This window comes from Pinus tabuliformis, chromosome 6, assembly GCF_031772625.1.
Source record: "Pinus tabuliformis cultivar Carrire ecotype Pingquan chromosome 6, CPIR1, whole genome shotgun sequence".
NCBI lineage: Eukaryota > Viridiplantae > Streptophyta > Pinopsida > Pinales > Pinaceae > Pinus > Pinus tabuliformis.
In genome coordinates, this window is record NC_142292.1 from 1,737,384,843 (window position 1) to 1,737,456,931 (window position 72,089).

General features: G+C 38.0%; 2 protein-coding genes across 2 annotated transcripts; both read left to right on the forward strand.

Moving 5' to 3' along the window:
• Positions 1 to 26,017: 26,017 nt before the first annotated feature.
• Positions 26,018 to 28,535, forward strand: LOC149265838 (WRKY transcription factor 6-like). Its single transcript, XM_089429808.1, has 5 exons — positions 26,018 to 26,228; positions 26,347 to 26,496; positions 26,627 to 26,968; positions 27,250 to 27,363; positions 27,472 to 28,535. Exons 1-5 carry the CDS (start codon positions 26,208 to 26,210, stop codon positions 28,006 to 28,008), a joined length of 1,164 nt encoding a protein of 387 aa, XP_089285934.1. The 5' UTR covers positions 26,018 to 26,207; the 3' UTR covers positions 28,009 to 28,535.
• Positions 28,536 to 36,718: 8,183 nt separating this feature from the next.
• On the forward strand, positions 36,719 to 39,581 carry LOC149265839 (WRKY transcription factor 6-like). The gene is made up of 5 exons (XM_089429810.1): positions 36,719 to 36,876; positions 36,995 to 37,144; positions 37,292 to 37,633; positions 37,947 to 38,060; positions 38,168 to 39,581. The coding sequence occupies exons 1-5, from the start codon at positions 36,856 to 36,858 to the stop codon at positions 38,702 to 38,704; spliced, it is 1,164 nt and encodes a 387-aa protein (XP_089285936.1). The 5' UTR covers positions 36,719 to 36,855; the 3' UTR covers positions 38,705 to 39,581.
• Positions 39,582 to 72,089: the final 32,508 nt, after the last annotated feature.

A 72,089-nucleotide genomic window follows, 5' to 3' on the forward strand; every position in this document is an offset into this window, starting at 1 on the left:
ATTGCTAGACACATCCAACATTGCAGAACAGCTCAAACCCACAGAATTAAATCCAGATTGCATGGAACAAGCTGCAACTGATCGGATCATGGACACATAGATCAAGAACACTCGCCAACAGACTATCCAACTGTATCGAGTTGTCAAAGCAGGCCAACTCCTTCAGCAGGGCAAGTGGCTCACTAGGGAACAGGTTCAGCAAAAGTTTCCTCATCTCATGGAGGAGCTCAACGCAATGGGGACCATTGCTTCCTAAGGGGGGAGGAATGATCCAGGTGGATATTGGTGGCCACCTGCCAAGTCCACCTGGACCCCCACCATTGTCTTTCTCAGCATTTTCAGTTTCCTTAATTGTAGCACAACTTACTATTTTTAGCAGTTTTTCGGGTCTTGAACTTCCGGAGCCGTTTTGAGGCCCTAAACGACGTTTTTTGGGGAATCCGGGGGCAACATGGGGTCCATGGAATGGACCAATGTTTCTTGTTCCAACAATGATAGTGCTCGGATAGATCTTTCTAATGAGCTATTGTATGCGTCAAACGGAGATCATATGCCAAAGTTACGACCCCGGGAAGTTGATGTACCAATTTACCCCCAAACGGGGCCCACAGTTTGGCGTTTCATCTCCTAGGGTTAGGTTTTGGAATGTTAAGGGTTTTCCATTGTTTCTCAACAATAAATAGGCCTTCGAGCCTCATTGTAACACAGTTCAGAGGCATGTAGCCATCACATCTCTTCTCAGAGATAAGCTACCATCGCCCTAGCTGGTTTATTTGCATTTCTAATTGTAAGCATATTTCAGTATTTTCCATTAATGAAATGAAGTATTATTTCCGCTGCATCTTTGTGTATATGGTTATCTCTGTAATTTGTTGCGTTCCTGTTTAAATCCGGATCACGGTGCTTGGTATAAAAAGGTAAGATAGCTAGTATATTGTTATATTTTTTTATACACTGGTGATTATGTGTTTATGGTAGTATGATGCATGGAATTGCATGGAAAGGGGATTGCCATGAAATCTTGAAGAAGGTTCAGGTTGAGATTTCCCTTCGAAGCACTGGGAAGCATGGAGATTGAGTCATTGTGTTTGTTGCCAGTCTTGTGCTTTTGGTCTTTTTTTATTTCTTTGAGCTTGATTTATGGTTTTTGATTGCGTCTTGTGCAAGGCCTTGCCTTTGTTTGTGGTGTCATATTGTTATTTGTTTTCATGGTTTGCTTCTTATTTGTTTCTTGTTCTTTCCTTTTATATTTGAGAGTCTTGGGAATTGGTTTGGAAAAGAGGAAAGGTAATGGAGCTCGGGGAGAGTTGAATGAAACTCGACAAATAAGGTAATACTTAGATGAAGCTTGGTGCATGTGTAAGGGCAACTAAAGGTAAGCATATGACAGCTGGTTGGACTAGTTGGGTCCATTGTGGTAAATGGATGATGATAGTACAAACATGAGAAAAGTAATCAGGAAAGGTAAAGTAAATGGATTTGAGGCATCAGATGCCTTGGCTATGTTGGGAATCGTTGTTCTCAATGTTGTGCATGTTTTGAATAGATAAAGGGAGTTCTCTTAACCTTGACCTTATGATATCTGGTAATTATGTTGTGATCATGATTATGTTGATGTCTATATATGTATACATGTATGTATGTATGCATGTCATGTCTCACAGGGTCATCATGGATCATGATTTTTTTATGCTAATGTTTATATGTATATATGTATGTATGTATGTCGTTTTCTGAAACGATCATGATTGTTTAATGCTAATATTTATATGTATGTATATAAATGTATGTATGTTGTTGTCTAAAAGGGTCATTAGGAATCATTCTTATGGAGGAATGATTGCTTACATAGGTAGATGTCATGAAGAGGTTCCTTTTTTATGAGGAATCAAGTGGGAGGGGTAGTCCTCACAAATATACGAGGTCTGTATCATGTGGTTATGAGTTAATTTAGGTGTTATATTATGCCTACATTTATGTTATGACAAGTAATTCTGAGGGATACATTGGCGAAATGAAAGCAATGTGCTTTGCGGCATGCTAGGATAAGCATGATTGCCGGAGAGACACTGGAGACAAGGTTGCTTGGTAGAGACAGTGTGGTTTTGGATGTGCAATGCTACTATTGTGTATGTGTTGTGTATATTATATATTCAATGATTGTACCAATTATGTTGAGTTCCTGTTGTATATATGGTGTTGTGTGCATATTGCACACATAGGTAGATGTCATGAAGAGGTTCCTGTTTTATGAGGAATCAAGTGGGAAGGGTAGTCCTGACAAATCTACAAGGTCAGTATCATGTGGTTATAGATGGTGCTATGTACATGTTGGATATGCGATGTCGTGTCCATATGGTAATGTGTGCATGTTGGATATGTGGTGTTGTGTACATATGGTGCTATGCACATGTTGTATATGCAGTGCTATGTATTTATGTTGTTTTGTGCATGTTGTATATATAGTGCTATGTACATATGGTGTTGTGTGCATGATTGTACATGTGGTGTTGTGTACATGTTTTACATGTGGTGTTGTGTACATGTGGTATTGTGTACACATTATACATGTGGTGTAGTGTATAGGTTGTACATGTGATGTTGTGCAGGCGGTGTTGTGTAAGCGGTATTGTGTACATGTTGTACATATGGTACTGGTGTACATGTGGTATTATGTGCATGTCATACATGTTGTGTTGCGAGCATGCAGTACTATGTATGTCAATTGTGTAGACGTGGTATTGTGACATGTGTATTCGTTGTGTTGTACTCTGTGTATGTATATGTATTATGTTTTACATCGAGTGTAGGTGTATGTATTGTGTTGTGGTGTACACAAGATGTAGGAGTATGTATTATGTTGTGTTGTACACTGTGTGTAGGTGTATGTGGCGTGGTGTACATCAGGTGTATATGTATGCATTGTTTCATGTTGTACGTTGTGTGTGGAGGTATATGTCGTGATGTACATTGTGTATGTGTACATGATTGAAGAGAAGAAAAGGCACTGTGTGCTTGTTGGGTGTGGCAATCGATCCGGTGTGTGTAAGAAAAGAACAAAGGCAAAAGAAGTAAATAGGATTTCAAGTGTACCTTGTTGACGAGCTACCAATGAGGTATGATGTGAATTTATTTCAATTTATTTTAAATTTAATGGAAGTTATGTGCTTGGTACAAGAAGCATGGAAATCCATGGTTGGGTGGTTGAAACTGACTGCAAGGATGAGCAATAGGAGAAAAAGGAATTCAAACAAGAACCAATATGATGGTAAAGCACTTTAGGAGCAAGGCCATTGTGGGACACTGATACGCAATTATGTCCATTGATTTCCATGAGAATGTTATGACCGGTATGATGGTTTTGAGGAAGGTATATGCCTTGGTTGTTTGGCCTTCTGATGCGAGGAATCCTTGCCAAGGGATGGATCACCCGAGATAGGGGATGTCGAGGAACTTGGAAGGTGAGTGACTGCACGAAAGGGGGTGACCGGATTGCATGAGGGACTATGTAGAAGAGAAGGGAACTCCAGGATGGATTTGTATTGGTCATTAGCATTTCCAGATGGAATTAGATGCGCATTGAGAGTGCTCCCTAGAGAAATGAGCCAGTAACTGGTCGCGGAGAGGACAAGTGGTATAGGATTGTAGCAATAGACATTGGATGCAGCTTTGACTTTGGTAGTGGATTCTAGATTTCATGGGAAGGGAATAAATCCTAGCATTACTTTTGAGGGTGGAGGTGTAAGTGTATGGATTCCCTTGTTGCTGATGCAGGCATCGTATCATTTTATTTGCTGGATGAGAAATGTGCATATGTGTATATGTGTATAAGTATATGTGGTTGTTATTGTAAATACCATAATGAGTTATGTTATAAAGCTCCAATAAACAGTATGATTGTCATATCTTCAACAATGGTCATTGTAAATAATGCAAAGAGTTAATTTATAAAGCTCCATTGGTAGTATGTTCCATTGAAGTGATCTTGCTGGTTGTAGGTGTCATTGAACACCGAGGACAGTGTTCCCCCAAGGGCAGGGTTCTGTAACAACCCTGGTCAAAATTTCATGTAAAAGTTAATAAAGGAAAAAATAAGACCAAGGTCATGGGACACATATTCCAAGTTGAATGTTGGGAAAGACATCCTAGTGTGGGTGTTCACTAGGCTTTTATGGCTAAAGGAATTTGGCAAAGGTAATGGAAAAGGCTTTGGAAAGGAAAATTTGCATTTTTAGCACATTTATTTATGAAAATAATGGAAATTAGGAGAAAAGGAAGGTGAAAGGTCATAGGTTGCATGTGAGGAGGAAAATGAAGGAAAATAATGGAAAATGAAGGAAAATAATGGAAAATGAAGAAAATAGGGGCCTCATTGATAAAAAGGATTTTGAGGATTAGTTGGCAAGCTTTTTGCTCAGGCTTGGACAATGTAACCTTTTGTCAGTTTAGCTTTGGATCTCTCACATTACTCTCTCTCACTCTCACTCTTGGACACTTAGAGTTTTCTTGGAGCACTTTGGCATTGGATCAAGAAAGGAAAATAAGGCAAGATGAAGGAAGGAGAAAGCAAGGAAGAGTAGGATTAAGTAGCTACAGTAGGATTCTTTGTAGGTATCAATTTGCATGTGTGATTTCCTTGCTAGATATGGCATGCATGGTATTTCATGTGGTTCTTTGTTATCATGGCAAGGGTTTTTCTAGGTGTGACAGTGTTTACAAGCTAGCCTTACCATTTCTGGATAGCCATTGTGTCATGGGGTTCTCATGTTTTGGTTGAGCTGGATTGCCGGATGGATTCGAAGCTTAGTGAGGCGGATATCCGAAAGAAATAACACATGGCCTAGTGATCCTTGAACCAGACTATAGATTACGGTAAAGGCACTAGCCTAGTGACCCCTGAAAAAGGCTATGGGTTGTAGTGAAATCAGGTATTGTGTGCCTCAGTGGGCATAGGATTCCTCGACCGATTAATGGTGGGATATATAGTAAAGCCTAGAGGTGGTTGCCGTTGATTAGGCCTAGCAATCCTTGCTGGTGAATGATGGGATATATGATAAAGCCTAGAGGGTGGAGTCTCGGTTAGGTCCTAGTGATTTAGTGTGGATTGCGGTAAAGCCTAAAGACTAGAAGATAGGGAAATTCCTCACAGTCTAGGTAGAGAAATATGGTGGCATCCATGCTTGTTTTATGGCTTAGTGATCCAGGATGGATTGGAGTAAAGCTTGGTTCTATGGATGAGGGTGAGGTGGTGTAGCCTCGAGAATCCCTGGTTGAGTTTGGTTTTAAGTCCCACATTCATGCTTGGAAAATGGCATGGGGGCGATTGGTTGAAAGAAAGATTTTTTTCAACCAATATATGGTCGGGTGGTTTGTGGAAGTCCCAAACCTGGTTAGTCATTGCATTCATTAATATGAGATTATTTCTCCTTGTTATTTCATGAGTATTATACTGGTTCATATGTGGACTATATGGCTATTGTTTCCCTGGTATTTATGTTGTTATTATGTTGGTTATCAATATGCATTATGACAGTGGTGATGTATGGCTCCCATCATGTTTTTACTTTTTAATGAATGAAAAATGTATCTGTGGCCTAATAGATGATAATGCAGCTAATGTGATAAGGAAACAATGCCACATAGTGAATCTCAGATACGTATGAGATCCCTATGCTCAACTCTGCTATTAAGAACTACAGTTTTCATGTTTGTGACATGTCTAAGGAAATGCCTATCATGGCTAGTAGGGGTCCAGTCTAGTCCTTGTTGATGTTTTTGCAAATGTATCTTTGTTTTGCTGTGAAATTTCATTTCTGAACCTGTCATTGAGTTCTAGGAGGTGACCTAGGTTGTGGGCCTAAAAACGTGGCACAAATTCTGGATTCATTGGCACAACATTGGGGGAAAAAGTCCTCAAAAGCTCCTTGCCCTTATTGTTATCACCTTTGGAGCCTCCTAGACGCACCCTTATCCATATGAAGGAGTGTCTAGGGGTTTGATGCACTAAAACTTCATTTGGTCTTCGGGGATGGTTACCTTAGTGGTTGGGATGGCTCCTGGGAGTTTTGTTGTGTGGTGTGTTTCAGTCAATTCCGTTTCCTTAAGGTCACTTATGAGTTTGAATTCCATTATAATGACCTCTCTTCACATATTTACCCCGATTAGTCAGTTACTTGGGTAGATGTGGGATGTAGGTGTTAGAGAGGTATCAGAGTGGGTTGTGCTCTCTTTGGGTCATATCTAATACCATAGAGTAGTATCAGAGTGATTTGCACTCTCTTTGGGTCATATCTGATACCATAGAGTGGTATGAGAGTAGGTTCCATTCTCTTGGGTGATGTCTGGTTTCCGTTCTTTTTGGGTGATACTTGATACCATAGAGTGGTATCAGGCATGGTTCAACCCTTGGACTAGATGGGCAGAATGTGCATGCATGTAGGTTGTATATGTGATTTTTGTGTATGCATGGTGGTGGTCATTGTTACAGTTGTGTTTCCATGTGGAAGTTGATGTTGTTGTTGTTGGGATGTGTTATTCATGAATGCATTTCAGTTGTATATGCATTTTTTATGCATGTCAAGTGTTTATATGTTGTTATGCATGCATTATTATGGGCATGGTTGTCGTGCATGAGGTCACTGTAGGAATTTCAGGTCATCATGATGTTATTGGTATGTTATGATGCTAATATGTTGACTGAGGTGAAGTAGGAGATGCAAACCATTAGAGTGAGGTTGGAGCAGTAGAATTTGGGGTAAGAGAAGATCGCCATACAAGTATTATATGTTCGCCATGCAAGTATGTTAGTTAATGGATTGTTATATGCATTAGGGTTGCTTATATGCTTTCCATTCTATTATTATTATTATGGTTACATGTATGATAAATGTTAGTTAATCAGTGTGATCATATGTACATGCGTCGATTAGTCATGAAGGATAGTAACTTGTAGTTATATGCATCACAGTTGTATGCATGATGATTATGGTCATTGCAGTTGAGGTCTTGATGTTATTATGTTTGTTCTAATTTGAATTGACCTATGCGGATGACCATGGTTATGACATTCAAGTATGATTTAATACACTGTGATATTATGTATGAATGAAAATTGTTTATGATTTTATGATGTGAACATGTTAGCTAGTTATTGTTATGGATATCATGACCTTATTTATGGTTGAGTTGATATGTTGTGAAGTTATATTGTGCTAATATATGTTGATTGTGCAAACAAGATAGCGTCCCCTAAGATACATTAAGGTATGATTTTTCTTATGGCGTATGTCTGGTGCTTGTCGTTTTTATTATGTCTTCTATTTGGTGTTTGAGTGTTTGGTGTCTATTATATCCTCTAGCTGATTTATCTAACATGGTGAGTTTATAGTTTGTTTGAATGTTTGATTAATTGCATGATATGAGTATGTGTCTGTAAGATTGCATGAAAACATGATCTTGTTTTAAGATGGTCGTACTAACACATATGTGTTGAGATAGTTGATATGTACTTGAGTGTAAAATTATGTATTATGACTGAGGAATGTAAGTTGATTTTGATTATGACATGGTTGTTAGACTTGGTGAAGGTTGATTTCCAAGTAATAGATACGTAGCCTTGATCTTTGGAACATGTGATCAACATGTGTGAAAAATTGCATGAAACATGGTATTAGCATGACAAGGTAATAGTTGATTTTTTTGTATAACTATCCATTTGGTGATGTGACAATACATAGTAAGACTTAGTTGCAGCAAGGTAAAGGTAAAAGAAAGGAATTGGGTGAGAATTCATTTGGTTATGTTTGGAAACCACAATTCCAAATGAATGAGTGCTTTGCATACATGAAGTGTTCTTAACCTTAATTTTGTCTGACATTATGTGGATATATGGTGTATTCATGAACATGTATTTGGCAGGTATATTAGCTAGTTTCTAGTTATAGCTAGGTGCGTTAAGGGAATTGGAGTCCCTTGAGAGATGGTATGGATGTTTTCAATTACAGGTCAACGTGGTTGTCATAACAAGGTAGGATAGCTAGTATATTGTTATATTTTTTTATACACTAACGATTATGTGTTTATGGTAGTATGATGCAGGGAATTACATGGCAAGGGGACTGCGATGAAATATTAAAGAAGGCTCGGGTTGAGCTTTCCTTTGGAAGCACTGGAAACCATGGGGATTGAATCATGTTGTTTATTGCCAGTATTTTTCTTTTTGTCTTTTGTGATTTGTTTGAGCTTTATTTATGGGTTTTGATTGTGTCTGGTGCAAGGCCTTTCCACTTTGTTTGTGGTGTCGTATTGTTATTGGTTTTCATGTTCTTCTTCTTATTTGTTTCTTGTTCTTTCCTTTTATGTTTGAGAGTCTTGGGAATTGGTTGGGAAAAGAGGAAAGTTAATGGAGCTCAGGGAGAGCTAAATGAAACCCAATAGGTAATGTAAGACTCAGATGAAGCTCAGTGTATGTGTAAGGGCAGCTAAAGGTAAGAGTATGATAGTCGGTTGGACTGGTTGGGTCCATATTGGTAAATGGACGGTGGCAGTACAAAAATGAGAAAATTAACCAGGAAAGGTAAAGTAAATGGATTTGAGGCATCAGATGCCTTGGCTATGTTGGGAATTGTTGTTCTCAATGTTGTGCATGTTGTGAACAAATAAAGGGAGTTCTCTTAACCTTTACCTTATGATATTTGGTAATTATGTTGTGATCATGATTATGTTGATGTATATATATGTATACATGTATGTATGTATGCATGTCATGTCTGAGAGCGTCATAATAGATCATGATTGTTTTTATGATCATGTTTATATGTATGTATGTATGTATGTATGTATGTATGTATGTCGTTGTCTAGCATGATCATGATTTTTTAATGATAATATTTATATGTATGTATGTATGTTTTTGTCTGAAAGGGTCATTAGGAATCATTCTTGTGGAGGAATGATTGCTTATGCGGGTGAATGACATGAAGAGGTTCATGGTTTATGAGTAATCAAGTGGGAAGGGTAGCCCTAACAAATCTACGAGGTTAGTATCATGTGGTTATGAGTTAATATTATGTTATTATATTATGCTTGTGTTTATGTTATGACAAGTATCTCTAAGGCATTCATCAGTGAAATGAAAGCAGTGCGCTTCGCGGAATGCTAGGATAAGCATGAATGGTAGAGGGACACTAGAAGTAAGGTTGCTTGGTAGAGAGACACTAGAAGCAAGGTTGCTTGGTAGAGACAGTGTGGTTTTGGATGTGTAGTGCTAATGTTGTGTATGTGTTGTGCATATTGTAAATTCAGTGATTGTACCTATGGTGTTGAGTGCCTATTTTATATATGGTGTTGTGTGCATATTTCATATGTGTGCTGGCTATAGATTGTGCTATATACATATGGTGTTGTACACATGTTGGATATGTGGTGTTGTGTACATAGGGTGCTATGTACATGTTGTATATGTAGTGCTATGTACATATGGTGTTGTGTGCATGTTGTACATATGGTGCTATGTACATATGGTGTTGTGTGCATGATTGTACATGTGGTGTTGTGTGCATGTGGTGTTCTGTACATGTGGTGGCGTGTGCAGATGGTTTTGTGTACATGTCGTACATGTGGCATTGTGTACATGTGGTGTTGTGTACATGTCATGCATGTGGTGCTATGTACATGTGGTATTGTGTACACGTTGTATATGTGGTGTAGTGTACATGTGGCGTCGTGTACACATTGTACATGTAATGTTGTGCACACGTTGTGCAGGTGGTGTTGTGTACAAGTTGTACATATGGTACTGGTGTAATGTGGTATTTTTCATATGCCATCCATGATGTGTTGCGGGCATGTGGTACTATGTATGTTCATTGTGTAGTTGTGGTATCGCAACATGGGTATTCGTTGTGTTTTACTCTATGTACGTATATGTATTGTGTTGTACATTGTGTATAGATGTATGTATTGTGTTGTGTTGTACACTGGGTGTAGGTGTATGTGTCGTGGTGTGTATTAGGTGTAGGTGTATGCATTTTGTGATGTCTTACGATGTGTGTGGATGTATGTGTTGTGATGTACATTGTGTATGTTTACATGGTTGAAGAAAATAAAAGGCATTGGGTGCTTTCCGGGCGTGGCAAATGATCCGATGTGTGTACAAAAGAAAAAAAGGCAGAAGAATTAAACATGATTGCAAGTGTACCTTATTGATGAGCTACCAATGAGGTATGATGTGAATTTATTTAACTTATTTTAAATCTAATGGAAGTTATGTGCTTGGTACAGGAAGCACACAAATTCCTGGTTGGGTGGTTTAAACTGACTGCAAGAATGAGCAGCAACATCAAAAGGAATTCGAATAGACATCATTATCCTGGTAAAGCATTTCAGGAGCAGGCATATTGTGGGACACTGGTACCCGATAATGTCCATTGATTTCCATGAGCATACTATGAGCGATATGATGGTTTTTAGGCAAGTATATGCCTTGGTTGTTAGACCATCCAATGCGAGGAAGCCTTTCCAAGAGATGGATCGCCAGGGATAGGGGATGTCGAGGAACTTGGAAGGTGAGTGACTGCACGGAAGGGGGTGATCGATTTCCCGAGGGACTATGTCACAGAGAAGGGAACGTCAAGGATGGATTTATTTTGGTAATGAGCATTTCTAGATTAAATCAGATGCACATTGGGAGTGCACCCTAGAACAATGAGTAGGTAACTGGTTGCTGAGAAGACAAGTGGCACAGGATTGTAGCACTGGACATTAATGGAGCTTTGACTTTGGTAGTGGATTCTGGACTTCCTGGGAAGGAAATGAATCGTGGCATGACTTTTGAGGGTGGAGGTGTAAGCCTTTGGATTCCCTTGTTGGTGATGTAGGCATCGTATCCTTTTATTTTCTAGATCAGCAAATGTGTATATGTGTATATGTGTATAAGTATATGTGGTTGTTATTGTAAATATCGTAATGAGTTGTGTTATAAAGCTCCAGTAAATGGTATGATTGTCATATCTTCAACAATGGTAATTGTAAATAGTGAACTATCTAAGTTATAAAGCTCCATGGGCAGTATGTTTGGTTGCACCAGTCTTTCTAGTTATAGGTGTCATTCAACATGGAGGACGGTGTTCCCCCAAAGGGGAGGGTTTTGTAACATCCCTGGTCAAAATTTCATGTAAAAGTTAATAAAGGCATTCTAAGTTGAATGTTGGGCAAGACATCCTAGTGTGGGCGTTCATTGGGTTATTATGGATAAAGGAATTTGGCAAAGGCAATGGAAAAGGCTTTGGAAAGGAAAAATGACATTTTTGGCACATTTATTTATGAAAATAATGAAAATTAGGAGAAAAGGAAGGTGAAAGGTTACAAGTTGCATGTGAGGAGGAAAATGAAGGAAAATAATGGAAAATGAAGAAAATAAGGGCCTCATTGATAAAAATGTTTCTAAGGATCAGTTGGCAATCTTTTTGCTCAGGCTTGGACAATGTAACATTTTGTGAGTTCAGTTTTGGAGTTCCCTCATTATTTTCTCTCCCTCTCTCACTCTTGGATACTTAGATTTCTCTTGGAGAACTTTGGCCTTTGATCAAGAAAAGAAGGCAAGATGAAGGAAGAAGAAATCAAGGAAGAATAGGATCAAGCAACTACATCAGGATTCTTTGTAGGTATCGATTTGCATGTGTGATTTCCTTACTAGATTTTGCATGCATGGTATTGCATGTGGTTATTTTTTGTCATAGTGTTTTTCCAAGATTGATAGTGTTTTCAGTATAGCCTTGGTGTTTCTAGATAGCCATGGTGTGATGGTGTTCTCATGTTTTGGTTGAGTTGGATTGTCGGATGGATTCGAAGCTGAGTGAGGTGGATCCCTAAAAGAAAGAACACATGGCCTAGTGATACCTGAACCGAACTGTGGATTGCAGTAAATCCATTAGCCTAGTGACCCATGAACTAGCCTGTGGGTTGTAGTAAAGCCAAGTATTGTGTGCCTCAGTGGGCCTGGGAATCCTAGATAGGTTAATGGAAGGATATACGATAAATCCTAGAGGTGGTTGCCCTTGATTATGCCTACGAATCCTTGTCGGTGATTGGCAGGATATATGGTAAAGACGAAAGGGTGGAGTCTCATTTAGGGCCTATTAATATGGTGTGGATTGCAGTAAAGCCTGGACACAGGGAAATTCTTCACAATGTAGGTGAAGAAATCTGGTGGCATCAATGCTTTTTTTATGACCTAATGATCTAGGATGGATTTTGGTAAAGCATGGTTCTATGGATGAGGGTGAGGTGTGTAGTATCGGGAAGCCTTGGTTGAGTTTGGCTTTAATTCCCACATTCATGCTTGGAATATGGCATGAGAGTGAATGGTTGAAAGAAATATTTGGCTCAACCAATCTGTGGTCGGTTGGTTCGTGGAAGTCCCAAACCTGGTTGGTTGTTGCATTCATTAATATGAGGTTATTACTAATTGTTATTTCATGAGTATTGTAACACTCCCTCCTCCCAGGTCCACCCAAGCAACCTAACAGCCAAGTTAAACATGAGACAAGAGAGGCTACTATAAGGGATTCAACTTCCTTGGTGACCTTAAGGAAATGGAACCGACGGAACATATCAAACAAACCCATCCACATCAGCAACAACACCCTTAGGATAGATGTTAGCCACTCAGACATCCTATCCTTGAGTCCCATTGATGATTTATCCCTTTTAACCCCTGGTCGCTCTCATGCTATAGGCAAGACAATGACCAGAAGCCAAAGTTGCTCTCATAGGCTTGTGTTCCAGCATCCCTAGAATTTTTCCAGCAAACCTGTGCTAGCATCCCTAGACTTTTTCCAGCAAACCTATGCCAGCGTCCCCGATATTTAAGCCACTTTTCTAGCCCAGAATCCGGACCTCTGCCTAGAACTTCTTATAACCTTAAGAATCCATCAAAGACATGATGAAAATATAAATAAATCAATAATCAACCTCAGGACTAGGCCTGAGCATCCCCAATCGGGACTGACATTCTATCAAATACTTGCCATCAATGCAACCTACAGGTCTAGGATAAAAGACAAAGCATAAATTATTGAAAGAACTTATGAAACATAGTGAGAAGGATCACATCCTTCTCCATTGAACTATTATATCATCAATTAGGTCTCGCATCCATCAATTTGGCCATTACAAATAAATACATGAAATAACCATGACATGAACCAGTCATTTAACCATGCTTATAACCAGCATAAAGCCATATAAATATAAGAGATATGACAACCATTAAATTAACATATAAACTAGTGCAAAAGTAAGAGAACTTAGCTTTTATTAATCATAAGAAAATATGACTAGGTTCAGGAAATCCACATACCACCCGACCATAAACATGGTTGAACCAATTCTCTCTTTCATCCAGTCACCATCGTACCATATTGTTATGCAACCAGCTCAAAAAATAGAAGAAAAGATAGATCAACACCTTCAAAATCAACCTCTTCGAGGGGACAACCTTCTTTACATTACACAAATGAACAATTCTTGGACGATACAAATGACAAGACCTCCTTTCTATATATAGGAGTCTAAGGGGTCCTAATATAATCAGAGACGACATAACAATAATAATGTAAGGGCACAACAATAACAATAGTGGGCTTCTGTGGGGCACAATAATAACAATATGGGGACTACATGGGCACAAAAATATAATAAGGGGGTTGCACTAACAACAATAAAGGGTTAGACTAGTAGTATAGGGACCTAACGTACCCCTCTCATTCAAAAAGTGTTTTCCTCAACGCGTGAGTAGTTCTAGATGCTTTTGTATAAAATTCTCATCCTCCCATGTGGAATCTTTAGCGAGTAATTTCTTCCACTTGTTGAGATACTCTGAAATTGATAAATTTTGTAGCTTTCAGGTTCTTGTTTTCGTGACTGCTTCAGGTTCCAATATTATTTTTCCTTCCTCGTCAAGTTCTGACAATATTCTTTGAACTGGGAGCTTGTCACCTATAACCTTATTTAAGCATGAAACATGGAAAACTGGGGGCACTTGGGAAGATGCAGGAAGCTCCAATTTGTATGCCATAGTACCAATCTTTTGCATCACCTTGTAAGGAATATAGTACTTTGGTGATAATGTATTATCCTTATTAGCTTGCTTGAGGGACATTTGTTTGTATGGTTGTATTCGTAAAAACACCCAATCACCCACATCAAAAATTCTTTCACTGTGATGTTTATATGCCTGTTGTTTCACTCGATTATGCACCAAAGTGGGGTTATCCTTTAAAAGTTGGAGAACTTGTTGTTGATGTTCAATATGATATTCGCTGCTTGAACCTTTTTCTTCTTGATATTTCCTTCTATCTTGAGAGTTTGAGGAGTGTTAATTCTTCCTAGTGCATTACAAGATATGGTCGAATTCATTTCTTGATGCTCTATGTGATCTTTCACTTCTTGAACCTTTTTATTCTTGATATGTCCTTCTATCTTGAGAGTTTGAGGAGTGTTAATTCTTCCCAATGCTTTACAAGATATGTTCAGATTCATTTCTTCTTTCTCTAGGGTTGGTTCCTGGTGTATATCCTCTTCTTTTGAGGTTTCTTGATCCTTTTCTTCCTCCTTTTCATAATCTATGTAAAATAATTTCTTTTCAACACACTTACGACCTTTAGTGTATTTGCTATCACAACTATAAAAAAGCCCTTTTTCTCTTTCTTCTTCCAATTGTTGTGGTGTAAACCCTGTAGGTTGTGGAAGGCTAGGAGCAAAAAAACTTCCATATCTATAGTTGTGAGTGGTAGGATTCCTTGTTTCCATAATTCTGCTTTCAATTTTTCTTGCCAACCTAAATGCCTTCTCCAATGAATCAGGTTCCCAAATATGAACCTCATGTTGAATGTTATCCTTTAAAGTCCCTATGAAGACATCAATCATTTGCTTCTCTAGAATATCATTTACCCTTATATTCAATTTTTGGAAGTCTTAAACGTGCTCTACCATTAAACCCTTTTGTTTAAGATTTATCAATTAGCTAAAAAAGGTGTTGCTCTTTGTATCCTCATATTGTGCTATCATTTCCTCCATGAAAATTGACGAGGTGACAAGTGGTTTATGAGAACAAAGCCCTCTATACCATACAAATTGATTTGGTTCTAAATATAAGGATGCAATATGTACCTTTTGTAATAGTTGTACATCATGTATATCAAAATATTGCTCCATCTTTAGTATCCAATTTACCAGATCCTTGCCATCAAACTTCCTCATATCGCTTTTTCTTGATTTTAGGAGCTTGATCTTGAATCTGTTCTATCTCTGAAATTTCGGATCTCCAAGGTCTGAAATTGTGACCTGCGGTAGCCCTCTGTGTCCTCTTTTCAATTCCACTAGTCTGATCGAAATTGGATTCTCCAAGAAAGAGTTATGCCCAATATCCCAACATTACCTGATTATATACTTTTTCGGTAGAGTGAACTTGTACGAAGTTCCACGTGTCATTGTTTTGAGCTTAGGACCTGACACTAATATAAAGAAAACTATAGGCCGCCCTCTTTCTGTATCTTCTTATGAATTTCAATCTGATACTCAAAGAGAAAGTTATGATGATTTTCCCAAGGTCACCTGTTTGGGATGTAATTTGGGAGCTTGCAAAAACCCTAACTTCCTTGGACCCTATCTCTGAAAATGTAGTGAGACGAGATCGAAAATTCAAACATGAGCTTCAGAAAGTTTTCGGCTCAAATGGGTTTTAATTTCAAAATCTGAACCTTCGTAGAAAACAATTTATAGTGAACATGCCACGATGACCTATTTGAGATGGAATTTTGGAGCTTGCAAAAACCATAACTTCCTAAGATCATATCTCATAAAATATAGTGAGACAATATCTGAAATTTGGACCCGAGGTTTCGAATGATTTTGGCTCAAATGGGTATTTTTTAGCTTCTTCAACTTCATAGAGAAAATGTAATAGCGAAAATGCCAGGATGACTTGTTTGGAGTAGTGAAACCCTAGAATCCAAAACTCTGATACTAAATGTTATGCAACCAACTCACAAAATAGAAGGAAAGATAGATTAACACCTTCAAAATCAACCTCTTCGATGGGAAACCTCCTTTATATTAAACAAATGAACAATTCATGGATGATACAAATGACAATACCTCCTTTCTATATATAAGAGTCTAAGGGGTCATAATATAATCAGAATCGACATAAAATTAATAATGTAAGGGCACAACAGCAACAATAGTGGGCTTCTATGGGGCACAATAATAAAAATATGGGGACTACATGGGCACACCAATATAATAAGGGGGTTGCACTAATAACAATAAGGGTTACACTAGTAGTATAGGGACCTAACACATATTCCAAGCATGAATGTGGGATCTCATAGAAAAACCAATCCAAGAATAACCAAGGGAATTGAGAGGTTAAACCACCTCCACCCTCCCCAAACCAAGATCACACCAAAACTGGTGCTCTGATCACAACCAAACCGAACTTGGAATGGCATCCGAAATCCATCACTATCCTTGAGGAATTTTTTGTCTCCTTGTCTCTCAGGCTTTATCGTAATCCAATCTCGAATCACTAGGCCCTAAACCAAGACCAGTCTCTTAGGATTTACCGCAATCCAAACCCTGATCACTAGCCCCTAAATCGATACTTCTCCCTCGGGGTTTACTTTGTATCTCGCCAAAACCAATTGAGGGATTCCTAGGCCTTTGGGAATGAACCTTGAGACCATCTCCACCCTGGATTCCAAAATCCATCTAGCAAACCAAAGCTCAAACCAAGATAAACATCCCAACATACCATGGCATCCACAAAAAGGCAAGGATAGGCTGAAAACCATTGTCATAACCCGACAAAACCATGCCACCGAGAGCAAGAGAACCATACACAAACATGCAAAGCCATGCATGTCCAAACCAGCTAGGAAATCACACATGCAAAAGGTTACCTGCAAGTATTCATGTTGAAGCTGTCTGATCCTACTCTTCTTCCTTGATCCTTTCTTTCCTTCCTTTTCCTTTGCTTTATTTTCCTTCCCTCATCCAAAGCTAGAGTGCTCCAAGAAAACTCTAAGTGACCAAGAGTGAGAGAGAGAGAGAAAGAATAATGAGAGAGCTCCAAACTTGAACTGACAAAAGGTTACCAACTGATCTTTAGAAGCCTTTTTATTAATGAGGCCTCTATTTTCTTCATTTTCCATTATTTTCCTTCAATTTCCTCCTCACATGCAACCTGTGACCTTTCACCTTACTTTTCTCCTAATTTCCTTTATTTTCATAAATAAATGTGGCAAAAAATCTTTTTTTTTTTTCCTTTTAATGCATTTTCCTTTTCCTTTGCCAATTTTCCTTAGCCAAAACACATCTAGTGATACCCACTAGGATATATTTGCCCAACATTCATCTTGGAATAAGTGTCCCTTAACGTCTAGCCAAATTAAGAATCTACCCATGAAAATTTTCACTTCCTTCTTGAGATTCAACCAATAGTAGAACTTCTTCACTATCGTCAATGTCTTTTGATATCTTGGATGACCCAAAGTTCACTACAATTCATAACATAGAGCCTGTCTCTAAACCTCACTAAACCATCTGTCATGAGACGAATCATGATAGTCTTCATCCCAATCACCTATACCTATACTTGCACCTGTACATGTACCTACACATGTACCTGTACCTATACATGTACTTGTGCTCTGCTGTAACTTGTGCATAATCTCCATGTATTAGTCATCCCATTGTCCTCCCTACAAGATCCTACCTTATAACTCTATCCCATAAGAGATCATAGTTTCTATATGATTTACGTATACCTTTCTAATAAGAGCATTTGCAACCTGGTTCTCCTTCCTTTTGATGTATCTAATCTCAAAGTAAAACTCACTAAGGGTAGCCAACCATCTAGCTTGCCTGACATTTAGATATGGCTAATCAAACAAATACCTCAACCCACTATGATCGCTCATCAATGTAAACCTCCTGCCCAGAATATAGTGTCTCCACATCTTCAATGTATGTATAAATTTTGCTAGCTCAAGATCATGCATCAGATAGTTCTGCTCATGCTCATTCAATTTTCTTGACTCATAGCACACTACCTGTCGTTCTTGCATGAGAAATCCACCAAGTCCTCTCTTGCAAGCATCTGTACACACTACAAACTCCTTGTTCGAATCCACAATATTTAGCACTGGTGCATGTGTCAGCAATTGCTTAAGTTGCTCGAAACTAGCCTCGCATTCTTCTTTCCATTCGAACTTCTTACCTTTCTACTATAATGATGTCATAGGATACACAATACATGAGAAGTTCTTGATGAATTTCCTATATTAACCTGCCAATCCCATGAATGATCTCACCTCATCCACATTCTTAGGAATTTCCCACTCCGTTATAGCCATTATCTTCTCTGGATCTACTACTATGTCATCCTTGGAGACAACAAGCCCCAAGTAATGTACATTCATCTGAAAGAAGATGCAGTTTCTAAGTTTAGCATACAACTAATTCTCTCTTATCAATCTCAACACTGCTACTAAATGCTTGGCATGTTCTTCTCATTCTTAGAATATACCAGTATGTCATCAATGAATACAATAACAAACTTGTCCAGATAATGACACAACACACTATTCATCAAGCACGTGAATGTAGTTGGAGAATTAGTCAAACTGAATGGAACAACAACAAACTCATAATGCCCATACCTAGTCCTAAACGTAGTCTTAAAGATATCCTCTTCCTTGAAGTGTCCAAGATGGTATCCCGATCTCAAGTCGATCTTAGAGAACACTGCTTCTCCCTTCAATTGATCAAACAAATCATTGATCCTCAACAAAGGGTACCTATTCTTGATCATTACCTTGTTCAGCTGCCTATAATCAATGCATAATCTGAGAGTACCATATTACTTCTTCACAAACAACACTGGTGCATGCAAAGGTGATACACTTGGCCTAATGTATCCCTTGTTCAACATCTCCTTCAGCGGCAACCTTAACTCAACCAACTCAGGTGTGCTCATCCTGTAAGGTGCTTTGGATGCTGGAGCTGTCCTTAGCACCAACTCAATAGAAAAGTCTACCTCCTTGTGAGGTGGCAACTCTATAATGTCCTCAGGAAATACATCTTGAATTGCTACAAAACTGGGTACCTGCTCAACACATCGACATCCTCAACCTCCTTACCCTTGTCACTAGAAACGTGTACTATAACATCACACAACCTTTTTTGCAACTATGCTTAGCCTGCATAGCAGTAACCATCCTCACTGATGTAGGATTCTTCTTTCCTTGTAGAGTCCTCTTTTCCCCACTATCATCCACAAACTCAATGGTCTTGTCGAAGCAATCCACTTTGGTCTTGTGAAGCTATAGCTAATCCATACCCGAAATCATAATATACGATCCCAATGGAAATACATTCAAATGTGTTTTTGTAGGCATACCATTTAACTCAAATGGACAATCTCTTACCCAATGGTGAGCCCTCTTATTTGTACTTGTAGCCAACTGTACCAACCAAGATTTTGTATGCACTTCTTTTCTCAAACCAAACTTATCCCCTAGGTCAAGATTAATATAACTATATTTAGATCCAGGATCAATCAAAATAGGAACAACTTGTTCACAACTCTTACCATCCATCTTAATGATCGATGTCTGATGGTCCGCCTGCATGTTCTCCACAACTGCATAGATCCAAGGAATACTATGACCAACATCACCAACTGTATGCACCTCCTGAGCACTGTAGATATGGGGTCTACCACCACTATGATACCACGTACAATCCTTCTTACGATGATCCTTACCACATATCCAACACTGTAATGGTTCCCTAACATCGCCTCTAGCTTGCTTCTCTCCACATCCCTTCTTAGTTGTATTGAATCTTTTGTAAGGAACTACATTTTCTTTCTCACTTGAATCTTGAGGTCTTCCTCTCTTTGGTGGACGTTTTCCTTTAGCTTTCTCATTTCTTTTCAAGTCATTCTTAGGCTCAATTTTGCACTTCGACTGCTCATAACAATGTTTCAATTTTCAGATGACCTCCTCCAACGATCTAGGCTTGTCAAACTCAATCCGGTCTCTGTATGCAACTGGAATTCCACTGATGAGTCTCTGAGCCTTGCCCTTCTCCTCCCTGAGGTAAGGCACATATCTCAACATCTATCATAAAACCCATTTGCAACTCATAAAACTCCTTAGCTCTATCATCATAGTACGTCTCTGACAAGTACTTCTTCTTGAAGAGCATTTCAAATGCATGCCAAGTCAAATAATGCTCATGTATACCTTTGACATTATTAGTGTCTTCCCACCAAATACCTGCATTACCTTTGAGACTGAAGGTGGCTATCTTTTCTTTCATGTTTTCTAAATACTCATGCAATCTAAAGAATTTCTTCATACCAAGAAACCATGCCTTTGGATCCTGTGATTTCTTCATCTCTCCATAAAAGGTAGGTGGCTTTGCCTTCTTGAACTCATATGGAAAGTATCCCCTATCACTCCTCCTGTAAGGGTGACAACAATGACGATCATGATGCCTATCAAAACCAGAACTAGAATATTACTTGTGTCTATCACCTCTCCTATCCAGAGTGTCCAACAACCTGCCATCTCTGATCGTATCATATCTACCTGACCCGTCTCTACTAGGAGGCCTACTGCCATATGTGCCATTAGTTTTTTAATATTGTCCATGGTGATCCAAAGTGGTCTCTATCGCTGCAAATTTGAAAAACTCTGAAGTAGTATCAGATTCATCTCTGCTTATTTATCTTGTTCTTACATGATTTTGTCATTGTCTGCTTTACAACTCCTTATTTCTTCCTTTAGGCTCCTTAATGTGTCTTCCAAGTTAGAAGAGTCCCCCACACCATGCTAACCATATGATGCATAGGGATATTCTATGTAGTCTACCACCTTGCTAGCCATCTAACCACTATCATGTAAGGCATACTATGTTAGCTAAACCAAATCATAATAAACCAACGTACCTTAGCATAACTCAGGGAGGATACCTTGTCTACAAGATCATCAAATCATTGTGATACATGTATAACATAATCATAACAACATATAGACATATATCAAATAAGTGTATCTATGCATAAACATCATTCTAGCTAGGGTTCAGTCATCAATGCAAAGCCATATCAACAATGCATGCTATAACCTCATGCATAAAAATAACCATTACTCCATTACACACATTGCCACATGTAACTATCAACATGCATAAGCAATGCCTAATCAACTACACATACGTATGGACGCATGTAATCGAGCATAAGCGAGTAATCGACCTACAAGACTGATACATGTAATCAAAACATTCAAGAATGCACCTGACATACAAGGATGTAGTTAAGTGACATATAATCATATGCAACCAGTCATATACTTCCGACTATGCATCCCACAAAATCACATCAAGTCCCTCATGACAACCTTACTACAATCATGATCAACATGATGCAATGACACAAGCACATGGAATGCAAGTGTAAGAGACACACATGCAACTGACATGAACGGATGACTAAGCACCTTCACCCAAGGAGAGTGCAACCACGCTCTAATACCAATCTGTAACACCCCCTCCTCCCAGGTCCACCCAAGAAACCACTCAGCCGGGGTAAACATGCGATGAGAGAGGCTACTATAAGGGATTCAACTTCCTTGGTGACCTTAAGGAAATGGAACTGACGAAACATATCAAACAAACTCATGCACATCAACAACAAAACCCTCATGAGACATGTGAGACACTCATACATCTTGTACCTGAGTCCCACTAATTGTTTAGCCCTTTTAACCTCTGGTCGCTCTCATGCTATAGGAAAGAAAATGACCATAAGGCAAAGTCGCTTTCACAGGTCTGTGTGCTAGCATCCTTGGACTTTTTCCAGCAGACCTATGCCGACATCCTTAGACTTTTTCCAGCAGACCTGTGCCAGCATCCCCAAGATTTGAGCCACTTTTCTAGCCCAGAATCCTGACCTCTGCCCATAACTTCTTATAACCTTCAAAATCCATCAAAGACATGATGACAATATAAACAAATCAAAAATAAACATCAAGACTAAGCATGAGCATTCCCAACCAGGACTCACATTCTATCAAACACTTGGCATCAATGCAACCTACATGTCTAGGATACAAGACAGAGCATAAATGACTGAAAGAACTTATGAAACATAACCAGAAAGATCACCTCCTTTTCCATTGAACTATTATATCATCAATTAGGTCTTGCATCCATCCATTTAGCTATTACAAATAAATACATGAAATAACCATGACATGAACCAGTCATTTAACCATGCTTATAACTAGCATAAAACCATATAAATATCAAAGATACGACAACGATTAAATCCACATATAAACCAATGCAAAAGTAAGAGAACTTAGCATTAATCATAGGAAAATTTGACCAGGTTCGAGACTTCCACGTACCACCCAACCATAGACATAGCTGAACCAAACCTCTCTTTCATCCAGTCAGCCCCGTTCCATATTCTAAGCATGAATGTCAGATCTCGTAGAACAACCAATCAAGAAAAACCAAGGGAATCTAGAGGTTAAACCACCTCCACCCTCACCAAACCGTGATCACACCAAAACTGGTGCTCCGATCACAACAGAAATGAACTTGGAATGCCATCCGAAATCCATCACTATCCTTGAGGAATTTTCCATCTCCTTGTCTCTCGAGCTTTACCGCAATCCAATCCTGGATCACTAGGCCCTAAACCAAGACCAGTCTCTCAGGATTTACCACCATCCAAATTCGGATCACTAGGCCCTAAACTAAGACTTCTCCGTCATGCTTTACCGTGTATCTCGCCAAAACTGGTCAAGGGATTCCTAGGCCTTTGGGAATGAACCTTGAGACCACCTTCACCCTAGATTTTGAAATCCATCCGACAAACCAAATCTCAAACCGAGATAAACATCCCAACATACCATGGCATCCAAAAAAAGGCAAGGCTAGGTTGAAAGCCATTGTCATAACTTGGAAAAACCATGCCACCGACAACAAGAGAACCATACACCAACGTGCAAAGCCATGCATGTCCAAACAAGCTATGAAATCAGACATGTAAAAGGTTACTTGCAAGTATTCCTGCTGATGTTGCTTGATCTTTTTCTTCTTCCTTGATCCTTTCTTTATTTGCTTTTCCTTTGCTTGATTTCCTCCCTTGATCCAAAGCTAGAGTGCTCCAAGAAAAGTCTATGTGACCAAGTGTGTGAGAGAGAGAGAGCTCCAAACTTGAACCGACAAAAGGTTACCAACTAATTCTCATAATCCTTTTTATTAATGATGCCTCTATTTTCTTCATTTTCCACTTTTTTCCTTCAATTTCCTCCTCAAATGCAACTTGTGACCTTTCACCTTACTTTTCTCCTAGTTTCCTTCATTTTCGTAAATAAAGGTGCCAAAAATGCCTTTTTTCCTTTTAATGCCTTTGCCTTTGCCAATTTTCCTTAGCCAAAACACATCCAGTGATGCCCACTAGGATATCTTTGCCCAAGATTTAGCTTGGAATAGTGTTCCTTAACCGTGGTCTTATTTTACCTTTTATTAACTTTTATTTCATGGAATTTTCACCAAGACTATTACAAGTATTATATTGGTTCATGTGTGGATTATATGGTTGTTTTTTCCTTGGTATTTTAGTTGTTATTATGTTGGTTATGAATATGTATTATGACAATGGTGATGTATGGCTCCCATCATGTTTTTACTTGTAAATGAATGAATAATGTATCTATGGCCTAATAGATGATAATGCAGCGAATGTGATAAGGAAACAATGCGCTATACTGAATCTCATATAAGTATGAGACCCCTATGCTCAATTTTGTTGTTAAGACTTGTAGCTTTCATGTTTGTGACATGTTTGATGAAATGCTTGTCATGACTAGTAGAGGTCTATTCTAGTCCTTGTTGATGTTTTTGCGAATGTATCTTTGTTCCACTGTGAAATATCATTTCTGAACTTGCCATTAAGTTCTGAGTAGTGACTTGGGATCTGGGCCTGAAAAAGTGGCACAAATCCTAGAGTCGCAGGCACAACACTAGGGAAAAAAGTCCCTAGAAGCTCCCTTGCCCATGGGAGCTTTTGGAGCTTCCCAGATGCACCCTTATCCATATCAAGGAAGCATCCAAGGGTTTGATGAACTAAAACTTCAGTTGGTCTCAGGGGTTTACTACCTAAGTGGTTGGGATGGCTCTTGGGAGTTATGTTGCTGATGTGGAAGGTTTGTGTGGTGTGTTTCTGTCGATTCCCCTTCCTTAAGGTGACTTAGGAGGTTGAATCCCATTATAGTGGCCTCTCGTCGCATATCTACCCTAGTTGGCCAGTTACTTGGGTAGATGTGGGATGGGGGTGTTACAATTTATATGGGGTCTCTCATTTGTAAATGATCATATCTCATTCCTTCATGATGTAAACATCAAATATTTTTCCCAAGAGCATTGGGAATTTTATTAATAAGAGTGTTTGATTTATGTCTATAAGCGTTTAATGCATTTCCTCATAGGGTTAGGGTTTTGGAACTTAAGGATTTTTTCTTTGCATTAAAAGGCCACTCTTTGAACTTCTTGTAATAACGTTTTGGCGATTGAATGTAGTTGAGATCTGTCTTTTTTAGAGATAAGCTAAAACTATTCCAAGCTAGTGTTTGTTCTACAATATTCTACTATTTTATGAAGAATTGAAATTTGTCTATATTATTACGTTTTTTATTATATTTCTCTCAGTGTGCTGCATTTTCTAATCTACCTTTTATTTCATTTCTTGCATAATCTAATCACAAAAAATGCCTAACCTTCTTCTTTAAAAAATTACATTCAAAATTCCTTTAAACTCATCTTTTCAATTCAAACTTTAACAAAAACACTTAATCAAATACTCTTTATTCCTATAAATTATAAACATCCTCCCTAGAAAATTAAATTAAATTCAACACCCTCTGCACATTCATATTTTAAATTCTAACATAAACAAAATACTTAACCATAATTATCCTTCCTATCAACAACCTGAAAAAGGACTAAGCCATAAATATCTTTGTAAAAACAAATGATCTCAACTAGAGTAAAAAACCACAACACATCACTAACACATCACTTCTTTAAAGTCAGTGAAAAAACGCTTGTAACCATAAACAAAACACTTAGTTATAAATATCCTCATAAAAGCAAATAGTATCAGCAAAATTGAAAAAAACACAACACGTGACTTAAAATTTATATAAAATTGCAACTTGCACATAAATAATATCTACACATTGATAATGGTGTTAACAACAATGCATGTGACACTTTTAAATAGTACACTATATTTAATTAGATTTTTATTGAACTATTGTATAATTAAAAGTCAAACGTGTGATATTCTGTGAAAAAGAAGTCAATTTTTATAGCTTGGTAAGTGAAGCTTCATGGGGAAACAATGGATTCCACAGTTTCACTGAATATCCCTCCTATTGACTCTTAATAAATCTGATTTGCAGTTCACATCACATCAATCTGGGGACTCTTTGGTACACCAAGTTGACACAAGTGGATTTCAAACCATACAGCAAAAGATCTAAATTTTGATTAACTCATGTTCTTGACTTTCTGGCACTCCAATTTAATTCAAAACGTGTGGATTCCAAACAATTTTTTTTAAGATAAGATAGGAGATCAGATTCGGAGGATATATTTGTCAGCTCTCTGGCTTGACCAAGTCTGGTCTTGTGCGCGGGCAAGGACGACCATGGACTCTTTAAAATATCCAAACGAATATATCTCATGATGACAGGCGCGCTATCGTCACAGAAACGGTGCATTGTGAATGGATGCTTTCGCGGTGACGCCACCTGGCACCGATGAACGGCCTGAAAGGAACTTTCGGTGAGGAATCGTTCCAACTCGTGGACGCCTTTCTGTCCACTATCACATTTCTTGGATGAGATATTCCACGCATTCAAAGTCTCCACGGTCGCGCGGAATTCGAAACGTTTTCTTTATGTCACAACATTGGGAGTCGGGGGCCGGGGCCACTCCGCTCCCTGCACTGCTTCCCTCTTCCTAATTCCTATAAATAAGTCACGGAAGGCCGCCAACACTAACAGCGGTCGGCTCCCTATTTTCCACATTGCGAAGAAGTAAACATTGAAGAGATGGAAAGTCAAAAGATTCAGGTGCAGCTTTGAAGGCGTTTTCATGGCTGATTGTTGATCTGAAATATTATAGCAATGACTTGTTTGTTTGTGTTGATTTGAAATCTGGTTCTTATGGATTGGCTTGTGCTTCTTGCAGATGACATTAGTTGTGGCGGAGATAAATCGGGTTAATGAGGAGAATAAAAAATTGAAGTCTGTATTAAAGAGTATGAATAGTAAATGTAAATACTTGCAGAAGCATATCACGTCTCTGGTGCAACAACCGAAGTGCATTGATGAAAATGAGGTATGTTGTTTGAATATGTATTTTGTTTTTTCTCTTAAAAGTTCAAATCCAAGGAAGATAGACTTTCGCAAATGTTCACAGTCTAGATGATTCTCAAAATTCTTAATCTTTCTATATTCTGACTTTGTAGATATTCAATCCATTGTGTCTGGGGTCTATGAATGTTGACTTCGGTCGGGAAGTTTCCCTCCAATCTGACCAGTCTTCAAGTTGTAACGAGCGAGGTGAAGAAAAGGAGAAGATTGCCAAATTTATGGACGACCTGAAGCTGCCTTCAAAAAAGAGGAAGATAAATTACATGCAGTTGGAACAGACTGACAATGGAATCACTTCGTCCATGGATGAGAGCCCTTGCAATCACGGGCAGTCGCCGAACAAGAAGCTACAGGTCCCAAACAAAGGCTTCAGCGAACAGAGGGCAGCTGCGAAAAAGAGAATCGTAGCAGAGCGGACAAGATCCGAGAAATCTGCGGTAATCATCTAAATTTCTATTTTGTTTTTATGGCAAAGTTCAAATTAATTGGATTGCGAATTTCAGAAATATTTTGAAATTTGATAAAGTCAATTGTTTGACATTCTTTATTACAATTTCATATTTCTAAATATTCTCAAAATCCATATCAGCAAAAAAATTTCCAAATTCCTAAATACTCCTCAATATTCTCAAAATCCATTAAATTTTTTTAATTTTATAAAGATTTTTTTTTATCTTTCCACCATATATAATAAACTTATCTGATCTATTATAATCAGGGAAGCGATGGCTGCCAGTGGCGAAAGTATGGGCAAAAGATGACAAGAAACAATCCACTTCCAAGATCCTATTACAAATGTGCCTGGGCACCCGCTTGCCCAGTGAAAAAACAGGTACAATCTCCTCCTTTTCTCCCGAATAAATCGCTTACTCCTTCTCTCGTGGACTTTGAAATACATAGAATTAGTCTTTCTGTTTCCTAATTTAAAAATTTTGAGCAGGTTCAGAGATGTGCACAAGATCCGACCATTGTAATAACAACGTACGAAGGCGAGCACACTCATTCTGTGAGTCCTCTGGCTATGGCTGTTATGCACACTGGCTCGTCCAACCAGCACTTTGGTGAAGGGATGAATACAGAAAATGTAGTTGCAGACAACCAATTTATACCCTGCATTGCCACAGTATCGACCTCCAGCACGTTTCCCACAATCACGCTCGACCTCACAGACGACCGCCCCAGTAGACCAAGTTTACAGTTGCAGCCTCCGCATTTGACAGCAGGCAGATTCCAACAGTCGAGTCCATTGTCTAGCGATATGGGCCAGGTATCAGATCATAATGAAAGGGGTAATTATTCTTCAATGATGCAGGATTATTTGGCTTCTATAAAGGCGGATCCCAACTTCACTGCAGCCCTATCTGTAGCCATAGCCGGTTCTATGCTCGAGATGGGTGATCCAGTCAGGGGTATGATGCCCAAATTCCCTCCTGCAAGGCAATGCACCAATGGTTCAACTCAGAAAGCATTTGCTTAAACTCGTGTACTCTGCAATTGTTGTGTGCGAAATCTCTCGTAAATTGGGTTGTATTGTAGACACATGCCATGGGTCAAAATGGTTCTTCGGATTGTTATAAGAATGTAAGTGGAGGGACATGAAAATCAGCGAATTGAGGACTAAGGCCGAATCATTGAAGCTAACCGATTGTGGTGTCCATGAAGTGAAGAAAGCGTCAAGGCATTCATGTCGAAATCGACTTACCACTATTTTTCCACTTTCACTGCCAAATGTTTCAAGGAAAGTCGTGAGAAAAATGTTTCAAACTTTTCTTTGGTGGGGTTTCAGGACCAAGTCGATACGATATACTATGAATGTTTCAGCATCCATACCGAGTTGGCACCAGCTGATGCATCTTGTTCAACGACTCTGCGTGACAGCATGGGCTATCATCCACGGACGAATTGATTCCATGCTGCATGCAATTTATCTTCCTCTTCTTTGAAGAATGTAGCTGGTGATCTTCCATAAATTCGACATTATTCTTGCCCTTTTCTCCACTCAAACACTGATCGGATTGGTAGAAAAATGCACGGCCAGTGTCGACGTTAATAGACCGTAGACACAACGCGTCTATGCTTTGGTGATCTGGATTGAGTTTCTATGAAATCAGACAAAGAAAGATCAAGAATTTTTTACATTCATCAACATTAATTGTAAATTTCCTAATGTAAAATTGGCTTCCTAAAGCAATATAACATATACCTGCGCTTCTGTTATTGCACCAGAAAACTGACTTGTTTTTGCAAGCAGTAACATTTATCAGTCATGTTCTTCACCATAGACTTCAGTTTCTTCCGTTTTTGCAAGCGGTAACATTTATCAGTCATGCTCTTGACCATAGACTTGCCAGATCTGATTGAGTGGCATCCCCAAAAGTGCCCTAGCCCCAGCCTGAAATTTCAAATTTATTTTTCCCATCCAAATTACGGGAATTTGTATAAAATGTATGATAACAATGTCCGATCACCGAGAATGTCATTATTTCCTATTTATTTATGCGTATAAGATTCTCATTTCCACCTAATTAACCCAAGAACTGTGACAATAAATAAGTCCTGCAACTAAGCAGATTGTTCATTAGTTTCTCTTTAAACAATTTATTAAAATTTATGACAGAATTTATAACATCCAGCTTAAAATTTAATGTTTTCAATTTTTCATAATGTTAAATATGTTTAAATTAAGAAATAAATGTCAAATCTTAGGAAATAAATTTGGAGTTGTTTTTAGTGTGATTTTTTGGTCTGTTTTCTGGTGGGTTTTTCTGTCTAATTTCTTTAAAATCCCACAGAAATTTATTGAAATCACAAGTTTGATGGGTAACCCCTGCACAATCCATGTACCCTAGGGGTTTTTCAGGGTGTTGAATCCATATATAGAGTCAAAAAACAATTCTAAATAACACAAATCAAGATTCCACCCCAAATTTTTCTACCGGATGGTACCCCGATCTCAAAGATATCCTCTTCCTTGAAGCGTACCGGATGGTATCCCGATCTCAAGTCGATCTTAGAGAACACTGCTTCTCCCTTGTGCATTGATCAAACAAATCATCGATCCTCGGCAATGGGTAACTGTTCTTGATCATTAACTTGTTCAGCTTCCTGTAGTCAATGCACAATCTGAGAGTACCATATTACTTCTTCATGAACAACACTAGTGCGCGCAAAGGTGATACAGTTGGCCTAATGTATCCCTTGTCCAACATCTCCTTTAGCTGCAACTTTAACTCAACCAGCTCAGGTGTGCTCATCCTGTAAGGTGCTTTGGATGCTGCGGCTGCCCCTGGCACCAACTCAATAGAAAAGTCTACCTCCTTGTGAGGTGGCAACTCTATAATGTCCTCAGGAAATACATCTTGAATTGCTACAAAACTGGGTACCTACTCAACACATCGACATCCTCAACCTCCTTACCTTTGTCACTAGAAATGTGTACTATAAACATCACACAACCTTTTTTGCAACTATGCTTAGCCTGCATAGCGGTAACCATCCTCACTGATGTAGGATTCTTCTTTCCCTGCAGAGTCCTCTTTTCCCCACTATCATCCACAAATTCAATGGCCTTGTTGAAGCAATCCACTTTGGTCTTGTGAAGGAATAACTAATCCATACCCAAAATCGTACTATACGATCCCAATGGAAATACATTCAAATGTGTTGTTGTAGGCATACCATTTAACTCAAACCAACAAGCTCTTACCCAATGGTGAGCCCTCTTATTTGTACTTGTAGCCAACTGTACCAACCAAGATTCTGTATGCACTTCTTTTCTCAAACCAAACTTATCCACTAGGTCAGGATTAATATACCTATATTTAGATCTAGGATCAATCAAAATAGGAACAACTTGATCACAAATCTTACCATCCATCTCAATGATCGATATTTGATGGCTCGCCTGCCTGTTGTCCACAACTGCATAGATCTAAGGAATACTATGACCAACATCACAAACTGTATGCGCCTCCTGAGCACTGTAGATATGGGGTCTACCACCACTCTGATACCATGTACAATCCTTCTTACAATGATCCTTACCACATATCCAACACTATAATGGTTCCCTACCACTGCCTCTAGCTTGCTTCTCTCCACGTCCCTTCTCAGTTGTATTGAATCTCTTATAAGGAACTACATTTTCTTTCTCACTTGCACCTTGAGGTCTTCCTCTCTTTGGTGGCCATTTTCCTTTAGCTTTCTCATTTCTTTTCAAGTCTTTCTTAGGCTCAACTTTGCACTTCGACTGCTCATAACAATGTTTCAACTTTCAGATGATGTCCTCCAATGATCTAGGCTTGTCGAACTCAATCTGGTCTCTGTGTGCAACTAGAAGTCCATTAATGAGTCTTTGAGCATTGCCCTTCTCCTCCTTGAGGTAAGGCACATATCTCAACATCTGTCATAAAACCCATCCGCAACTCATAAAACTCCTTAGCTCTATCATCATAGTACGTCTCCAACAAGCACTTCTTCTTGAAGAGCGTTTCAAATGCATGCCAAGTCAAATCTTCCTCATGTATACCTTTGAGATTCCTCATGTCTTCCCACCAAATACCTACATTACCTTTGAGACTAAAGGTGGCTATCTTTTATTTCATGTTTTCTAAATACTCATGCAATCTAAAGAATTTCTTCATACCAAGAAATAATGCCTTTGGATCCTCTGATTTCTTCATCTCTCCATAAAAGGTAGGTGGCTTTGCCTTCTTAAACTCATATGGAAAGTATCCCCTATCACTCCTCCTGTAAGGGTGATAACAATGACGATCATGATGCTTGTAAGAAAAAGAACTAGAATAGTACTTGTGTCTATCACCTCTCCTATCCGGAGTGTCCAACAACCTGCCATCTTTGATTGTATCAGATCTATCCGACCCGTTTCTACTAGGATACCTACTGCCATATGCGCCATTAGTTTTTTAATCTTCTCCATGTCTGATCAGAAGTGGTCCCCACCACTGTAAATTTTACAAACTCTGAAGTAGTATCAGATTCATCTCTGCCTATTTCTCTTGTGCCTATATGATTTTGTCATTGTCTACTTTACAACTCCTTTTTTCTTCCTTTAGTCTCCTTAATGTGTCTGCCAAGTTAGAAGAGTCCCCCACACCACGTTAGCTAAACCAAATCATAATAAACCAACGTACCTTAGCATAACTCAGGGAGGATACCTTGTTTGCAAGATCACCAAATCATCGTGATACATGTATAACATAATCATAACAACATATAGACATATATCAAATAAGTGTATCTACACATAAACATCATTCTAGATAGGGTCCATTCATCAATGCAAAGCAATATCAGCAATGCATGCTATGACCTCATGCATGACAACAACCATTACTCCATTACACACATTGCCACATGCAACTATCAACATGCATAAGCAATGCCTAATCAACTACACATACGTATGAATGCATGTAGTCGAGCATAAGCGATCAATTCTTGTAATCAACCTACAAGACTGATACATGTAATCAAAACATTCAAGAATGCACCTGACATACAAGGATGTAGTTAAGAGACATATAATCAACATGTAAGTGACATATAACCATATGCAATTAGTCATATACTTCTAACGATGCATCTCACAAAATCACATCAAGTCCCTCATGAAAACCTTACTAAAATCATGATCAACACGATGCAATGCAATAAGCACATGGAAGGCAAGTGTAAGAAACACACATGCAACTGGCATGCACGGATGATTGAGCACCTTCACCCAAGGAGAGTGCAACCACACTCTGATACCAATCTATAACACCCCCTCCTCCTAGGTCCACCTAAGCAACCATCATGCTGGGGTAAACACACGATGAGAGAGGCTACTATAAGGGATTCAACTTCCTTGGTGACCTTAAGGAAATGGAACCGATGAAACATATCAAACAAACTCATGCACATCAACAACAAAACCCTCAGGAGACATGTGAGCCACTTAGACATCTTGTACCTGAGTCCCACTAATGATTTGGCCCTTTTAACCTCTAGTCACTCTCATGCTATAGGAAATACAATGACCATAACGCGAAGTCGCTCTCACAGGCCTGTGTGCTAGCATCCTTGGACTTTTTCCAGCAGACCTATGACAACGTCCCCAATATTTGAGCCACTTTTCTAGCCCAAAATCCCTGTCTCTACCCATAACTTCTTATAACCTTCAGAATCCAACAATGACATGATGACAATATAAACAAATCAAAAATCAACCTCAGGACTAGGCCTGAGCATCCCCAACTGGGACTCACATTCTTTCAAACACTTGGCATCAATGCAACCTACATGTCTAGGATAAAGACAAAGTATAAATGACTGAAAGAACTTAAGAAACATAACCAGGAATATCACCTCCTTCTCCATTGAACTATTATATCATCAATTAGGTCGTGCATCCATCCATTTAGCTATTACAAATAAATACATGAAATAACCATGACATGAACCAGTCATTTTACCATGCTTATAACCAGCATAAAACCATATAAATATCAAAGATACGACAATGATTAAATCCACATATAAACCAATGCAAAAGTAAGAGAACTTAGCTTTCATTAATCATAGGCAAATTTGACTAGGTTTGGGACTTCCATGTACCACCCGACCATAGACATAGCTAAAAGAAACCTCTCTTTCAGCCAGTCACCCCCTCCATATTCTAAGCATGAATGTCAGATCTCATAAAATAACCAATCTAAGAAAAACGAAGGGAATCTAGAGGTTAAAGCACCTCCACCGTCACTAAAGCGTGATCACACCAAAACTGGTGCTCCGATGACAACTGAAATGAACTTGGAATTCCATCCGAAATCCATCACTATCCTTGAGGAATTTTCTGTCTACTTGTCTCTTGGGCTTTACCGCAATCCAATCCCAAATCACTAGGCCCTAAATTGAGACCAGTCTCTCAGGCTTTACCACCATCCAAACTCGGATCACTAGGCCCTAAACTGAGACTTCTCTGTCAGGCTTTACCTTGTATCCCGCCAAAACTGGTCAAGGGATTCCTAGGCTTTTGGGAATGAACCTTGAGACCACCTTCGCCCCAGATTCTGAAATCCATCCGGCAAACAAAATCTCAAACCTAGATAAACATCCCAACATACCATGGCATTCGAAAAAAGGCAAGGCTAGGTTGAAAACCATTGTCGTAACTTAGAAAAACCATGCCACCAACAACAAGAGAACCATACACCAACGTGCAAAGCCATGCATATCCAAACAAGCTATGAAATCACACATGTAAAAGGTTACCTGCAGGTATTCCTGCTGAAGTTGCTTGATCTTTTTCTTCTTCCTTTATCCTTTCTTTCTTTCCTTTTCCTTTGCTTGATTTCCTCCCTTGATCCAAAGCTAGAGTGCTCCAAGAAAACTCTATGTGACCAAGAGTGTGTGTGAGAGAGAGAGAATAATGAGAGAGCTCCAAACTTGAACTGACAAAAGGTTACCAACTGATTCTAATAATCTTTTTATTAATGATGCCTCTGTTTTCTTCATTTTCCATTATTTTCCTTCAATTTCCTCCTTACATGCAACTTGTGACCTTTCAGCTTACTTTTCTCCTAGTTTCCTTCATTTTCATAAATAAAGGTGCCAAAAATGCCTTTTTGCCTTTTAATGCCTTTGCCAATTTTCCTTAGCCAAAACACATCCAGTGATGCCCACTAGGATATCTTTGCCCAATATTTAGCTTGGAATAAGTGTTCCTTAACCGTGGTCTTATTTTGCCTTTTATTAACTTTTATTACATGGAATTTTCACTAGGACTATTACAAGTCTTATACTGGTTCATGTGTGGATTATATGGTTGTTTTTTCCTTGGTATTTTAGTTGTTATTATGCTGGTTGTGAATATGTATAATGACAGTGGTGATGTATGGCTCCCATCATGTTTTTACTTGTAAATGAATGAATAATGTATCTATGGTTTAATAGATGATAATGCAACTAATGTGATAAGGAAACTATGTGTCACACTGAATCTCAGATAAGGATGAGACCCCTATGCTCAATTTTGTTGTTAAGACTTGTAGCTTTCATGTTTGACGAAATGCCTGCCATGACTAGTAGGGGTCCATTCTAGTCCTTGTTGATGTTTTTGCAAATGTATCTTTGTTCCAGTATGAAATTTCATTTCTGAACCTGCCATTAAGTTCTGAGTAGTGACTTGGGATCTGGGCTTGAAAAAGTGGCACAAATACCATAATCGCAGGCATAGCACTGGGGAAAAAAGTCCCTAGAAGCTCCCTTGCCCGTGGGAGCTTTTGGAGCCTCCTAGACGCACCCTCATCCATATCAAGGGAGCATCGAGGGGTTTGGTGGACTAAAACTTCAGTTGGTCTCAGGGGTTGGTTACCTAAGTGGTTGGGATGGCTCTTGGGAGTTATGTTGCTGATGTGGAAGGTTTGTGTGGTGTGTTTCTGTCAATTCCACTTCCTTAAGGTGACTTAGGAGGTTGAATCCCATTATAGTGGCCTCTTGTCACATATCTACCCTAGTTGGGCAGTTCCTTGGGTAGATGCGAGATGGGGGTGTTACAATTTATATGGGGTCTCTCATTTGTAAATGAACATATATCATTCCTTCATGATGTAAACAACAAATATTTTTCCCAAGAGCATTGGGAATTTGATTAATAAGAGTGTTTGATTTATGTCTATAAGTGTTTAATGCATTGCCTCATAGGGTTAGGGTTTTGGAACTTAAGGACTTTTCCTTTGCATTAAAAGACCACTCTTTGAACTTCTTGTAATAAGTTTTTGATGATTGAATGTAGTTGAGATCTCTCTTTTTTAGAGATAAGCTAAAACTATTCCAAGCTAGTGTTTGTTCTACAATATTCTACTATTTTATGAAGAAATGAAATTTGTCTATATTACTATGTTTTGTATTATATTTCTCTCACTGTGTTGCATTTTCTAATCTACCTTTCATTTCATTTCTTGTATAATCCAATCACGGAAAATGCCTAACCTTCTTCTTTAAAAAATTACATTCAAAACTCCTTTAAACTCATCTTTTCAATTCAAACTTTAACAAAAACACTTAATCAAATACTCTTTATTCCTATAAATTATAAACATCCTCCCTAGAAAATTAAATTCAACACCCTCCACACATTCATATTTTAAATTCTAACATAAACAAAATACTTAACCATAATTATCCTTCCTATCAACAACCTGAAAAAGAACTGGGCCATAAATATCTTTGTAAAAACAAATGATCTATAAATATCTTTGTAAAAACAAATGATCTCAACGAGAGTAAAAAACCACACCACATCACACATCACTTCTTTAAAGTCAGTGAAAAAACGCTTGTAACCATAAACAAAACACTTAGTTATAAATATCCTCATAAAAGCAAATAGTATCAGCGAAATTGAAAAAAACACAACACGTGACTTGAAATTTTTATAAAATTGCAACTTGCACATAAATAATATCTACACATTGATAATGGTGTGAACAACAATGCATATGACACTTACTCTTAAATAGTACACTATATTTAATTAGATTTTTATTGAAATATTGTATAATTAAAAGTCAAACGTGTGATATTCTGTGAAAAAGAAGTCAATTTTTATAGCTTGGTAAGTGAAGCTTCATAGGGAAACAATGGATTCCACAGTTTCACTGAATATACCTCCTATTGACTCTTAATAAATCTGATTTGCAGTTCACATCACATCAATCTGGGGACTCTTTGGTACACCAAGTTGACACAAGTGGATTTCAAACTATACAGCAAAAGATCTAAATTGTGATTAACTCATGTTCTTGACTTTCTGGCAATCCAATTTAATTCAAAACGTGTGGATTCAATTCGGAGGATGTATTTGTCAGCTCTCTGGCTTGACCAAGTCTGGTCTTGTGCGCGGGCAAGGACGACCATGGACTCTTTAAAATATCCAAACGAATATATCTCATGATGACAGGCGCGCTATCGTCATAGAAACGGTGCATTGTGAATGGATGCTTCCGCGGTGAGGCCACCTGGCACCGATGAACGGCTTGAAAGGAACTTTCGGTGAGGAATCATTCAAACTCGTGGACGCCTTTCTGTCCACTATCACATTTCTTGGATGAGATATTGCACGCATTCAAAGTCTCCACGGTCGTGCGGAATTCGAAACGTTTTCTTTATGTCACAACATTGGGAGTCGGGGCCGGGGCCACTCCGCTCCCTGCACTGCTTCCCTCTTCCTAATTCCTATAAATAAGTCACGGAAGGCCGCCAACACTAACAGCGGTCGGCTCCCTATTTTCCAGACTGCGAAGAAGTAAACATTGAAGAGATGGAAAGTCAAAAGATTCAGGTGCAGCTTTGAAGGCGTTTTCATGGCTGATTGTTGATCTGAAATATTATAGCAATGACTTGTTTGTTTGTGTTGATTTGAAATCTGGTTCTTATGGATTGGCTTGTGCTTCTGGCAGATGACATTAGTTGTGGCAGAGATAAATCGGGTTAATGAGGAGAATAAAAAATTGAAGTCTGTATTAAAGAGTATGAATAGTAAATGTAAGTACTTGCAGAAGCATATCACGTCTCTGGTGCAACAACCGAAGTCCATTGATGAAAATGAGGTATGTTATATTGTTGTTTGAATATGTATTTTGTTTTTTCTCTTAAAAAAATTACAAGTTCAAATCCAAGGAAGATAGACTTTCGCAAATGTTCAGAGTCTAGATGATTCTCAAAATTCTTAATCTTTCTATATTCTGACTGTGTAGATATTCAATCCATTGTGTCTGGGGTCTATGAATGTCGACTTCGGTCGGGAAGTTTCCCTCCAATCTGACCAGTCTTCAAGTTGTAACGAGCGAGGTGAAGAAAAGGAGAAGCTTGCCAAATTTATGGACGACCTGAAGCTGCCTTCAAAAAAGAGGAAGATAAATTACATGCAGTTGGAACAGACTGACGATGGAATCACTTCGTCCATGGATGAGAGCCCTTGCCATCACGGGCAGTCGCCGAACAAGAAGCTACAGGTCCCAAACAAAGGCTTCAGCGAACAGAGGGCAGCTGCGAAAAAGAGAATCGTAGCAGAGCGGACAAGATCCGAGAAATCTGCGGTAATCATCTAATTTTCTATTTTGTTTTTATGGCAAAGTTCAAATTAATTGGATTGCGCATTTCAGAAATATTTTGAAATTTGATAAAGTCAATTGTTTGACATTCTTTATTACAGTTCCATATTTCTAAATATTCTCAAAATCCATATCAGCAAAAAAATTTCCAAATTCCTAAATACTCCTCAATATTCTCAAAATCCATTAAATTTTTTTAATTTTATAAAGATTTTTTTTATCTTTCCACCATATATAATAAACTTTTTTTTTATCTTTCCACCATATATAATAAACTTATCTGATCTATTATAATCAGGGAAGCGATGGCTGCCAGTGGCGAAAGTATGGGCAAAAGATGACAAGAAACAATCCACTTCCAAGATCCTATTACAAATGTGCCTGGGCACCCGCTTGCCCAGTGAAAAAACAGGTACAGTCTCCTCCTTTTCTCCCAAAGAAGCGCTTACTCCTCCTCTCGTGGACTTTGAAATACATAGAATTAGGTTTTCTGTTTCCTAATTTAAAAATTTTGAGCAGGTTCAGAGATGTGCACAAGATCCGACCATTGTAATAACAACCTACGAAGGCGAACACACTCATTCTGTGAGTCCTCTGGCTATGGCTGTTATGCACGCTGGCTCGTCTAACCAGGTCTTTGGTGAAGGGATGAATACAGAAAATGTAGTTGGAGACAACCAATTTATACCCTGCATTGCCACAGTATCGACCTCCAGCACGTTTCCCACAATCACGCTCGACCTCACGGACGACCGCCCCAGTAGACCAAGTTTACAGTTGCAGCCTCCACATTTGACAGCAGGCAGATTCCCACAGTCGAGTCCATTGTCTAGCGATATGGGCCAGGTATCAGATCATAATGAAAGGGGTAATTATTCTTCAATGATGCAGGATTATTTGGCTTCTATAAAGGCAGATCCCAACTTCACTGCAGCCCTCTCTGTAGCCATAGCAGGTTCTCTGCTCGAGATGGGTGATCCAGTCAGGGGAATAATGCCTAAATTCCCTCCTGCGAGGCAATGCGCCAATGGTTCATCTCAGAAGGCATTTGCTTAGATTCGTGTACTCTGCAGTTGTTTTGTGGGAAATCTCTCGTAAACTGGGTTGTATTGTAGACCCATGACATGGGTCAAAATGGTTCTTCGGATTGTTAAAAGAATGTAACTGGAGGGACATGAAAACCAGCTATTGAGGACTAAGGCTGAATCATTGAAGCTAACCGATTGTGGTGTCCATGAAGTGAAGAAAGCGTCAAGGCATTCATGTCGAAATCGACTTACCACTATTATTCCACTTTCACTGCCAAATGTTTCAAGGAAAGTCGTGAGAAAAATGTTTCAAACTTTTCTTTGGTGGGGTTTCAGGACCAAGTCGATACGATATACTGTGAATGTTTCAGCATCCATACCGAGTTGGCACCAGCTGATGCATCTTGTTCAACGACTCTGCGTGACAGCATGGGCTATCATCCACGGACGAATTGATTCCATGCCTGCATGCAATTTATCTTCCTCTTCTTTGAAGAATGTAGCTGGTAATCTTCCATAAATTCGACATTATTCTTGCCCTTTTCTCCACCCAAAGACTGATCGGATTGGTAGAAAAATGCACGGCCAGTGTCGACGTTAATAGACCGTAGACACAACGCGTCTATGCTTTGGTGATCTGGATTGAGTTTCTATGAAATCAGACAAAGAAAGATCAAGAATTTTTGACATTCATCAACATTAATTCTAAATTTCCTGATGTAAAATTGGCTTCCTTAAGCAATATAACATATACCTGCGCTTCTGCTATTGCACCAGAAAACTGACTTGTTTTTGCAAGCAGTAACATTTATCAGTCATGTTCTTCACCATAGACTTCAGTTTCTTCCGTTTTTGCAAGCAATAACATTTATCAGTCATGCTCTTGACCATAGACTTGCCAGATCTGATTGAGTGGCATCCCCGAAAGTGCCCTCGCCCCAGCCTGAAATTTCAAATTTATTTTTCCCATCCAAATTACGGGAATTTGTATAAAATGTATGATAACAGTGTCCCATCACCGAGAATGTGATTATTTCCTATTTATTTATGCGTATAAGATTCTCATTTCCACCTAATTAACCCAAGAACAGTGACAATAAATAAGTGCTGCAACTAAGCAGATTGTTCATTAGTTTCTCTTTAAACAATTTATTAAAATTTATGACAGAATTTATAACATCCAGCTTAAAATTTAATGTTTTCAATTTTTCATAATGTTAAATATCTTTAAATTAAGAAATAAATGTCAAATCTCAGGAAATAAATTTGGAGATGTTTTAAGTGTAATTTTTTGGTCTGTTTTCTGGTGGGTTTTTCTGGTCTATCTTTTTTAAAATCCCACAAGAATTTATTGAAATCACAAGTTTGATGGGTAACCCCTGCACAATCCATGTACCATAGGGATTTTTCAGGGTGCTGAATCCATATATAGAATCAAAAAACAATTTTAAATAACACAAATCAAAATTTCACCTCAAATTTTTTTGCTGGATTCCAACACCAAAAAATCCAAAAAATCCCACTATAAACCACTCCAAGAAAGTTTCACACCTTCTTGATTTATTTTGACAATTTAAATGAAATATTTTGACATATAATAAAAGTTTTCACTATATTTAATGAACAAAATTGAGTAATTACCAACAATTTACTTTAAAGATAGAGCGCACCCGGCGTGGTTTTCATATATCTATGCATTAGGAATTGGTACTGGTCAGTAGCCATTACCAATTGCACATCAGTTCTTAGAAATCCACACGTCTCAAGGTGGGGCAACAAAAAGTAGCAGAACCAAAAAGTCAATAGCGTGAGGTGAGTTACAAATCGGATCTAGATGGACTACGGTCGGGCATATTCAGTGAATATGGAATCCATTGTTTAAAAATTACGTGGCCTTGCTGGCATGTGGAATGTGTACCCATTTTGTGATGTGGTTTGTTGGCTTTATATCACCCGTTTCCAAAAGGGTTTTATAGGTGTTTACAACGTCGTAAATGAATTTCATGAGTAGGTTTGAAATATTTACTCACTGTAAAAAAAATTGATGTGATTAATCTTAAAATAAATTTAAAGAATTTTTATTATTAAATTAATAATTATTGTTGATATATATATTTTGTATTAATTAATATTTATTTTTATATTTATGTTATTATTAAAATATATTTTTATATTTTTTTTAATATATATATATAATTAATATTTTCTATTTTTTAAAAAGAATAGGATTACATTAGTGTAGCAATTATTCAACTAAGGATTTTGACCGACTCAAAAGAGGAGATTATTATGGATTTGACATATTTAAATGAATCATGTGATTTGGGGATGGTCTTTAAAACAATTTTTCTTTTTTCTCTTTCTCACGACTTTGGTCCAATCTATAGAATGTGGATCAACCAAAGTAATTAATAAATTATTGTTGAGATCTTAAGGAGATTCCTTGTTGGTGTTAAAATATGTCAATTCATGCTCACATTTCAAAATACCCAAAGAGACATATTGACTTACCAACTACCTATTTGCACGGGGTACCAGAACCATGTTGAAACCTCATATGTTTGATGAGTAATGATAATCTAATCACCAACCCAAAGGGGGCAAGTCATAAGGTTTTAAGCTTTTAGATCTGATGTGTCGTTTCTTGTTGAAATTTGACAAAGGGCAGGAATTCTATAAATGGCCAATTTGAAGACAAATGCAAACCAAAATGCGATATTCTCACTTGAAAATAATGGAGAAATCTAGTTAGTTCTAGATTAATTTATTATTAGTCACTGGTTGGAGAGCGTTGAGATTGCGTGCTTATTTAGGATTCAAATCCTATTTCTTAAGGAGTTGTTCAAACTCCCCAACAGAGATATAATCTTTTAACTGTATGAGCTTTCTTGTTGGTGAATAGAATGTGCTGAGTGCAGGCACTCTCCAGGTCAAACTAGTCTCACTTGAGAGGTACACATTTCATTTCATATTTTTTTCCTTGATTTTTAACTTGGTATCAAAGCTCCAAATTGGAATTGACTTTGTATTATGGTTTACTGCGCTGAGCGTAGAGCCAACCAGCCAGCAAAAAATCTGCCTTGCAAAACTTGTGGTGTGAGCAGCCACGTTGGAACACAATGTTTGCATTACTCTTGGAGAAGCGCAAGGAGAGGTGTGTTTGGTGATTTTTTTGGCACACTACAATCATATATTGCGTTGGTCCAATAATTGTAAAAGGGTATGATACTAGTTGATTTGTTCACATAATACCATTTCCCATTGAGAAAGTCCTTGGGATCAACATTTGGAGGTGAGATCAAGTGGGGTTTTTAGGCTTTTTCAATTATGACCTTTTTTATGATCGTTTTTTCACGGGGCCATTTGGAAGTATTTTTGGCTGGGTAGTATTTTTTAGTCAGAAGAATTGTCCAATAAACAATATGGTTTTATTGATGACCAGAGGTATTAGGAGCCACAATCTACTCCACAAGATGTTGCAATTGAAGAGCTACCAGTTGATTATGAGGAAAGTTGTAAGGAACCTACCGTTGAAGATCCAGATGATGACCAAGGAAATATAGGACTGAAAACACAACAGAGACAAAAAGGAAACCAGAGCGTGTTCAAGGAAACTAACAATTCTTATCTAAGGCAATCATCATCTTAAAAATCAAAGAAATCTGCGGAGGACAAAACATATCATATTATACGTCCTTAATAATGAGGAGAATGGACCTTAATGGGGTGACTCACAAGGAGCAAATGGAATCAGATAAAACCTTGTGTGGGTGGAAAGATTCCCATGCTCAGATGATTAATACTGGGAAGTAATGCTTCAAGTAAGATTGCTCTCCACAGAGCGTTATATATCACAAATGATCAAGAGAAACCACATCAAGTGGCCTATGTTAAGCCAAGGAAGGAAAAACAGGACTTTGGGTGAAATTCTCCATGAAGGAGAAGACTTGGAATAATGAAGAAATGTAGAATTCTCCAAATTATTTTATTATTAGCTATTGGTTGTACTTAGTTAGATTAGATCTTATTTTTGAAGAATTTATTTTAATTTTCTCTTATGTATGAATAATTTGATAAATGAATTGAGTCCTGTGCGGGCACTCTTTAAGTTCAGTTGGGGTCACTTGAGAGTTGCTCATTTCCTCCATATTCCATCTCTTAATTTTATATTGGTATTAAAGCTCTAGGTTGGAGTTGACTCTATGTTGTAGTTGAGTTTTTGTGTGACTGAACGTTGTTAATAGAGATGCTGGAGTACAGAAGGAGAGAGCCTCAAGATGACTTTTATGGCGTCATTGGACCTGTGAGTTTGTAAGTTGGACCTGCGAGTTGCTCGTAGCAGATATTTGGATTGTTGGAGTGGCATCAACACAGAGCCAAATAAATTTGGTAAAGTGTGTGTAATCAGTGTGTATGTGAGAGAAACTGGAGATCAGAGACCACATGGGAGAAAGAGATTGACGTGGATTGCTGGAGAGATCACTGTTGTTTGATTCATACCAGTGCATCAACAATTGAAGGAGGTTGTTGCAAAGGGATTGTTGACATCTGCATATCGTTATTAGTTCAGTCCAAATCGTGTTGTAGATCATCGTTGGTCGATATGGTTACCGGATCGTGATAGAGATGTAGTTGTTTTCCTAATCCCCTTGAACTGCTTCGTGGAGCCTACGGAGCAATGGCAAAGACTTTATATCGTGGACCTGTTTTTTCTGTTGGTGTCATCAACAAGCAACCCACCAGATTAAGATTAAGCCATGTGACTTCTGAGTCTCTGTGGGTCGCGTTTGATTTGGAAGAACCATAGGGGAGAGCTTTGTGGAAAGATTTCGGGATTGTAAACAGTATACATCAGCTCGTGAGAGAAGCTGGGTCGAATTGTTGAAAGGGTTCGAGCATGTGGCTGCATGAGAACCTGCGTAATCCTGTGTGTCTGATGTGTGGGAGAAGTTGATCAATTAGCAGCAATGGAAGCGCAAGTGCGAGATTCATCAAAATTATTCTGGAGTCAAGATCTCAAAAAGTCAACAAATTTTCTTTGATTAAAACAGTCGAAGGAGTCATTTCCAGTCAACCTATGAGATTATTGACGGCGTGTTTACTGTGTGTCAGACTGCTCCATGACTTCTCCACAAGTTCTATGTGTTTCCTCTTTGCTACCTACAATGTCCGGGTGAATCCGACGTGAATCACTTGGGGGTTGCTACCACATGCAAATTTTTGTTTGAAGTGATTATAATTGTGTTTGAATTGTTGTTGAAAGTTGTGGACCAGGCATTGGATACGTTGTTTGCTGGTGTGGACATTGCATGTTATTGACTTTCTTTCAGATCTATGCATCTAGTTTGGCGGTTAAGGTCCACTGGATCAATGTTTGGTCTGTGTTCCGTGCAACTGATGAAACAGAGTTGTACATGGTTAGTTGATTGAAGGATGAGCTGCAACTGTAGCTTCTGAAGAGTGTGTGTCATGTGGAGCCTGTGCTTGCTTAGAGTCTTTGTTGATATTTGTTGAGTGTTTCCTAGCACATAATGGAGGAATTGGCCTGCACATCGTAGGAAGAGATCTATCAGAGTCGAGGAGCAAGACTGGAATTGGCCTGCACATCGTAGGAAGAGATCTATCAGAGTCGAGGAGCAAGACTGTGTGCAGTTTTGTAGACCTTGAACCTGTTTGCTACATGTGACTGTTGCAAGGCACCAATCCAATCACAAATTTTCAGCCTTTGCAAGAGCCACAACCTGCCACTCGAGGGTTATTGCCATTTTTGGCCCATTACAAGCCCAAACAATTTATTTTATGATGCATTTTTTTAGATGCATGTGTAATCACAAGCACTATTAAAATGAAGGCAGCCTCGCTGAAGGATTTCATTTAACGCTAAAGACATTTTCTTCATTCTAGAAAATAGGAGTGTGCATAGCGATGGGTCCGTAAAAGAGACTCAAAGAGTTCTGGAGAGAACTCAAACATATCGAGAGAAACAAAAATTACAGGAAAAATATGAAATGCCAAATATAGTTCTAAATCAGTCAAAAAAGAGTGAAGAAATAGGTGAAATATTGAAGCTTTTAATGCCACTTTTGCCAATTTTCTCATGGAAAAGTTTTAAACTTTGGGAAATAAAAATAGAAGGATTGCTTGAACCAATGGATTTATAGAAATTTGTTCAAGAAATTTTTAAAAATCCCTGAGATAAGAGTATAGGTGCGACAACATTACTTCTCATTATATTATTTGTTGGCCACATAAATAGCAACAGGGTTAAGACCCTGGGTTCGGGTGCAGGGGCCAACAAGGCTCCGCTGTAGTCTAGCGCAATGTCAACATTTTCACCTTACCCAGGAAGGGTAAGGAGTCTCACTTGAGGTGAGCCACAACTTTAGTTAAATGAGGGTTGGAATTTAGTACCAGGGAAAACCATATAAAAGAATGGAGAACATGGAACATTAACTTATTCTTCAAACTAATCAGATCACAACAATCTATACATGTTGTAACAAAAAGACTACCTAAACATGTGCATACATAAAAATTTTGAATAACTGGAATAACACACAATGGATATGCTATGATCCCATAACCTTATTCTTCATTAATATAGAGGTAAATACATTACATCGGCTCACAGCCTATTCCTCAACATCAGAATGCTATCAAGCGGAATACAAGCTTATAGAAAGACAGTCACAGAGTTGTTCCCATAGCTCCGCAGCACAGAAAGAATAGTATTACCAGGAACAACCACAACACAACCTAACAACAAACTATTTTTGGTTCTCCTTTCAGCCTTTTATCTTCTACTTTCTTTCCCTACACACGAACTTAAACTTCCAATTCCTTCTCCCTTACTCGGCTGTCTTCATTCCTCAGCTGCTCTTGCTCTTTTCCCGGTCTGTTGTCTCTGCTTCTTCCCGCCACTCCTCCGTAATTGCCATTCTTCTAGCAATCCCTTGTATTTCCTCGGTTGTTGGTTCCACAACTTCCCAACGGTCGTTTCCACCACTTGTTACTAGCTTCTTCCTTTGCAAAACAACTTAATTTCTCAAAAACGAAGGCCCTAATACACCCTGACCACAGTTCATTGACTCGTCCCTGAGTCAATCTTTCTTTGGCATCATTGGTGTTGTTTATGCTTCTGTTGGTGTTGTTGTTGGTGCTTCTGTTAGTGTTGTTGATGGTGCTTCTATTGGTGTTGTTGTTGGTGATTTTGTTGTTGTTTCTCTTGATGCTTCCTCTTGGCCATTTCTTTAAACAAAGGCTACAATTCAAGGACAGCCGCAATGGTCGCTAGAAGAATTGATTGTTATTATTCAGCACTACTTACCAAGTCTCTATGATCGCGACTATTTGCGTGAGGAATTCAGTCGTTGTGCTGGATGTCAGTTGGGCTGGTCGTGCCATCAACAAAGAAGTCCACTATGTTTCCATATCCTCACTTAGCTCCTGCAGTGTCTCAACGTGTATTTCAACCGAGGGTCGGAGATCCTGGAGTATTTGTTTTGTTTTGGACGAATCATCTTTGATTTGTTCAATGTAGACTTCCAAAGTGCCGACCTCTACCTAAAACTTCTTCCTTTTCTATTTGTCCTTTGTGTTCTTGATATCAGTGAGGAGTTGATTGACTCAAACTTAGAGTGGGTAGACTCGTTGATTCTTCTCTTCCAAGCTTCCTAATTAATTGTGAACTTGCTATAGGAGGGTATAGGCATCATTCATGGCCTTGACAATAGAGTCCTTGAGAGAAGCTGCAATGGTTATCTTTTGTTCAATCTCATTGGCATATATCGTGGCAGGGTTCGGCAAAGCACTCCTTGTGGCTGTGAGGGTTTTCCTGAGCTCTTGATTTGTAGTGATCAAATCATTGATGCGTCTAGATATGGTTGCAGAATTTGACTAGTGTGCAAGATGAGAAATCTTCTGGAGCATTGGTTACAACATCAGAAATGGACAACCACAGTACCTGGAATCATGAGGTGATTTTCTCTAGCTACTCTTGGAGTTATTGTTTGTCATGGTGGAGCTGATCACGTTCAACTGTAAGTGTAGCAATTTGCTGTTGTTGTTGCTCATGGTCGACAATTAGGTCATTGTGCAACATTGCGGCCCCCTGTGCGGCTTGTTGAATAAAATTAAATAGCTGGGATGAGGACCAGCCCTGAAGATCATTTTGTTGCATGGTTGTCTATAGGGGATTCCCACTAGCGACGAAATTTTTTGAGTGTATGTGAGGTGAGGTAGCTTGTTGTGACAGTTCAACAAGTGGAGGAGTGGTTTGGATGAAAACGAGGAGTGATGCAACGAGAGGAAATATATCAATTCGTAGTGGGACAGGGTCGACAATGGTGGTGAGTGACTGTGTAATGATCGGCCCCATGTGTAGTAGTGGACCCGACTCTAGCAATAATGACATCATGGAAGCAGTGACGACTCCTCCTCTGGAGACTGACGTGATAAAATGGATAACTGAATCAACCTCCATGCTTATCTTTGTGCCCAATAGTGTCTGAGAGGGTGGCAGATGTGGATGCAGGATGTGGGAATGGGTTGCGCGAGCTAGGTGATGCAACTGAAGTGGAAGGTTGAATCTCTTCGACGATGGGCGAGGTAGTGTTGGATTGGGGCTCTTCAAGGGTGAGGTCGAAAATGTGAGTGGTAGGGGTTGATTTCTACTTCTTGGCCCCGATTGGAGGTTTAGTAACTTTTTCTTTACAGGGTTTTGCGATGGTGGGCTTGGATTGCGAATGAGGTCCTACAGCCGACATTACAGCAACAAGAGGGGAAATAACCAAAGGATTATGTTGTGTTAAAATTTGAGACTCAAGAAAGTTGGAAACTGAACCTGCTGATATGCGATATTGGTGATGGTCTCCTTTAAGGAGCTCATCTGCTTCTTCAATTATTTGATGAATGGTTGTAGCTCTTGCTCAACCATGCACTTTTTGGAATCTACAATTGTTTCACCTGGTACTAGTGGAGGCACCATCCCGTCAAAGAAATAGATATATATTCCTTCCCGAATATCCCATGTAACTCTTGACCATCACCCGACCTCTGCGTGGAAAGCTTCAACTGACAGCATAAACTTTTGGGCCCACATCTAGAAGTTATGAGGGTGAACACAGTGCGACCTCACCGAGGTGCTCACATGAGAAACACTGAACTAAATCCTTACTAAATATTCATCAAGTAGGGACCTAGGGCTCTGTTCCACAACTCTAATTACTCCGAGCATATTTATGTACCAGCCATTGGATGATGCCTAATTTATCTCTTTTTTGCTTGGGTCCCCTAAAGTTCTCCAATGTGCATATCTAAGGGAAAAAGGTGGTCTTCTGTGATTTGAGCTAAATATTGGGCCTCTGGTGGGAACCATTACCACATTTCCATGGAAACAAAAGGATAACCATGAATAAAATTGGTGGACCGCTTGTAGACATCTTGATATGCTTCGAACAATTCATAGAGGAGTAAAGCACACCAGTTCAGCTAGGCGCCTATTGCACAACACTCTACGACTGAAATTGTATCCAGTGTGCACTCATTCTTGGAAAAGTGATGCATCATCTTCCCCGTAATAATGTGGCAGGCGAACTTAATTTTTGGGGAGTTGATCATATCTATGTGCGCTCCATTTCCTCCTCTTTGGGTCTCATACTTAGCGTAGTAGTCTACATCCCCTGACTTCTTCGCTCTCTTGGAATTCATCTAGAATGTAGTTGAAACTACATCTCTTGCCGTTGGTAGACTCATACGCTTTTGAATGTCAACCACATGAATTTGGTATTCCTTGTTGAGCCAGAGTGATCTGTCGTGCATTCTGCTAACTAGTAATCTTGTGCATTGCATCGTTGCCATAGTTGTACCAAACACAGGAAAACTCCTCAAATTCAATAGGGTGGACCGTTGGATTCCTCTGAAGTTAGCCTTGGCTTTGATTGTTGCAGTTCCATCTTCCTTTGTGACTGACTATGTGTAGACCTCATGCTTCATGGCCAGAAATATGAATGAGTCTAAAAGATCATTATCAACTAGTGTCGCCTTGTCATACTTGTCATAGAGCGACTCTCTTACTCCAATTCTTTCATCTAACCTAAACTCTGGAACAAATACAATGGTCTTTGTCATACTGGAGTGGCACTAATAAACAAAAATCACAGGGCATTGGTAGCTAATCTTGGAACACCATGACTTAGAACCAAACTGCAAATGGAGTGAATCTACCACCTTGGATTCTATTATAGATTTGATCCAAAAATATAAGATAATGCAAATATACCTGGAAACAATAAGATAGAAATAGATAGAAATGCTTCTTTATTGATATCAAACCCTTAAGGTAAGGCAACACCATACATGCACTCCTTAAGGAAGGAGAACACTCCACAAGCCATATGCCTGTTCATACAATATTCCTTCACACTCTTCTTTCCATGTGGAGTCTCTAGCCTCTATATAGGCCTCATACATACAATACCATGGATCATTACCATGGTTCCTCATACCATCGAACTAATACCATGGGCCCATTACATTATTACTAACTACTTGTGGTCCCTTACATGATATGGGTTAACCACCTTATTTATTACTATGGCCCATCCCATTATTACATTATTACCTTGGGTACTTCCTTTTGTACCCCATATTATCCCCCCTAGGTATATAACAGATTCAGAGTCTAAGAAATTTGGCATTGCCATGCAAATTAAGTAGACCAGCTCGACACGACCTTTCTGACAAGACCTCCTAACTAATTACTACGACAACTTTCCCTATGCAGACTCAATCGTGTTAATCCTATTGTCGGTTGAGTTGGACCTGACTTGGATAATGCAATTCTAAAGAAGGAAAGGTGGAGTTGATGGGTAATTATGTTATAGTAAAGGAAGATGTTTATAAATTAAATATTTCTATAATGGGAAAGATTTTACAGGAATCCAGGCTGACACCATAATTATTGTCTAATTATTATAGAAAGGATGCTTAACATGTGTGACTCCCCCTAACCACAAACAAATGGAATACTGTGGTGGAAGAACATCCGCAACTAGGACTGACTTGGTGGAAGTTTTATTTGGAATTGTCAAGGACTGACTTATCAGAGAAAGAAAAAAAAATGAATGACACTACTAGTGACAACGCAACTAAACGACTCCTACAGACTCTTTCTATTCCAATTTACATCTCCTTTCAGAGATCCAATCAATTCCGAGTAACATTATTTGATGTGTGGAAGAGTTTCAGGAGTGCAACATTCACCCAACCTAGTAGCAATACCCTATCCAGTTGTGTGAGCTTAACTACTCTAGACTCCCTTACCTACGCAACAACAAATGGTCCTAACTAGTGCATTTATAGCTTCCTAGGAAACTTCAATAACATGTTGTCATATAATAGAACATGCCTGCTGACTATGAATGATTTCCTCTTGATATGTCGGTCATGCCACGCCTTCTACCTTTTCTTTGTGACGATTTGATGGAATTCTGCCATGAATCTTGCCTCATCGAGCTTCGAGAGTTCCTATAGCCTCTTTTGAATTGATTCCTACTCTATAATATGAGTGGCTTGGGCAATGAAAATGCTCGGGATAGCGAATTCAACCTACACCAAAAGCTCTCATCCATACACAAGTTGAAAAGGTGTAGGCATGTGTAGTCTCTTAACAATTGTGCGGTATGTCCATAGGGTCGCTAGCACCCTCTCGTCCCAATCATCCTGGTTGGCCAAGTATATCTTAGTCAAACCATTTTCTAATATCTTGTTGAATGCTTCTATGGTACCATTGGCTTGCGGGTCGTACAGGCTACTTTTGTGGTGTTGTATCATGAAATTTTGAAGTAAGGAAGCAATTATCTAATTTATGAAGTGTGTCCCTTGATCACTGGTGAGACTCCTGGGGCACCCAAATCTGGATATGATATTCTCGAATATGAACCTAGTGGCAGTATTCACAGTACAGTCCTTTATAGGTGATGCTTCAGCCCATCTGGTGAGGTATTCTGTTGTAGTGATTATGTACCTAACATGAGAGTGATGCGTCGAAGAATTGATAGGCCCTATGAAATCGACTGCCCATTTCTCAAATATCTACAGTGCATGTACCGGTTTCAATGGGAGTTCGTCTCGGTGTGATGGCTATTGTTGTGCCCTTATGTTATTACTGTTAGGCCAGCTTGATTATATTGTGACACCTTAGACTCCTATATATAGAAGGGAGGTTTAGTCATTTGTATCATCCAAGAATTGTTCATTTGTGTAATGTAAAGGAGGTTTCCCCCTTGAAGAGGCTTATTTCTAAGGCGTTTATCTATATTTTCTATCTTTTTGTGAGTTGGTTTCATAACATTTGGTATCAGAGCTTTGGATTCTAGGGTTTCGCTACTCCAAACAGGCCATCGTGGAATTTTTGCTATAACTTGTTTTCTATGATTTTTAAGAAGTAAAGAAAAACCCATTTGAGTCGACATCGTTATGAACTTTGGGTACGAATTTTAGAGCATTTTTCACTATACATTTGGAGATATAATCTAAGGACGTTAGGGTTTTTGCAGACTCCCGAATTATATTCCAAAAAAATGACCTGGGGAAAATTATCATAACTTTTTTTTCTGAGCATCAGATTGAAATTTCGTAAGAAGTTTAAAAACTATGACGGCCTTTAGTTTTATGTATATCAAGTTCAGGTACTAAGGTCGAAACAGTGACACGTGGCACTTCATACAAGATCGCTCTACTGAACTAGTCTATAATCAAGTCACCATGGGAGATTTGGCATAACTCTTCCTTGGAGAGTCCAATCTTGATCAGACTTTTGGGGTTAGAAAGAGGACCCAAAGGGATATTGTAGGACGTGATTTCTGATATTTAGGATCTACAATTACAGAGATACAATAGATTCAATATCGAGCTCTTACAAAGTGAAAAAAAAGGTGTGTAGTTTTTTTAAAATTTTGCATAAGATTGGTTTGAAAAATTAGTTTGAAGGAATTCAAAGGGAATAGTGAAGAATTATTAGCATTAATTGATGCCCCAAAGAAAATGGAAACACCTAGTAAGAAACCTGAAAGCTCTAACATGACTGGTGAAAAAAGGGAAGAAATGCAACATGATATATCAAAATTACAAAACCAAGTACAACAAATTTCACTCTCACAAAAGGTAACTGAAGCCAAGATGAATGGCATGGAAGATAATATGAATGGCATGCAAGTTAAGATGGATGGCATGGATGCTAAGATGGAAGAATTGAAGATAAATTTGAATAAGTTGCTACAAGAAATGGTTACTAATGGTGAAAGGGTAGAAAGGAAACTCATTATGAGAACAAAAGAAATGTTAATCATGATTTCATAGACTCTAATGTTGCATTGAAGATCCACCATGTTCCAAAAATCGATATGAGGAAGTTTTATGGCAAGGATCCCGGAACATGGATACTACAGATGGAGAAATTTTTCGATCTTCATACTGTGCAAAACACACAAAAGGTACATATTGAAACTTTATATTTGGAACCAAATCAGTTTGTATGGTATCGATGGTTTTGCTCTCATAAACAAATTGTCACTTGGGTAATTTTTACGAAAGAAATGATAGCACATTATGAGGATACAAAAAGCAACACCTTTTTTAGCCAATTGATAAATCTCAAACAAAAGGGTTCAATGATGGCGCACATTGAGGACTTCCAAAAATTGAACATAATGGTAAAATATATTCCAAAGGAGCATAGGATTGATGTGTTCATAGGGACTTTAAAGGATAATATCCAACATGAGGTTCGCCTTTGGGAACCTAATTCATTGGAGAAGGCATTCAGGTTAGCAAGAAAAATTATGGCAACTAGGAAACCTACCACTCACAACTATAAAGATGGAAGTGTTGTTACCACTAGCCTTCCACAACCTACAAGGTTGACACCACAACAATTGGAAGAAAAAAAAGCAAAAGGACTTTGTTACAGTTGTGATAGAAAATACACTAAATGTCATAAGTGTGCTGAGAAGAAATTATTCTACATAGATTGTGAAGAGAAGGAAGAAAATGAACAAGAAATGTCAAAAGAAGAGGATATACTCCAGGAACAGACCCTAGATAAAGAAGAAATGAATCTGACCATATTTTGTAATGCATTGGCTGGAATTACCACTCCTCAAACTATCAAGATATAAGGACACATCAAGAAGAAAAAGGTAAGAGAGTTTATTGATTCGGGAAGTACCCATAATTTTATTCATTGTAAGATAGCCAAGGAATTGAATTGCTTCCTATATCCAGCACCAGAGTGTCAAGTGATGGTAGCAAGTGGAGGAACCAAAAATTGCTTTGGAAAGTGCCATAATTTCAAGCTATCCATGTGAGAATGTTATTGAATAGCCCAATGCTTTCCATTCCAATGGGTGGTGGTGATGTTGTACTAAGAGTCCAATGGCTACAACCCTTGGGTACAATAGATTTTAATTTTCAAGAAATTTTCATGAAATTTTGTGTGGAAGGAAAGGAAGTGGAATTATGGGGTATTGCAGGGAAACTGGGAAAGATAATCAGCTCTAACGGTATGACAAAGATTCTAAAGAAGGTACAATGAGGCGTAATTGCACAATTATGTTCGCTAGAGGTTCCCACATCCTTATCATCTATTTCTCCAGATCTCCAAAAAGTCTTGGACAATCATTCTAAGGTATTTGAGACTCCCAAAGGCCTCCCACCTATTCGTGATCATGATCATGCTATTCATTTGATTCCAGGAAGTGTTCCTCCAAACATCACGCTGTACAGATATCCCTATGCCAAAAAGAGTGAAATTGAACATATGGTTGCAGAAATGCTAGAGGCTGGTATAGTTCAACCTAGTCAAAGTTCTTTCTCTGCTCTAGTAGTGGTGGTGCACAAGAATGATAGATCATGGCACATGTGTCCGGATTATAGGGAGCTCAACAAGCTCACTATTAAAGATAAATTTCCCATTCTTGTCATTAATGAATTATTGGATGAATTGCATGGATCAATTTACTTCACCAAATTGGATCTTCATTTAGGATATCATCAAATCAGAATGAAGACTAAAAACATTATGAAAACAACATTTAGAACTAATGAGGGTCATTATGAATTTTCGGTCATGCCTTTTGTCCTTACCAATGCACCTTCTACATTTCAAGGTTTGATGAATTCCATTTTCAAACCTTTCCTTAGAAAATTTGTGTTAGTATTTTTTTATGATATACTAATCTACACCAAGTCTTGGAAGGATCATGTTGAACATGTTGATAGGGTGCTCAAACTATTGAAGGAGAAACAATTATATGCAAAAAGCTCCAAATGTTTCTTTGGAGTACAAGAGGTGAAATATCTGGGTCATATTGTATCTCATGAAGGTGTTAAGGTAGACCCTAGCAAAATTAAAGCCATTAAGGAATGGAAAATCCCCACATCCATAAAGCATTTGCGAGGATTTCTCGGGTTGACAGAGTATTATCGCAAGTTTGTTAAGAATTATTGGAGAATAACAGCACCTGTAACAACATTATTGAAGAAAGATACATTTTCATGGACTCGAGAAGCAACAAAGGCCTTCGAACATCTTAAAGAGGCAATGTGCCAAGCACCAGTCTTAGCTACGCTGGACTTCACAAAAACCTTTATTATGGAATGTGATGCTTCAGGTAATGGAATTGGTGTTGTTTTAATGCAAGATGAAAGACCCATTACTTTTGAAAGTCATCCAATCAAAGGAAAGTATTTACACAAATCTATTTATGAGAAGGAAGTGTTGGAAATACTACATGCACTTAAGAAATGGCGACCCTACCTAATGGGAAGACACTTCAAGGTAAAAACAGATCATGATAGTCTTAAATACTTTTTAGAACAAATATTCTCCTCTGAAGAGCAACAAAAATGGGTCACAAAGATGTTGGGTTATGACTTTGAAATCATCTACAAAAAAGGGAAGCAAAATGTTGTGGCAGATGCACTCTCAAGAAAGGATGAGGATGTGGAAGCATTGTTGTGCGACATTTCTATTATCCAACTAGATTGGATAAACAAAGCAAGAGATGAATGGAAGAATGACAAAGAAGTGTGGGCACTCATTCAAAATTTACAACAAGATCCCAATATATCTGATACATTTAGCTAGAAAAATGATTCGTTATGGTACAAAGATTGCTTATGCCTATGTAAGAATTCCCAACTCAAACAAAAGATTCTTATGGAATTGCAGACTTCTCCCTTAGGGGGGCACTCAAGATTTTTAAAAACTTACCACAGGGTGAAGAAGGAATTTTTTTGGGATGGCCTTAAATTGGATATTCAAAAGTTTGTGGCGGAATGTTTGGTTTTCCAACAAAATAAAGTTGAAGCGATTAAGACCCCAGGTCTATTACAACCTTTATCCATTCCAAGCCAACATTTGGAGGAGGTTTCAATGGATTTTATCGTAGGTTTATGTTGGCATTATGATACAGGTGTTGTCCTTGATGGCAACTCACTCAGATGACAGATCATAGTGCAACAAATCAAGAGCAAATATTTAATAATCAGAGAGAGGTATATGCAGGTTCACCTTGACAGAAAAGCATATACACGCGGGTTAACAGACCAAAAGGAGCGTATAGCATACACACGCACTTTCATGGAATGAAAAGCACGTATATCTAAGTTTTGGTCCAAGGTATTTGATCCATGGTATTTTAATCCATGGTATTTGGTCCAAGGTATTGACCCCAGCTATTAGGTCCAAGGTATTAGTCCTAAGCGGTTTTGGTCCATTGTATTGAGAAAGGCCTAAAACTATATAAGGAGGAGAAGATCATTAGGCCAATGTGTGCAAGGATTGAATATTTGATGAAGTGAGAGATCTAGTATGCAGGTTATGGGTTTGTGATGCTTTGCTTAATCTGAACTAAGGATGCACCTATGTGGATGATGATGAATGATGTGCTTGAATGTATTATCATTATGTGGTCTGATCATTGATAGACTAGATCTAAGCTACTGACGCATGTTTGTTCTATAAATGTTATGATCTGGGTATGATTGATGTCTAGAATAGTTGCAAAGTTATGAGTTAATATTTGCAGATTTGTACGCGGGTTCGCTTTGGTAAAAGCGTGTATACACACTGGTTCAGTTCATCAAAGTAGCGTACACATTATGAAATATGATATCTGAATTTGCAGATGGTTCTGGTGGTTGTTGCAGAGTTCTGGGTTCTGCTCTGTGTTCTGGTAACTATGTTTTGATGACTGGTCTTCAGTGATTTAGTTGTGGTTAATGCAATAGTTGTGTTGCAGTGGTGATTGATTTTGAGTTTCAATGTTGTTGATGGGTCCAGTATGAAAATTGGATGAAACGTGGCCTTCAGATTATGGTGTTGTGATCCAGGTGTATCCAGTCTGAAAATTTATGAAATGTGGTCCCTGGAGGAAAAGAGAAGGTCGTAGCCTTCTGTAGGCTGGCGCCTACATACTAGTAAATATATCGGCTAGTACAAGAGCCCGGGGGTTGTAACTCCCTTCCAGTAGAAGCTGGAGAATGAGTGAAGGTTGTAGCCTTCTGCAGGTGGGTGCCTACGTACTAGTATGAGTCTGCGCCAGTACAAGATTGTATACAGGTTTTTCTTATATTGAAAGGAAGACAGCAGCAGGTGGTTTTTGTCCCGCATTAGGTTTCCACCTTCTATCATGGTGTTCATGTGTGTTTCTTATGTGTGATGATCTGTTCTGTTTTACTGCACTTGTTTACTGTTTATATGGTTAATGAAGTTTTGATGCACTGATTAAAGATCAACATATGATGAATTAACTGAATCATAAGTTTACTGGATATACACTGGTTGCATTAAGCATAGTTACGTGTACATGCGAGTTCCCTTAATTGAAGTAGCGTATATGAATCAGAGTATGAAATGAAAAAGTTATTGATTTGCTAATACTAATTCACCCTCCCTCTCAGTGTTATTTCCAACAGTTTACCCAAGTCCGAAGGAAAGAGTGTCATCATGGTGGTAGTTGATAGACTTACCAAGTATACACACTTTTGTGCATCATCGCTTCCATTTAAATCCAATACAGTTTCTACTGCATTTATGGAAACAATTCAAAAGCTACATGGAAACCCAAAGATTATTGTAAGCGACAGAGATCCCATTTTCACTGGAAATTTTTGGATAGAATTATTTTCTTGTCTCAGTACTCAGTTAGCTCATAGCTCATCTTATCGTTCTTAATCTGATGGGGAAACTAAGATAGTAAACAAATGTTTGGAAGGATATCTTTGTTGCTTTGTATCTGATAAACAAACACAATGGGTCAAATTGTTGCCTCTAGTTGAATGGTGGTATAACACTTCATTCCATACTGCAGCAAAAATGACCCCATTTATGGCACTTTATGGATATCATTCACCATCCATCACATCATATTTAAGAGAAAATTCTAAGGTTCAAGCAATGGAACATCACATCGAGCATCAACAACCAGTTCTCCAACTCTTAAATGATAACCTCACATTGGCACAAAATAGAATGAAACAACAGGCAGATCAACATCGCAGCGAAACAAGTTTTGATGTAGGTGACTGGGTATTCTTACGGCTACAACCATATAAACAAATGTCCCTCAAGCAAGCTAAGAAGGATAATAAATTATCACCAAAGTATTATGGTCCATACAAGGTGCTGCAAAACATTGGTACTATGGCATACAAATTGGAGCTTCCTGCAGCTTCTCGAGTGCACCAAGTTTTCCATGTTTCATGTTTAAAGAAGCTTATAGGTGACAAACTCCCAGTTCAAACAATATTGCCAGAACTTGATGAGGAAGGAAAAATCATATTTGAACCGAAAGCAGTCACAAAAACAAGAACTCGACAGCTCAAAATCGATCAATTTCAGAGTATCTCATCAAGTCGAAGAACTTATCCGCTGAAGATTCCACATGGGAGGATGAGAATTTTATACAGAAGCATCCATAACTACTCAAGCATTGAGGACAATGCTTTTCGAAAGGAGAGGGGCATGTTAGGTCCCTATAATACTAGTGAATCCAACATTACTATTGTCATTGTATCCCTGATTGTTATTACTGTGCCCCTATTGTCTCCATATTGTTATTAGTGTGCCCCATAGAAACCCACTATTGTTATTATTGTGCCCTTACGTTATTACTGTTAGGTCAACTTCATTATATTGTGACACCTTAGACTCCTATATATATAAGGGAGGTTTAGTCATTTGCACCATCCAAGAATTGTTCATTTGTATAATGTAAAGGAGGTTGCCCCCTCGAAGAGGTCTATTTCTAAGGCGTTTATCTATCTTTTTTTTTTTTTTTTTATCTTTTTGTGAGTTGGTTTCATAACATGTTCGAATTCATTTCTTGTATGCTCTACGTGATCTTCACTTCTTGAACCTTTTCCTTCTTGACATGTCCTTCTATCTTGAGAGTTTGAGGAGTGGTAATTCTTCCCAATGCTTTACAAGATATGGTCGGATTCATTTCTTCTTTCTATAGGGTTGGTTTTGGGTGTATATCCTCTTATTTTGATGTTTCTTGATTCTTTTCTTCCTCCTCTTCACAATCTATGTAAAATAATTTCTTCTCAACACACTTATAACCTTTAGTGTATTTGCTATCACAACTATAACAAAGCCCTTTTTCTCTTTTTCTTCCAATAGTTGTGGTGTAAACCTTGTAGGTTGTGGAAGGCTAGGAGCAAAATCACTTCCATATCTATAGTTGTGAGTGGTAGGATTCCTTGTTTCCATAATTCTGCTTTCAATTTTTCTTTCCAACCTAAATGCCTTCCCCAATGAATCAGGTTCTCAAAGATGAACCTCATGTTGAATGTTATCCTTTAATGTCCCTATGAAGACATCAATCATTTGCTTCTCTGGAATATCATTTACCCTTATATTCAATTTTTGGAAGTCTTCAACGTGCTCTGCCATTGAACCCTTTTGTTTGAGATTTATCAATTGGCTAAAGAAGGTGTTTCTCTTTGTATCCTCATATTGTGCTATCATTTCCACCGTGAAAATTAACCAAGTGACAAGTGGTTTACGAGAACAAAGACCTCTATACCGTACAAATTGATTTGGTTCTAAATATAAGGATGCAATATGTACCTTTTGTAATAGTTGTACATCATGTAAATCAAAATATTGCTCCATCTCTAGTATCCAATTTACCGGATCATTGCCATCAAACTTCCTCATATCACTTTTTGTTGATTTTAGGAGCTCGATTTTTAATCTGTTCTATCTCTGAAATTTCGGATCTCCAAGCTCTAAAATTGTGACGTGCAGTATCCCTCTGCATCCTCTTTCCAATTCCACCAGCCTTATCGAAGTTGGATTCTCCAAGAAATAGTTATTCCCAATATCAAAAGATGACCTGATTATATACTTTTTCATGAGAGCGAACTTGTAAGAAGTTCCACGTATCATTATTTCAACCTTCAGACTTGAAATTGATATACAGAAAACTACAGGCCGTTCTCTTTCTGTAACTTCTTACAAAATTTCAATCTGATACTCAAAGAGAAATTTAAGACGATTTTCCCAAGGTCACCTGTTTGGGATGTAATTTGGCAGCCTGCAAAAACCCTAACTTTCTTGGACACTATCTTCAAAAATATAGTGAGACGAGATCAAAAATTTGGACCTGAGCTTCAGCAAGATTTCGGCTCAAATGGGTTTTAATTTTACCGTCTGAACCTTCATAGAAAATAAGTTATAGCGAACATGCCACGATGACTTGTTTGAGATGGATTATGGAGCTTGCAAAAACCCTAAATTCCTAAGATCATATCTCATAAAATATAGCGAGACAATATCTGAAATTCGAACTCGAGGTTCAGACCAATTTCGGCTAAATGGGTATTTTTTAGCTTCTTCAACTTCATAGAGAAAATGTTATAGCAAAAATGCCACGATGACTTGTTTAGAGCAGCAAAACCCTAGAATCCAAAATTCTGATACCAAATGTTATGCAACCAACTCACAAAATAGAAGAAAAGATAGATCAATGCCTCCAAAATAAACCTCTTCGAGGGGGCAACCTCCTTTATATTACACAAATGAACAATTCTTGGATGATACAAATGACAAGACCTCCTTTCTATATATAGGAGTCTAAGGGGTCATAATATAATCAAAGTTGACATAAAAATAATAATGTAAGAGCACAAAAACAACAATAGTGGGCTTCTATGGGGCACAATAATAAAAATATGGGGACTACATGGGCACACCAATATAATAAGGGGGTTGCACTAATAACAATAAGGGGTTACACTAGTAGTATAGGGACCTAATACATATTCCAAGAATGAATGTGGGATCTCATAGAACAACCAATCCAAGAACAACCAAGGGAATCCAGAAGTTAAACCACCTCCACCCTCCCCAAACCGTGATCACACCAAAGCTAGTGCTCTGATTACAACCAAAATGAACTTGGAATGCCATCTGGAATCCATCACTATCCTTGAGGAATTTTTTGTCTCCTTGTCTCTCAAGCTTTACCGTAATCCAATCCTGGATCACTAGGCCCTAAACTGAGACTAGTCTCTCAGGCTTTACCACAATCAAAACCTAGATCACTAGCCCCTAAAATGATATTTCTCTCTTAGGGTTTACTGTGTATCCCGCCAAAACCGATTGAGAGATTCCTAGGCCTTTGGGAATGAACCTTGAGACCACCTCCACCCTGGATTCTGAAATCCATCCAGCAAACCAAAGCTCAAACTGAGATAAACATCCCAACATACCATAGCATCCAAAAAAAGGCAAGGGTAGGCTGAAAACCATTGTCATAACCCGACAAAACCATGCCACCGAGAACAAAAGAACCATACAAAAACATGCAAAGCCATGCATGTCCAAACCAGCTAGGAAATCACACATGCAAAAGGTTACCTGCAAGTATTCCTGCTAAAGTTGTCTGATCTTGCTCTTCTTCCTTGATCCTTTCCTTCCTTCCTTTTCCTTTGCTTTATTTTCCTTCTTTGATCCAAAGCTAGAGTGCTCCAAGAAAACTCTAAGTGACCAAGAGTGAGTGAGAGAGAGAAAGAATAATGAGAGAGCTCCAAACTTGAACTGACAAAAGGTTACCAACTTATCCTCAAAATCATTTTTATTAATGAGGCCTCTATTTTCTTCATTTTCCATTATTTTCCTTCAATTTCCTCCTCACATGCAACCTGTGACCTTTCACCTTAATTTTCTCCTAATTTCCTTTATTTTCATAAATAAATGTGGAAAAAAATTCTTTTTTCCTTTTAATGCCTTTTCCTTTTCCCTTTCCAATTTTCCTTAGCCAAAACACATCCAATGATACCCACTAGGATATATTTCCCCAACATTAAGATTGGAATAAGTGTCCCTTAACATCTAGCCAAATTAAAAATATAGCCATGAAATTTTTAAGTGTCCCTTAACATCTATCCGACCCGTGTCTACTAGGATACCTACTTCCATATGTGCCATTAGTTTTTTAATTTTCTCCATGTCTGATCAGAAGTGGTCTGTGCCACTGTAAATTTGACAAACTCTCAAGTAGTATCAGATTCATCTCTGCCTATTTCTCTTGTGCCTACATGATTTTGTCATTGTCTACTTTACAACTCCTTATTTCTTCCTTTAGTCTCCTTAATGTGTCTGCCAAGTTAGAAGAGTCCCCCACACCACGCTGCCCGTATGATGCATAGGGAGATTCTATGTAGTCTACCACCTTACTAGCCATCTAACCACTATCATGTAAGGCATACTATGTTAGCTAAACCAAATCATAATAAACCAACGTACCTTAGCATAATTCAGGGAGGATACCTTGTTTGCAAGATCATCAAATCATCGTGATACATGTATAACATAATCATAACAACATATAGACATATATCAAATAAGTGTATCTACACATAAACATCATTCTAGCTAGGGTCCATTCATCAATGCAAAGCAATATCAACAATGCATGCTATGACCTCATGCATGACAACAGCCATTACTCCATTACACACATTACCACATGCAACTATCAACATGCATAAGCAATGCCTAATCAACTACACATACGTATGAATGCATGTAATCGAGCATAAGCGATCAATTATTATAATCAACCTACAAGACTGCTACATGTAATCAAAACATTGAAGAATGCACCTGACATACAAGGATGTAGTTAAGCGACATATAATCAACATGTAAGTGACATATAACCATATGCAATTAGTCATATACTTCTGACGATGCATCTCACAAAATCGCATCAAGTCCCTCATGACAACCTTATTACAATCATGATCAACATGATGCAATGCAACAAGTACATGGAAGGCAAGTGTAAGAGACACACATGCAACTGACATGCATGGATGACTGAGCACCTTCACCCAAGGAGAGCACAACCACACTCTGATACCAATCTATAACACCCCCTCCTCCCAGGTCCACCCAAGCAACCATCCTGCCTGGGTAAACACGTGACGAGAGAGGCTACTATAAGGGATTCAACTTCCTTGGTGACCATAAGGAAATGGAGCCAACGAAACATATCAAACAAACTCATGCACATCAACAACAAAACCCTCAGGAGGCATGTGAGCCACTCAGACATCTTGTACTTGAGTCCCATTAATGATTTAGCCCTTTTAACCTCTGGCCACTCTCATGCTATAGGAAATACAATGACCATAAGGTGAAGTCGCTCTCACAGGCCTGTGTGCTAGCATCCTTGGACTTTTTCCAGTAGACCTATGCCAACGTCCCCAATATTTGAGCCACTTTTCTAGCCCAGAATCCCAGCCTCTGCCCATAACTTTTTATAACCTTTAGAATCCATCAAAGACATGATGACAATATAAACAAATCAAAAATCAACCTCAGGACTAGGCTTGAGCATCCCCAACCGAGACTGACATTCTGTCAAACACTTGGCATCAATGCAACCTACATGTCTAGGATAAAGACAAAGTATAAATGACTGAAAGAACTTATGAAACATAACCAGAAATATCACCTCCTTCTCCATTGAACTATTATATCATCAATTTGGTCGTGCATCCATCCTTTTAGCTGTTACAAATAAATACATGAAATAACCATGACATGAACCAGTCATTTAACCATGCTTATAACCAGCATAAAACCATATAAATATCAAAGACACGACAATGATTAAATCCACATATAAACCAATGCAAAAGTAAGTGAACTTAGCTTTCATTAGTCATAAGCAAATTTGACTAGGTTTGGGACTTCCATGTACCACCCGACCATAGACATAGCTAAACCAAACCTCTCTTTCAGCCAGTCACCCCCTCCATATTCTAAGCATGAATGTCAGATCTCATAGAACAACCAATCCAAGAAAAACCAAGGGAATCTAGAGGTTAAACCACCTCCACCCTCACCAAAGCGTGATCACACCAAAACTGGTGCTTTGATCACAACAGAAATGAACTTGGAATTCCACCCGAAATCCATCACTACCCTTGAGGAATTTTCTGTCTACTTGTCTCTTGGGCTTTACCGCAATCCAATCCTAGATCACTAGGCCCTAAACCGAGACCAGTCTCTTAGGTTTTACCACCATCCAAACCCGGATCACTAGGCCCTAAACTGAGACTTCTCCATCAGGCTTTACCTTGTATCCCGCCAAAACCGGTCAAGGGATTCCTAGGCTTTTGGGAATGAACCTTGAGACCACCTTCGCCCCAGATTCTGAAATCCATCCGACAAACAAAATCTCAAACCTAGATAAACATCCCAACATACCATGGCATTTGAAAAAAGGCAAGGCTAGGTTGAAAACCATTGTCATAACTTGGAAAAACCATGCCACCAACAACAAGAGAACCATACACCAACGTGAAAAGCCATGCATGTCCAAACAAGCTATGAAATCACACATGTAAAAGGTTACCTGCAGATATTCTTGCTGAAGTTGCTTGATCTTTTTCTTCTTCCTTTATCCTTTCTTTCTTTCCTTTTCCTTTGCTTGATTTCCTCCCTTGATCCAAAGCTAGAGTGCTCCAAGAAAACTCTATGTGACCAAGAGTGTGAGAGAGAGAGAGAGAGAATAATGAGAGAGCTCCAAACTTGAACTGACAAAAGGTTACCAACTGATTATGATAATCTTTTTTATTAATGATGCCTCTGTTTTCTTCATTTTCCATTATTTTCCTTCAATTTCCTCCTCACATGCAACTTGTGACCTTTCACCTTACTTTTCTCCTAGTTTCCTTCATTTTCATAAATAAAGGTGCCAAAAATTCCTTTTTGCCTTTGCCAATTTTCCTTAGCCAAAACACACCCACTGATGCCCACTAGGATATCTTTGCCCAATATTTAGCTTGGAATAAGTGTTCCTTAACCGTGGTCTTATTTTGCCTTTTATTAACTTTTATTACATGGAATTTTCACCAGGACTATTACAAGTATTATACTCGTTCATGTGTGGATTATATGGTTGTTTTTTCCTTGGTATTTTAGTTGTTATTATGCTGGTTGTGAATATGTATTATGACAATGGTGATGTATGGCTCCCATCATGTTTTTACTTGTAAATGAATGAATAATGTATCTATGGCCTAATAGATGATAATGCAACTAATGTGATAAGGAAACAATGCGTCATACTGAATCTCAGATAAGGATGAGACCCCTATGCTCAATTTTGTTGTTAAGACTTGTAGCTTTCATGTTTGTGACATGTTTGATGAAATGCCTGCCATGACTAGTAGGGGTCCATTCTAGTCCTTGTTGATGTTTTTGCAAATGTATCTTTGTTCCAGTATGAAATTTAATTTCTGAACCTGCCATTAAGTTCTGAGTAGTGACTTGGGATCTAGGCTTGAAAAAGTGGCACAAATCCCAGAATCGTAGGCATAGCACTGGGGAAAAATGTCCCTAGAAGCTCCCTTGCCCGTGGGAGCTTTTGGAGCCTCCCAGGCGCACCCTTATCCATATCAAGGGAGCATCCAGGGGTTTGGTGGACTAAAACTTCAGTTGATCTCAAGGGTTGGTTACTTAAGTGGTTGGGATGGCTCTTAGGAGTTATGTTGCTGATGTGGAAGGTTTGTGTGGTGTGTTTCTGTCGATTCCACTTCCTTAAGGTGACTTAGGAGGTTGAATTCCATTATAGTGGCCTCTCGTCACATATCTACCCTAGTTGGGCAGTTACTTGGGTAGATGCGAGATGGGGGTGTTACAATTTATATGGGGCCTCTCATTTGTAAATAATCATATATCATTCCTTCATGATGTAAACAACAAATATTTTTCCCAAGAGCATTGGGAATTTGATTAATAAGAGTGTTTGATTTATGTCTATAAGCGTTTAATGCATTGCCTCATAGGGTTAGGGTTTTGTAACTTAAGGATTTTTTCTTTGCATTAAAAGGCCACTCTTTGAACTTCTTGTAATAACTTTTTGATGATTGAATGTAGTTGAGATCTCTCTTTTTTAGAGATAAGCTAAAACTATTCCAAGCTAGTGTTTGTTCTACAATATTCTACTATTTTCTAATCTACCTTTCATTTCATTTCTTGTATAATCCAGTCACAGAAAATGCCTAACCTTCTTCTTTAAAAAATTACATTCAAAACTCCTTTAAACTCATCTTTTCAATTCAAACTTTAACAAAAACACTTAATCAAATACTCTTTATTCCTATAAATTATAAACATCCTCTCTAGAAAATAAAATTCAACACCCTGTACACATTCATATTTTAAATTCTAAAGTAAACAAAATACTTGACCATAATTATCCTTCCTATCAACGCGTCTCTGCTTTGGTGATCTGGATTGAGTTTCTATGAAATCAGACAAAGAAAGATCAAGAATTTTTGACATTCATCAACATTAATTGTAAATTTCCTAATGTAAAATTGGCTTCCTAAAGCAATATAACATATACCTGCGCTTCTGCTATTGCACCAGAAAACTGACTTGTTTTTGCAAGCAGTAACTTTTATCAGTCATGTTCTTCACCATAGACTTCAGTTTCTTCCCTTATTTTGACAATTTAAATGAAACATTTTACCATATAATAAATTTTTTCACTATATTTAATGAACAAATTGAGTAATTACCAACAATTTACTTTAAAGATAGCGTTAATTTAAAGAGCCCCCCTAGATTGTGCATGTGTTTTTTATTTTACAATAGCGCACCTGGCGTGGTTTTCATATATCTATGCATTAGGAATTGGTACTGGTCAACAGTCATTACCAATTGCACAGGAATCCATTGTTTAAAAATTACGTGGCCTTGCTGGCATGTGGAATGTGCACCCATTTTGTGATGTGGTTTGTTGGCTTTATATCACCCGTTTCCAAAAGGGTTTTATAGGTGTTTACAACGTCGTAAATGAATTTCATAAGTAGGTTTGAAATATTTACTCACTGTAAAAAAAATTGATGTGATTAATCTTAAAATAATTTTAAAGAAATTTTATTATTATGGTTGATATATATATATATATTTATATTAATTAATATTAATATTTATTTTTATATTTATATTATTATTAAAATATATTTTTATATTGTTTTTTAATATATATATATATAATTAATATTTTCTATTTTTTAAAAGAATAGGATTACATTAGTGTAGCAATTATTCAACTAAGGATTTTGACCTACTCAAAAGAGGAGATTATTATGGATTTGACATATTTAAATGAATCCTGTGACTTGGGGATGGTCTTCAAAGTAATTTATCTTTCTTCTCTTTCTCACGACTTTGGTCCAACCTATAGAAAGTGGATCAACCAAAGTAATTAATAAATTATCCTTGAGATCTGAAGGAGATTCCTTGTTGGTGTTAAAATATGTCAATTCATGCTCACATTTCAAAATACCCAAAGAGACAGATTCACTTACCAACTACCTATTTGCACGGGGTACAAGAACCATGTTGAAACCCATGTTGAAACCTCATATGTCTGATGAGTAGTGATAATCTAATCACCAACCCAAAGGGGGCAGGTCATAAGGTTTTAAGCTTTTAGATTTTGAAGATCTGATGTGTTGTTTCTTGTTGAAATTTGACAAAGGGCAGGGATTCTATAAATGGCCAGTTTGAAGACAAATGCAAACCAAAATGCAATATTCTCACTTGGAAATAATGGAGAAATCTAGTTAGTTCTAGTTAATTTATTATTAGTCACTCGTTAGAGAGCGTTGAGATTACATGTTTATTTAGGATTCAAATCCTATTTCTTAAGGAGTTGTTCAAACTCCCCAATAGACATATAATCCTTTAAATGTATGAGCTTTCTTATTGGTGAATAGAATGTGCTGAGTGCAAGCACTCTCCAGGTTGAGCTAGTCTCACTTGAGAGGTGCACATTTCATTTCATATTTTTTTTCCTTGATTTCTAACTTGGTATCAAAGCTCCAAATTGGAGTTGACTTTATGTTGTGGTTTAGCTATGGTGAGCGTAGAGCCAACCAACCAACCAGCAAAAAATTTGCCTTGCAAAACTTGTGGTGTGAGCAGCCGCGCTGGAACACAATGTTTACATTACTCTTGGAGAAGCCCAAGGAGAGGTGTGTTTGGTGATTTTTTTTTGGCACACTACAATCATATATTGCGTTGGGCCAATAATGTTAAAAGGATATGATACTAGTTGATTTGTTCACATAATACCATTTCCCATTGAGAAAGTCCTTGGGATCAACATTTGGAGGTGAGATCAAGTGGGGTTAGTGATATGGCTTTATTTTTAGACTTTTTCAATTATGACCTTTTTATGATCGCTTTTTCATGAGGCCATTTGGAAGTATTTTTGGCTTGGGTAGTATTTTTTAGTCAGAAGAATTGTCCAATAAACAATATGGTTTTATTGATGACCAGAGGTATCAGGAGCCACAATCTACTCCACAAGATGTTGCAATTGAAGAGCTACCAGTTGATTATGAGGAAAGTTGTAAGGAACCTACCATTGAAGATCCAGATGATGACCAAGGAAATATAGGACTGGAAACACAACAGAGACAGAGAGGAAACCAGAGCGTGTTCAAGGAAACTAACAATTCTTATCTAAGGCAATCATCATCTTAAAAATCAAAGAAATCTGCGGAGGACAAAACATATCATATTATACATCCTTAATAATGAGGAGAATGGACCTTAATGGGGTGACTCACAAGGAGCAAATGGAATTGTGGGTGGAAAGATTCCCATGCTCAGATGATTAATACTGGAAGTAATGCTTCAAGTAAGATTGCTCTCCATAGAGCGTTATATATCACAAATGATCAAGAGAAACCACATCAAGTGGCCTATGTTAAGCCAAGGAAGGAAAAACAGGACTTTGGGTGAAATTCTCCATGAAGGAGAAGACTTTGGAATAATGAAGAAATGTAGAATTCTCCAAATTATTTTATTATTAGCTATGGGTTGTACTTAGTTAGATTAGATCTTATTTTTTAAGAATTTGTTTTAATTTTCTCAAAATATTTCTAATCTTATTTATGTATGAATGATTTTGTAAATGAATTGAGTCTTGTGCCGACACTCTTTAAATTTAGTTGGGGTCACTTGAGAGTTGCTCATTTCGTCCATATTCCATCTCTTAATTTTATCTTGGTATTAAAACTCTAGGTTGGAGTTGACTCTATGTTGTAGTTGAGTTTTTGTGTGACTGAACGTTGTTAGTAGAGATGCTGGACTACAGAAGGAGAGAGCCACAAGATGACTTTTATGGCGTCATTGGACCTGTGAGTTTGTAAGTTGGACCTGCGAGTTGCTCGTAGCAGATATTTGGATTGTTGGAGTGGCATCAACACACAGCCAAATAAATTTGGTAAAGTGTGTGTAATCAGTGTGTGTGAGAGAGACTGGAGATCAGAGACCACATGGGAGAAAGAGATTGATGTGGATTGCTGGAGAGATTACTGTTGTTTGATTCATACCAGTGCATCAACAATGGAAGGAGGTTGTTGCGAAGGGATTGTTGACATCTGCATATCGTTATTAGTTCAGTCCAAATCGTGTTGTAGATCATCGTTGGTCGATATGGTTACCGGATCGTGATAGAGGTGTAGTTGTTTTCCTAATCCCCTTGAACTGCTTCGTGGAGCCTACGGAGCAATGGCAAAGACTTTATATCATGGACCTGTTTTTTCTGTTGGTGTCATCAACAAGCTACCCACCAGATTGAGATTGAGCCATGTGACTTCTGAGTCTCTGTGGGTCGTGTTTGATTTGGAAGAACCATAGGGGAGAGCTTTGTGGAAAGATTTCGGGATTGTAAACAGTATACGTCAGCTCGTGAGAGAAGCTGGGTCGAATTGTTGAAAGGGTTGGAGCATGTGGCTGCATGAGAACCTGCGCAATCCTGTGTGTCTAATGTGTGGGAGAAGTTGATCAATTAGCAGCAATGGAAGCGCAAGTGTGAGATTCATCAAAATTATTCTGTAGTCAAGATCTCAAAAGTCAACAAATTTTCTTTGGTCAAAACAGTCAAAGGAGTCATTTCCAGTCAACCTATGAGATTATTGAGGGTGCGTTTACTGTGTGTCAGACTGCTACATGACTTCTCCACAAGTTCTATGTGTTTCCTCTTTGCTACATACAATGTCGGGGTGAACCCGACGTGAATCACTTGGGGGCAGGGTTGGAATTTGGATTCCTCTTTACCCATCGTACAATTTTTTTTTGACGTTTTAGGTTTTTATGCTGCCCTTCAAGAAACGTTATGTTTAAAATTTTGCCCTTCCAAAGGTGATGTTTTGATAATAAATTAACGCTTCACTAATAAAGGTTTCATTAAAAACACATATCTATCATAAGAAAAGAAAAAACAAAATGACCATAACACATAAATGACTTATTGAATTCTGAAATTTTGTTTGAAATTATATGGAACACTCACAATAAAATCTCCATAACTCTGAAATCAAATGTCCTTGACTCAGACATGCCATAACATGATATTACTAAGGAGTTCTTATGGGACGTATAAGATGACCAACAAAGTAAAACTATGAGATGGACTATCCTCTGCATCCTCTCCATGATCATAATCACATGGAATCAATGTGAGGTTCCACCGTGGAGAGTTTGTAGTCAAATAAGTACAATATATAAAAAGTGTTCTGGTATTTCATAAGCTTCATGAGCCATATCTTTCAAATCTTTTAAGTGATATGTTGAGACACTCGATATCTGGTGCAAATTATAGTCGAAGCGACACTTCCACTATTCCATAGGTGATATTGTGACATAGGATAACTTTCATAAGTGAGTGGTGAGTCGATGACACCATGACAGACCTCTGGCCCAAACAATTCAATAAAGGTGGGTGGCCAATACACTCAGGGAGAGTAAGTGGGAACAAGCAAGATTGTGGTCCAAAATTATTGTGACAAGGAAGAGGTTTTGTTCTTTTAGCTATGTAGGTTCGATGATGCACTAACACACTCATGGATTGATTGTTTGATTCATTCAAGTGAGAATTTTAATGATGTTTGCATAAGAGGTAGATACATATTCATTGGATTTCAAGGAAACTATTTGGACTTAGATTCTAATCCAACTTACCCTAATCAAATGAACGAATTGTGAGTTATTGAACGACATTACTTCTAAGCAGTACGAAATATATATGTTTTCTTCCCCTTGTATATTAAGATTGAGCATCTGAAGAGATCTCATCATGAACAAAACATTTCAAACCAAGCCAAATTTGTTGTGTTGTGGGCATATATATATATATATATATATATGATATAAAGTCTCTATTAGACTAGATGCTTATTGATCACTTAGTTTTGTAGACATATATTTAAGGAGACTAGGTAATAACCTTTGTTGAATGGTCTCAAATCCATTTTCCTGGTTGTGTGTCCTTAGGCTTTAGGTGCTTTTGTGCTAGTTGTAAGTATCGTAATTCCTACTTTAATAAAAATATGTTTCACTTTCTATGTGTGTGCATATTCGAATTCACTTGAGAGCTCTCTTCAATTGGCATGGTCCACTCACATGCACCTCAAGCTCATCAACAAGAAAGCAAATCAATGAAGGTGAAAAGGGGCCTAAATGGATTTACCCATGGAAAATTGAAATCTTGCAAAATTAATGGCACAAAAGAAAATAGAGAAAGACCGAGAATGTGAAGCCTAGGAATAAAAATACGCAACATTGTTATCTATAAGTTTATAATTTCTATTTGTAATCATTCCTAAAGTATAAAAGAGCCAAACAAAGGTCATTTCTAGAAGGTTTTGTTAAAAAAGGTTTCCAAGGTAAGATATCTACATTATCATGTTTACAATTGAGTTCTTCAACACCATTTCTACATTTATTAATTCTAATAAATTAAAAAATAGTTTTCAGTGATGTTTTAGACTCGTTTCATTCTGATGGTATTGTACAATTAATAAATTAGGTTTTGTTTTACTTGAACCCACTTAACGTATTACAAGTATGTGTTTCAATAACACACCTTGTTGGTGATGGATATTGTAAAACATAAACCATTAAATATACACACACTTCTTACAAATTTTTAAAAGAATTGTGTTTATAAATTGGAATTGTTGACAATTTTTTTTTTAGTTCTATGGTATGCCTTAAAATTGCTTTTGTTTGGCTAAGAGTTTGATTTCATGGAATGTAAGGAAATAGGTTAATAGGCCAAGACTAAGAGATATTTGGTAAGAGTGAAAGTCAAACTCGGACTCGGAGTAGGGTAATTCCAGGGAGTGGTTTTTCTATAATAACCATGACGAGTCAACCTGCATTATGGATAGCTGCCAGTGAAACCATGATGATTCAACCTGCATTATGGATAGCTTCCAGTGATGATTGTCCCCAATGTGAATTTCACCACTGAATTATAATCATTTTTCCCAATATTTGAAAAAAAAGAGAAAAAGAAACAAAAATATTAAAATATTATAGAAAGCAATTCACTAAATTCACTTAATATATTTCAAGTATATTTTTAACTAAAACATCATAAAAAAACACTAAACTTTTTTAAAGAATTATATTTATCAAATTTTAATTATTTAAAATTGGAGAGATTTTTAAATATACTTAATTAATTTATACATTAAAAAATAAAAATATTTAATCCACACAAATCTACAATTTCTTACAATTTCTTTAAAAGATACCATACTTAATTCCAATCCAAAAAAACTATAAAAATCTAAAATACTTAATAATAACCGAGCTCTGAATAGCGGGATGGTCATGAATAATATCTTTCAGCGAGTCTTGTCGAAACCACAATCACGGAACTTATAATGCAGACGAATTTTAATTTCAGCGGACCATTTCTGTAAACTAAAGTCGAGGAAACTGCCCTCTAAAGCACCTGGTTTTTTTCTAAAGTTCATTTGTTGATAAGATGATTATCGATTTATTATAG

Excerpts from the sequence above, each read along its gene's own strand:
- LOC149265839 (XM_089429810.1), top strand. The coding sequence starts at position 36,856 with ATGGAAAGTCAAAAGATTCAG. Across the intron at positions 36,877-36,994 it reads TGGAAAGTCAAAAGATTCAG|ATGACATTAGTTGTGGCAGA; the intron begins GTGCAGCTTTGA and ends TGCTTCTGGCAG. Across the intron at positions 38,061-38,167 it reads CTTGCCCAGTGAAAAAACAG|GTTCAGAGATGTGCACAAGA; the intron begins GTACAGTCTCCT and ends AATTTTGAGCAG.
- LOC149265838 (XM_089429808.1), top strand. The coding sequence starts at position 26,208 with ATGGAAAGTCAAAAGATTCAG. Across the intron at positions 26,969-27,249 it reads CAAGATCCGAGAAATCTGCG|GGAAGCGATGGCTGCCAGTG; the intron begins GTAATCATCTAA and ends TATTATAATCAG. Across the intron at positions 27,364-27,471 it reads CTTGCCCAGTGAAAAAACAG|GTTCAGAGATGTGCACAAGA; the intron begins GTACAATCTCCT and ends AATTTTGAGCAG.